The following is a 72089-nucleotide window of genomic DNA, read 5'->3' as shown; positions in this document are numbered from 1 at the left end:
AAAGAAAAAATGTACAATATGCTATATATATATATACTATAATATATAACATACATTGTATGCTATAACTACATTATATATAACATTAAAATAGATGTATCATAGCATAATATAGTATGTTATTATTCTAAATATTATGTTATTCTATATAGAATATTAATATTTTTAGGATTTTATTATTTTATACAGGTTAGAAAATATTCCATATAAATGCAATGCTATTTTATATAAAATAGTATAATGCATATATTCATTTGAGCATAATTTATATAATATATATCATATAATATATGTACATTATGAGCCACATTCTATCTGGGCTTCTGGGCTTGTGTGAGAGATGTTTCTCTACAGCTGGTAGTTCATGAAAGTTTGCATATCTAAATGGTTATTATTAAAACTGAAATGGGGCATCCCAATTCAGGCATATCTTTCAGCATATCATACTACAGTGTTCTACATTAATATTATGAAAATTATCATTTTAATATGTGTTTGATTACAATAATTTGGTGTCAGACAATATATTGGTAAGCTCCTTAGACTAGGGCTGGAAAAAGACAAACAAAAAGATGTTTAAACCACTGTGCACAGAAGCAAGCATCAAAAATGCTGGTGAAAGAGGGAAGCAGAGGCAGAGGAAAAAGAAGAGGGTAAAGAAATTCAGGGAGGCTGGTAGTGGTGTGGGCAATAGACATTTTTAGAAGAATGATAGTAATCAATCTAAGTCACTACTATTTCTATAAAAATAAATCTCCTTTGCTCCACGACTTCAGGAGAGTTTGCTATACAGGTGTTATGGGTAGAAAGCAAGGTTGCCATGGAGCAGAGAGGCGATATCAGCTATAGTAAGATGATAACAATTAAATTTGGAACAAGAGGTACCCTTGAGAATGTGTGTGAAACCATGGGGTGAAAACTGGATTTCCCAGGCCTTCAGTATACAGGTCCAGAGATGAAATTCCTAGATTTTTAAAAATCTTCAAAGACAGGATGATTTCAGCTGGTACTTAGGTTATGTTTACTTCAAAGCATTCTTGATGGGAACAATAACATCATCAGCATTGTATAAAAGAAAATACGACTACAACATTGTTGAAATTCTCCTCTTTCTTTAAAGATACTCTTGTCCTTCTTCTTAGACTTCAAAATCAGAATCACAGTCTTTAGGCCAATTCTGGTGTGCTGCTCTTTTTTTAAAATAAAATTTTACTTGAGTACTACCATGATCACATGCCTAAATAATGTTAACGGCAGTTTTTGCCAATTATGGCAGAGTTGACAGATGTGATAGAGATCATACAGTCTACAAGGCCCAAAATATTTACCAGATGACCTTTTACAAAAAAAAAATATTGCTAATCTTTGCTCCTAATCAATGTTTCTCAAACTTGGTTGCACATTCAAATCACTTGAGAAATAGCCACTTTAAAATAACACCAGCTCCTAGACGCTAACCACAGAAATACTGATTTAATTTGTTCTAGAGTAAAATATGGACATCAGCATTTTTGAAAATTCCAAGTGACTCTAATGTGTCATGAGGGAAAGTCACTATTCTAAGCATTTTTGGTCTCTCAAATAAAGACAAATTGAAGAAACATATTTCAGTTTCATAGATTTTGTATTTTAGCTAACCAAGAAGATGTACTTCAGTGACTTTATTTGGTCGACATAAAAATTCATAAAAGGAATTTCTGACCAATAATTGTCCTCTCACAAAATAATAGAATGCTTTGTTTCCTTTTAAGACATTCATGTGCATTAAGTATATGCAGCAAGAATTTTTGTCTTTTGGCTAGAAACTAGTCTCAAGAGAAAGGTAACATATTGCTTGTTATTTGTTTGTAATAATTGAATATTAAGCAATTCTAGATTCAAAACATAGGCAATTTGCTTGCATTTCTACCAAATGTTAAACTTTATTTTTTTAAAACTTCAAAAATTTACGTATTATTTAAATTTTACTGGTACCTAAGTCTTTAAATGCATTTCTGTGAAGAGGAACTGTAAGAATATTTCTAGAGAGAACTTTCTCTAGTCCTGCATGACCAAGGATTGGGTTCTGTTGCACACCAGCCTTCTGGATTCTGTAAATACTGTTCATTTACTAGTAAGCCAGGAGGTAGAGATCTGTTGCAAGCAATAACACACCTTCCAGAAATTTAGGCACGAACAAGGTCTTAAAAGAATACAAAAAAAGACTTTAGAAAACCTCTGTATTGGTTCTTAATTAAAAGAAATGGAAACTGATTCTGGCTCAGTTAAGCAGCAAAAGAATTTCTTAAAAGGATATTGGACATGCTGTTGAGCCGTCAGGAAGACTGTCATCTGTATAAGTACAAAGAGAAGCTAAATAGAACAGAACCAAAAATTATACATATTTTTCTTCAAGGATACTGTTACTGTTGCCACTAACTCACAAAGCTATAGCAGACACTATCCATACCAAGTGAATTCCAAGAAATCTCTGCCACTAATTGTTCAAGGAGACTGAGCATTTCGCCCTTTGTCATTATCTCCTATCAAAATGGATTCTCTCTATTCCTAATTCTTTGAGTTACTAAAAGTTCAAACAAAGGGAGAGTTGCTTTTCATTGCCTGGGCCTAAGTCCCACGTCCATTCTCTACCTGCAAAGGGGTCTGAGATGGCAAAGATCTAGAAGTTTCATCTTGCATAGCAAGCTTAGCCCTCTGCCAAGAAATAAATATGGAACCATTTCCAAGCTAGAGACTTCGGGTACATATTGCATAAACTAAAACTTATGAACATCTGCTGCAGAATCATTTAAATTATTTTAAAAGGAAGAGAAAAATTAAGAGAATTTATTACCCTATTTAACAAAATAGAGGTATTTCTAGAAATTCAGATGCATTTAGACACAAATTAGAAAATGTATAACATCCCACCAATAATGTGAATTAGTTTAATATTTTTTAATTTTAGTACTGTGTCAAATAACTAATTAGTTTTTTGTTCTTTATGTAACCTAACATAACCTACACTTCCAGATTTCATTAACTGTATGAAAGTCACATTTCCTAGTACAGTTACTTGATAGTAGAATGTTTCATCATGCAAACTTCCCCACACCAAAGGCAGCAGAAAAAAATAGCCCAACATAGGGACATTCCCAAATCTAGGTTATTCTGGGGGGAATAAGATCATGAGTTTTTAAGTATGGTCTTTGTAGGACTTTGATATTTTCAATGTTTTTAGTCTTTTTGATGCTATGCTCCATACAGGGTCCTGTGGCTGTGAAAATAAACACAACGCATTTGGTAAACATACACATTTAGTAAAAATAATAGCTAATTTCCAGTAATATTTTCATCTAAATTCCTAAATTTAGAAAAGCAACATCTCCTAAAAGACAGAAATCTGCAAAAACTCAACTCTGTCACAATGGAGTCAACCTTTTATAGAAATAGTAGTGGCCTTCAGTTCCTCAAAACTGCATCATTTCCCTCTTGTTCAATTCCAAAGTGCAAGTCTGTGGGGAGTTCTCTCCCAAATCTAAGAATGTTGTTTCCACTCCTCCCATCACATGTACACATCCACACACAGCGAAAAACTGCTGGAAACTTTAACACAGCAGTGGTTTAGTCAGGAGTCAAACCCAATTGCTAACGGATTCTCCTTCCCTCGACAGCCTTCAGCAAGACAGAACTTTCAGGCAAGTACAGGACCTGAGACAAGGAATCAAACCCTCGGATGAAGTTCAAAGGGTTATTCTTTCTCCTTAGATAGCAAATCTTAGATGTCATGGCCTTTTTCTCCCGTTAAATATAGCTTTGTATGGACACATTTATTTCTCTTTACGTGTAGGTCTTTTCTTCCAAGTCCAGATAATGCATAAGAAAGATAAATTTCTCAAATTTGACTTGAGTTATACTACTATGCTATTTTTAATTTGTACTTGTATTAGTGTACCACTCACTAAATCTTGGTTTAAGAGAATTATCAAATGCTGGAGAAAGCAGTAATAGCCACTTCTGGTAGGATGGAAAAGGAATATTGCAGTTGTCCCTGGACTTCTCATGAACTAAATTTCCCCACATGATATCTACTTAATTTTACTATTTTTTAAAGAATTCAATCTATTGCTCTAAGATAATAAAATGTATACACTTTTTAAATATTAGTATTAGTTTCCCACACACACATCCTTTGCTGAAGAAGGTTCCAAGAAGATCTGGAACCTGTCTCTACTTCTTGCCTCATCCATTTTTGTCTTACTCGTTTCCTCTTCTTGATCATGGAGGGATCACAGGCTACTCTCTGCCCACAGAAACTTGTCATTAAATAAAATAAACCAGCATAAATAATGAAGAAAAACTTCAACACTAAAATCTCCTTAAAATTTTTATTTCTTTAAAATGTTGTTATTATCATTTGGTGCTAGGAATTGAACCCAGGACCTCAAGCCTAGTAAGTATGTACCACTGAGCTATACCCCTCAGCCCTAATTACATTTTTAGGCAAAATTACTCTTTTTAATATAAAAAACATTCATCTATTTCCCAAAAATAAAAAATGCTAGTGCACACATGTACAAGCAAAGCTAGATCTGAATAGACCCTCATCAGCCTTCCACAAATCACCTTTCGTCAAGAAATAAAATTTTAACTTTCTCAATCTTATTCTTTCAGAGATAAACCATGGGAAAATGCTAAAGACAGTCCTTTGTTTCAGGGTAAAAATAATCATTTTACATAGGGCAGCTGATTCTGTGGATATTTTTCAGCTTTAGATGAATTGGATATTAGAGGGAAAAAGTTATTTAAAACTGTGACCAGTGACATCCTTGCCTCACTCTCACACCCTGGCATAGGGCAAGATATTATGGCAATTAATATCCCTGTCCAAGGATGAAAGAAGAAGTTAAAAGAACTACAAGGAAATCCCAAAGTTACCGATAAATTGAGAAATCTTACTTGGGGATGGCTGGTAGAAAAAACTAACTAAAGAAAATGTTGACTATCCTGAAATAATTTATGTAGCAGTGGAAGCCCATATCAAAGGGAAATCTTTAAGAGAGCAGTTAGCCACCTGTTGGTTGGCACATTTGTGGAATCACATGGAAAAACACGTCTGAGAAACATCTAATTTAATTAGACTATGTTTGTGGAAACTGACCCAGGCAAAAGGCAAATACTAAGAAATAAATCATATAAATTTGAATGGAGGGGAGGGGAAGCTTTCAAAAGGGCTGAAAGTATGTTGTCTGTATCTCCTAGGAAAGAAGCAAAATTAATCTCATTAATAATAACTTTGTGAGCTCATATGGAAAGTGCCTACCCAGAAGACCCCCAGAAGGTTCTATGTGACCTCTTTCAAGAGGGTGATGACAGAATGTGACGACTTCATGGGTTGAATCCTACCCTGGCAGGATATTCTCCATTCCAATCATCATTTATAGGAGAAGCCAGTTAAAATGGAAGCCGTGGGGGTGAAGAATTCTTTCTACTCCTACTTTCTTAGAGCATCTGAAGCCAGTGAACCTAGGTGTCATGGCACAAATATTATCCAGGGCTATCTTTGTTAAGGCAGAAGCTGGTTCTAGGATAGGCTAAACATCTGGATTGTGTCTTAAATTACTAAGTACCCCATGATTTATTCTTGATTAAAAGGACTGAGCTAATAGTGACCATCATATGTGATCAGCAGGAGCTTCTTGGGATTTTCTGAAAGAATTCTGGCAAGTACACTTTGAACCTTATGGGTTCCTGAAAAGTTCTAGGGAAAATTTCTTAGGCCTTGGATTCCTAAGAATCCAGACAGAGTGTACTCTTGTGCTAGGGCAGGGGAGGAACTTTGTTGTGGTTTATATCTAGATGTACCCCCAGAGCCTCTTGTGCTCAAAGGTGGGTGTTTTGGAAAGTGACTGGATTATGGGGCACTATAGCTGACCTGCTATTAGGAGATGGGATCTAATGGGAAGAGGGCAGTCAAGCTATAGGGGCTGGAAGGGTTTATCTCTTCTTCTTCAGCTCCTCCTTTAAAATCTCTCCTCTTCCCTGTCACCATGCTATGTGCAGCTGTCCTCACCCAGATCCATGTGCCTTGCTGTCCTGCTGACTATGGACTGAAACAAACTGTGAGCAAAATTAAACCATTCCTTCTTTAAATTGTGGGTGTTTGGTGTGGAGTCTCAGCAAAGAGGAAAGTGGCTAAGACAAACTATGTAGTAAAAACTAGTTTAATACAAGTCCTCATTTGAATAATCAAGTAAGTTTCTTTCAAAGTTGGCATTTGTAATGCATGGGATTGGAATTTTAACAATAATTGTTTTCATTGTAACAAATTTGGTTTCGGTTTCTCTTTTTCAACTTGATTTACTCTCCTAGAGAACTATCATTTTGCAATAACAATATCTCTTAGTATTTCTTCACTAGGATTATTTAACCTGTCTTTCAGAAGGCAAGACAGTTCCGTTAAAGTGAATGAACTAAAACGACTAGTTCTAATATTGACTAGTTAGCTGACTTAAGAAAAGTCGCTACTCAAAATGCATTTTTACTCATTCAAAATGGATTTCGTAACAGACCTTTCCCCAAAAGAGTTGCTGTGAGCATTAGGCAAGGTGACATACATGTAACATTAACTGGTATATTGAGAATGGCTCAATAATTAGTTTCTTTCTGGATTCTTTGTGTGCTAAAAGCTTTTGTGACTTTTGTTTCCTATTTGGCATCCTGCTGGATTGCCACTTGCTGAATTTATTATCTGGCTTTCTAAAGTCATTTACCCACTTCTCCTTTCTCAGACCCAGAAATATACTGTTGTTCCCTCCCTGAAACCTGCAGTTACCCTCGTAGCTCCTTCAAACATTTGCTTCTAACAATGAACATTTCCTCAAGCCCCTCCTGGATTATGTTCTACTCCAGGCTGTTAGCTTGCTCTGCTAAAAGGATTTTCTAATTTAACTTCCTTTCACATCTTTTTGTGGGGGAGATCGGACAATTCCTGCCCTCTATCCAGAGTCAGTCTTCCTTGCATAACATTTCCTATTAGAGTTACCTACTACAACTTCAGTCGCTTCTTTGTAGTTCAATTTCTGGAGAAAGTCCATCTCTTGAGGTATTAAAAAATAAAGAAAAAAGATGGTGGAGAAGCTAGTAAGTAGCCATACCTTGTCAGAGAATCTTACATATTGAGAGTTAATGTAGAGTTGATGGAAAACTAAGAAATCATCTTTGTTCTCCACTCCAGGCTTTTTTCCAATTAGAGCAATACAAAGCAAGCACATTGTGGTTTCTATGCTTTGGTCACTGAGAAATTTATACAGATCATCTTATTTTATGTTTAATCAGTTCTTTACATAGATGCAATCATCAGCATTCTCATTTTATATGTACTGAGAATGAAACTTAAAAAATTGTTCAAGGTCACACAGCCAGGAAGTGACTCAGATGCCCTGGCTCTGGCATCAGTCTTCTCCACTCCTGATGTCATGCAGGATCAAGACCGAGTCTAAGAGAAGAGAAACATCTCATCTGGTGAACCTTTCCAAGTCTTTTGGAGCCTATTTCTCTTCTATGAATTTTAAGGATCCTGGGGGAAAAGCTGTGACTAATATAAAAATGTTAGTATCTGGCTCCCAGAGCACCAGAATCCTCCACCCTGTTATGACAATAACAATAACCGTTGCCACTGAGTGTCAGCTACACGATGCAGTACACCAGAAATTTTTCTTGTTATTTAATTTTTAAAATAACCTTAGTAAGACCTTATCATTGTCTCCGCTTTATAATGTAGAAAACCGAGGCTTAAAATAGTTAAGTAGCCTGGGTGAGATTTAATTCAGATCTCTCAGGTTCCAAAATGTTTGTTTTGCTTTATTTTGTTTTGTTTTTTCAAGATATTGCCTTCCATTTGGGGCAGACAAAGGGCTTTTATAAAAAAGCATGTATTACAATTCTTCATGCCTGTGGTCTGTGACTTATGACCATCTTTAATTCTGCATGAAAAGGTTAAAATGATAACGAGATTAAGTGATCCAAATAATCAATTTCTGATTATCTCAAATTGCCAAGTAAAGCTAACTTATTCTATGAGCCAAGACCTTTCACCAAGAAAAGGAATAAAACAGACACATTATTTTATCTTTCGCTATGAGGTTTGCAACTCCCAGAGAAAGGAACTCAGCTGTAAAATTAAGAAACAAAAACCAAATGGTACACAAGAGAGTTCTAGAATCTCTTCTTTTTAGCAGGTAACGGAAAGGAAAAAGACCGAAAACTAAGTTGCATAAAGGGATATCAAAATGATCATACTGTGTGGAAAAATACCAGGGCTTGAATTTATTTCCAGTTCTGTACAAGCCATGTTTTCTTGAATCAGTCATTTACTTCCTAAGATAGCTTCCTTTAATTAAAAAAAAATCTGAAAAATATGGTCTTGCCTAATCTAGTAGATTCTTAAAGAATTAAAAAAGACAGGCACATTAAATTTTTTATAATTTATACAGGCTTAGAAAAATATTGCTTCACCCTTATCATCAAGTGGGTCCAATTGAATCCTACTTTAGTCACAAGGCCCAGAAGGATTTTTTCAGTTACCCTAATCTCTCTATTCTTTTGCATTTTATATAAAATTAGTGTAGTGAATATTTCTTACCTGTTCCAAAACCCACCCTAACATTATCCATAATATTAGTCTAGGTGTCCACTATTTCCCCCATGGAGTTCACATACTTTAGGTTGCCTGATGCCAAATCCAGATTGAAGGATGACCCTAGACAGGGCCGAGAAAATCAAGGACTATGATCCACCTTGTCACAGTGATTGACTTAATGTTAGCATAGTATGAAAACTAAAGAGACTGGTTCAGATATGGGCATATTTATTAAAACCCACATGGATAAACAAAAAGTAATAATAATCAACAAAAATGAACACTTGCTGATAAACTATAGCTTTGGGAAAGGAATTTTTTGGCTTCAATGAGTTAGTACCTAAAAAGAAACTTAATGTTTCCATTCTTGGCCATGCTGGAATGATTGCTACCAACTAGCTCTTCCACTGTACACAACCAGAGAACTGGACAAAATAAACAAAAGGACCATTTCTAGATTTCATGTGATAAGCACAACACAAAGAACAGGTCAGGGTTAAACTGCTAACAGGTAAATATAAAGACCAACATGAAAACAAACTACAGAAAATGATATATTACACAACAAGGAAAGAATCCAAATGTTAGTAGACTTCTCATCAGAAATGGTGGAGGCCAAGGAGAATGGAACCATGTTTTTAGAGCAGAAATAGGTGAGGTGGGGAGACTGCCAATCCAGAATTCTATATCTACAAAAGGTAGCTTTTAAAAAAGTAAAATGAATTAAAACTATTCTCAGGTAAAGGGAAACAGAGAGACTTATGCTGCAGATATATACTATAAGAAATGCTGAACAGATTCTTCACTCTGAAATAGAATGGTACTAGATGGCAATCTGCAACCTCAGGAAAGACAGAAATGTCTCAGAAATGGTAAATATCTGGGGAAATGTAAACAGCCTCTTTTTAACTTTTTTAAATGCCTTTATTAATCACAGTTATAATGTATGTAACTATAATAGTGTACTTACCAGTTATAGACAACATAATCTTGTCAGTTTATAATGTATATAGATGTAATAATATATTTCTCTGTTAAAGCATAAATTGCAGCATATGCCTAGACTTAAAATATATTTCTCTATTCTAAATGAATTAGTACATTATTGTCTATAAACAGATTGTGAAAAGGCAAGGATGTATTTTATAATCCCAAAACATTCTAAAAATCATTCAAATAAACAGCAACAACAACGAAGTGCTGGGAAGGAGACACAGAGAAACAAACACAGGATATGACGAGAAAACACAAAATGTAGTGCAAGCCCAAGTCTGTCATAACAATACATGAAGTATTAATAATCAAAACACTCCAATTACAATGTAGAAACTTTAAAATTGAAATTCACATAGATCGTAAGTCAGTAGATGAAAAAAAGATGTACCACACAAATAGTACACTTTAAAAGACTGGCTGTCTACATTAATATCTTTAAAAAATTAGAGTTCATGCCAAAATGTAATACTTGGAATACAGGACATTTGACAGTGATAAAGGAGTTGATTCATCAGGAGAGCATAAGAATCATGCATGTGTACGCACCCAGTAACAAGGCTTTAAAATACATAAGTATTTTGTATAGATAATTTGTATAGATTGTATACCTACATAATATAGATTGTGTAGATACATAAATATAAGTATAGATAATTTTATAATCAGAATGAAAAGATTTTAACTGCCAATGCTCTTGTCTCAGCAACTGACAACATCAGCAGAGACATAGATGGTATATTAGATGATATATTCACAAAGGGAACAGATTTAATATAAAATCTGTAATATGCATGATTATAAAGGATTTACTAGGGAGGCCCAGTGGTCACCTATGAACTGAGAGCTGAAAGAGTGGTAGACAGTCATCTGTGAAATGCAAGGCCAGAGGATCCAGTCAAGGTCGACGGCCTAAAGTACACTGTAGAATCTGGGGCAAGTTTGTGTAGAAGAGCCAGTGGACCTGCACTGGAAGGCGGAAGGAACTGAAAAGAAATGTCTAAAGGCAAAGGCGAACACCACAGCTGCTCTGAAGCAAAAGGGATAAGCTTCCTACTTACTCTTTTTATTTCAGAAGTTGGTTGATGCCACGCATATCCCCGTGAGTCTTCCTTAGTGTGCAATCTACATGTCAATCACCCAAAGATACACCCAGTACTTTATTAGTGTGCCAGATAGTTCTGAATCCAGGTGACATACCACAATTACCTGTCACAGATGATTGGAGTATACTTTATATCACCAACTGATATCCCTAAAACAATACAATAAGAGACACGTTCTTATCAGTGTGCATGACAAATCCATCAAGATATACCATATGCACAGGTATAAAACACATCTTGATAAATTTAAAATATTAAAAACACATAGAGAATGGTCTCTAACCATAATGACATTAAATTAGAAATCCCAGCACTGCAGAGGCTGAGGCAGGAGGATCCTTGCAAGTTTGAGATCAGCCCAGGCTGCAAAATGAGCTCAAAGCAAGCTCAAACTGCACAGTTAAGACTTTGCCTCAAAAAACCACACATACACACACACATGCACACATGCACACATGCACACACACACACACACACACACACACACACAAATATATAATAGAAATCAAAAGGAATCAGACATCCCAGATGTCAAAACACTTAAAAATCAAAAACTGCAAGAATAAATAATCGATAAGTCAAAGAAGAAATCAAAAAGGAATTAGAAAAAATTTTAATTTGATAAAAATGTAGCATACCAAAACTTACAGGATGAATTAAAGCAGTGCCCTAAGGGGGAAAAATACAGCTTTAAATGCTAAAAGAATAAAGATCTAAAATCAATAATTTCAGTTACCACCTTAAAAAGTATAAAAAGAATAGAACATAAAGTCAATGTTTAAAATCATTAGATTTTCTACACAACAATAATGAACTTGATGAAAAACAATCCCATTCACAGTAGATTTAAAAAAACTCGAGCAATAATTAAGGAAGTAAAAGACTCCTACAATGAAAATTATAAAAGACTGAATTATAAAATACTGAAGAAAAAAATTCAAAAAGATACTAGAAGATGAAAAGATCTTCCATGTACTTGGATAGAGAGATTAATATTGCTGAAATATTAATGACCATATTGCTGAAAGCAATCTACATATTCAATTCAATCAATATCAGAATTCCAATTATCATTCTTTTAGATTTAGAAAAGAACAATCCTAAAGTTACAAATACGAAAGATCCACCATAGCCAAAGGAATCCAAAGCAATATCACAATAGTTGATTTCAATGTATGATACAAAGTTATAGTGACCAAAACAGCATGGTACTGGCACAAAAATAAATACATGGCCAAAGGACTAGAGGAGAGGACACAGAAATAAAGGCATACAACCATAGTCATCTGATTCTTGACAAAGGAGACAGAAAACATGCTGGAGAAAAAGACAGCCTCTTTGACAAAAGATGCTGGTAAACAGAATATCTGCATGTAAAAGATTGAAACTGGATCCCTATCTCTTACCTTGTACAAAACAAAATATTTTTAAAATACCAAAGATTCAGGTTTAAAACCTGAAACACTGAAATCCCTAGAAGAAAGTACAGAGGAAACAGTTCAAGTCTGGAATGGGACTTCAATAACAAGGAAATAATAAAACCAACAAATGGGACTACATCAGATTAAAAACTTTCTGCACAGCAAACAATGGATGGAGTAAAGAGACAGGCCACAGCACTGGACAAAGTCTTTGCCAGCTACTTTTTTGACAAAAGATTAATATCAGATACATAAAGAACTCAGAAAACTTAAAAAAGAAAAGGCTGAATGAATAAATGAGCAAATGAATTAATTAACACTTCTCAGAAGAGATAAAAATGGCCAACAGGCTTGTGGAAAGAAATTGTTCAATATCTTTATCCATTGGAGAAGTGTATTGAGACTCTTATCTCATTCTATCAGAATGACTATCATCAAGAATATGAAAAGCAATTTAATATACAGGGTTACCTGCATACCCATATTAATTGCAATTTGCTCATGCGTGGGCAAATGGATAAAAAAAATGTGGTATATATACACAATGGAGTGTCATTCAGTCACAAAGAAGAATGAAATTATGTTATTTGCAGGAAAATTGGAGAAGGGATCATTGTGTTAAATGAAATAAGCCAAAATAAATCAGACTTATCTGTAAACATCATATTGTAAACATTCACCTTAGTGTGAGAAACTGAAAAAAATTACATATATACACATATGATAGTTAAGATGTTTACACTATTAATTTGTTAGTTCATTGAAAACAAAGTTTTGTGCTAATATTATTTGAACAATTAAATACAGATAGCTTGTACTCTGAATAATTTAAATATAACAATATGTATTAACTATTGTTACCCTCTAATTAATGTTTTGAAATTTTGTTTTTCCTCTCTAAAATAAAATTTAAAAGAAAGAAATAAAACAGACTCAGACATAAAAGTACCACATTTTTCGTAATCATGATTCCCATTATGTGGCCTTGAAGCCTTAAAAGTTTTCACTTATTAATTGGAATGGCTTTATTCTGGGCTTCTTGATATGGAAATATTTGAAGCTATAGTATATGAAGTTATATCCAAATATTTCAAGGAAAAAGACGGACACTATGGTAACTACTATTAAGTCGGTTTATTTGGTGGTGAAGCACTAGGTTGCTGAAATGTCATGCTTTGACCTGTATTGTTATGTTGTTATGTCCTCTTTTATCTCAATCTCTCCCTTATTCATTAAAAAAATTATTTAGTTATTTTTATGGTTTTTTTAATTAAGGGGAAAAATTTAAAAAATTAGCAGGATATATTATAGTAATCTTTTTTGATTTCCTATTAACTTGATTTGAAGTCCTATGATGCTCCCACTATCTTGTTTTGACTGATTAGACTCTGTTCCATTCTATATGATAGTATCAAGTTTGAGGGTATGGGCAACTACTTTGAAGGCAATAAGATTCACTAAGATACCCATTCTGGTTTGACTATTATCTCCTTTGGAAGTCCTGTAACGTTTACAATGTTTAAGTTTTATTGGTCTTGTTCTCTACTGTTTTGTTCAACTTTATAATACCTAATGAATAGACAATTCTTTTTAAGGAAGCAAGAGGCATTATGGTAACCATTGTTGATAACCTTGTACTCTGTTTTTACATCATGTGCTATGTCTATCCTTGGTTTTGACTGACAGCTTTGTTTTGCCATATTTGACTTTATTCTCTTCCAAAAAAAAAAAGTATTAAGAACTAAGGAGTAATAAAACCCAAAATGTGTAAATTTTATTGTAAAAAAGAGAGGGAAAAAAAGTGCTCTAAAGGATACAACTGCAAGTGAGTTTGGGGGTGTTAAATAGCTGATCATATTAATGTTTTTGGTTGGATCATTGAACTCAACTGTTTGCAGTCTCTCTGTTTGAATGCCCACTTTGTATGCTTTGATACTGTGACTTGAGCAACTATCTCTAAGATGATAATGTGTAATCTATTAACTGGTGATTTCTTACTGTTTTGTTTTTTTTTTTTTTTTTTTTTTGTAGTTCTATATTACTTGTACCCTTACACCACTTTGTTTGGTTTTGTTTTTTCTCTTTTTCCTTTTAAATAAAATTTTTTTAAAAGTACCACATTTTTGCTAATATGTAGAATTTTTAAAGAGATAAAATAAAAGATATAAGAAAATAGGAGGAAGACAATTTTTAGACAAACAGAATGGAATAAGGAGGATGTAGGGTTGCATGTACAAATAAAATATATTTATAAACTATAAAAAGAAAAGCAAAATTAGACTTATAGTAAATAAAAGAAAAAAGATAAACTGATAAAAAAATTAATGAAAAAGAAAAAAGATGAAATCAGAGTTTGTTCTTTGGAATATTTAATATAGTGAATAAAACTTCCTAGGTTGATCTTGTGGGATTTATATCTAGATGTCCCCCCAAAAGCCTCATGCAATCGTAAGTGGTGCTACAGAACAGTGATTAGACTACGGGGCATTACAGCGGACACTTGAGGTCCAGTCAGAAGAGGCAGGTCACTGTGCGTGTGACCTGGGAGGGTCTATCACCCTTTCCAAGTCCTCCCTCAACACTCTCTCTCTCTCTCTCTCTCTCTCTCTCTCTCTCTCTCTCTCTCTCTCTCTCTCTCTTTCCCCACCACCATGTCCTAAGCATCTCTTCTCCACAGTGACCCCCTACCATGCTCCTCTCTTGGAGCCAACAATTGTGGACTGAAATGTGAATCAAAATAATCCTCTCCTCCTTAAAGTTGCAGTGTTGAGTTTGTGTCTTGGAAACTATAAAGTGACCAAGAAAGCTGACTAAGAATTAAAGAAAATAAAACTGTCAGTATCAGAACTGAAAAAGGGAAATTGTTATAAATCTTAACAATGTTAAAAATAAAGGAAATATTAGAAACCACTTTGTGTCAATAGCTTTGAAAATTTAGGTGAAATAAACAAATCCCTTAAAGATATGTTGCTAAAATTAACACAAGAAAAACTGAAAAATCACATAGCTTCTTATCCATTAAAGAAAATAAATTCCCAATTAGAAACCTAGTGTGACCTTCTACTCTGCAGGCTGGAACGGCCCTGTCATATCCACTGTCTGTCTCTTATGACTTGCAGGTTGGGGAATATGCACAGATCAGCTTGTCTGGAGACTGCGGAAACCAAAATGAAATATCTGTAGTACTGAAAACATAGCCAGTGGTATCTGTGGGCTGGGAGGAGAAACAGGCAGCACCCTTCCCATGAGCCAGCCAGTACTTGGACTGGGAGATAAGAAGAGCCAACTCCCTTCCTCCCAAACCTGCCATAAGCAACCAGCTGATTCAGAGGAACACAGATGGAGTTGATGGTAACTGAAGTACAAAAATAATTTAATGCTTATATTGTTGGATTTACTTCACAAGCCTAAAGCTGGTCGTCTGAGCATTTATTTAGAGGATAATAATATGCAATATAGCAACTATGGGGGGTTTTCTTCTGCCTAATGCTTGAAATTCAATATTGTTCTCACTGTTTTGTTTGGCTCCATTTTATTGTTTTCTTTTAGTCAATGTTTTGTTTTGATTGATTTTATTATGTTATGTTTTGTTTGATTCTGTTACATCTGATGGTATGGGCAGTAATTTTGAAGATAACAAGAGGCATTATGATAGCAATGATTGATTCCCTATTATCCTGTTTTGAAATTCTGTATTGCTTTCACTGTTTTGTTTTGATTGGCTTTATTCTGTTTTATTTTGCTTGGTTTTATCCTCCTTAAAATAAACAAACAAACAAATAAATACCTAGTGTGAGCTGTTGTTTAGCACATACAGACCCAAGATTTATTAGACACGTACATATATGCACACATATCTTTGTACATATGTACACCTCTGTGAGAATTCTCTGACCTCAAGCCCTCACGGGTTCCTTTATGTCCCTCTCTGAATCTGTCCTTGATCACTCTGGCCACAGGGATGGGTCCCTCCACTCATACGTATTGTATTCACTCACCTCTTTACAACTTAGTGTCTTTCCTCTTGAAAAGGATTATCTGTTCTAACTAATGGACAAGGAATTCTCTTTGCTTGAATCTTTCCGTGGGCCTGGAAGGAGGCATTTAAAAAGTACCTAGTGGTTGCATAGAAAAACAGAGAATTCTACCCTATTAATCAGCCAGATAACTAAAGAGCACATTATTCTACACTCAGTGAATACTCTGAGACAGGCTCTGATAGATAAAAAGGAGTAACTGTCATTTTAATGCTTGGTTGAAGAGCTCCTGTAGTGGAGACCTTCTAGTTCAGCAACAAGGCTAAGAGGGAGAGCTTCATCTCTGACAATTGAAGCCCATTTTCATGGCCTGAGATAATGGAAAGAACAGGAATGTTGTTACCTTTTTGTGAGATTCTGGAATGCTGCTGTTATATCTGTGACAAAGAATCTCAGTAGGGGGAATTCTGGGTCAGAGTTGAGGTTGAGTTCAGCAGAAATGTGTCTGTGACTTTCATTCCTTTCTACTGTAATAGCAATTAAATTTCAGCAGAAGTTTTGAATGTCACCTTCAAAACTTAAGCTAGAAATTTAACTGTCACTCTAATAGTATTAAGAGATGGGGACTTCAAGAAGTGACCAGGTCATGAGGACTCAACCCTAACCCTCATGAATGGTTTAATGTTGTTATTGAAATAGCTGATGAGTCATTGTAGACATGACTTTTGTTGTAAAAGCATGCTCTCTCTTGTTCTTGTTCCTGTTATCCCTCTCCCTTTCCTACCCCTCCACTATGTTACAATGTAGGAAGAAGGCCTTTACCAGATTCTGGTGGCATACTCTTGGACTTCCCAGCTTCCAGAACTGTGAGAAGTAAAATTCTTTCCTTTATAGATTAATCAGTCTGTGGTACTTTGTTACAATAGCAAAAAAATAGATCAAGATGTTTTCAATCATCTCTTGTATCTCCAGGATTATCCCTTTCACACATCCTTGATGATTAGTGTTACAATTTGGATCAGGATTGTTCCCCAAAAGCCCATGTGTTGATTCCAGCCTGGGGTGCTATGGGAGAAGAGGAAGGAAGTTAGGTGATACAGGATGCACCCTTGAGAGGGATATTGGGACTTTGTACCAGATCTGCCTCTTTCCGCTGCCTCCTTGCCATCATAAGGTGAACATCCTCCTCCACCATGTGCTCACTATGATATACGTGTGGCCTCAGGTCCAAAACAACAGGGCCAAGTGCAAGTGATCATGGACTGAAATCTCTGAAGCCATGAGCCAAAATAAACTTTTTCCTTTTTTTAAAGTTCATATTAATATAGTGGTAGCAATGGTATTTTGTTATAATGGTAGAATGCTAACTACCACACAGTATGAAATACTTCCGAGTTCCTGTCAGATAAAAGGGAGGGAGGATTCTTTGCTCTAGAAAATAAGAAACCAAGGAAGAATAGTCTTCAGAGAACTAGAATTAAAGAAAAGGAAAGAGATAATGAATCTTGGAGAATCCTAGAGAGGATGCATAAATAGGCTTTTCACTGTGTATGACCAGAAATCCCACCAGTGGCTCAGCATAGCCTGAGGTTTGAACAACTTTAGCTAGAGTAAGACACACAATTGCTGAGAATTGTGGCAAACCCCTCTTCTCTCAAGAAAATAAGATCAAATTCTCTGAATTTGTGAGTACTTCCTTTCTCACTTTTCAGCATGAAGAAAGTTGCTTATAGATTTTAAAAATACTACCATTATCACCTCAGTTAGCAATTACACACACTGTCCAATGTCCATCTTCTCTCAAGGGAACAGTCGCAAAGCATGTTGTTTGTCTTCATGTTTCTATGGGAAAGACAACATGAAATGTAGAGACATCAGAGTTGGCACCTTTACCTCATGACAGGATAGGGAAGGCTCAGACAGGCAAAGAAGTGAGAAAATTCATGTATCACATCTTACAGAAGATACAAAAATCAGTAGGGAAGACTTGCTTTGTTATGTCATAAACTGGAACAGCCTTAGGAAAAAAACAAAGAGATTCACTGAAACAACTTAGGCAAGGCCCCTCTTAACACACACTGGAAAAAAACAAAGGTCAAATGAAGTAATGCTGGCATGAATCTATTTTTAGGACCTCTCATTTGAACAACAATATTCTGTTAGATCACAAAAAAGAAAAGTAAAATATCTGTCCCTATGCAGTTAAACATGGAGATTCAAAAATCTATGTGTCATCACACTGATGTGGTCCAGTAGGGATGCTCCCAGCAACTGATAACCAAGAGCTTTTCAAGAGCAGTGAGCAGCCCTTCCAGACAGCTTGCTTGGATGACATCATTGAGCTTATTTCCACAAGCACCAAACTGTTCATTGTAAACAGATTTCACATGTTCTTAAGTTTTCTGAGCTTTGTTTCTTAGTCATAAAGTCAGCATAGGCCATGTCTGAACAAAGTGATGTGATACAATAGGATGAGAATGTACAAAGTTCATTCCAGTCATGTTTAGAACTAGGAAGCTGCAGAAACACACGAGTACTCATTGTAAGTATGTAATGAGGCTGGTGTGTGTGTGTGTGTGTGTGTGTGTGTGTGTGTGTAGACAAATCTCAAGGGAGAACTCAATAATTTTCCCATAAACCATGTCAAACTACGTAAATTTTTTTTTTAAATTCACTGATACAGATTTTTTTCATCATCAGTTAAGGGATCAACCTCTTCAGCACTTTGAGTTTCACTGTGGTTAAAATTTTGCTCTTTTCTTTGGAATTTACCGTGAATTTATTACCCCTTCTGCACTGACTTCAAGCCATTTCTATCAAATGGAGTCATTTGGGAATTCTAGAGATTATTAATGCCTAATCTGGTGTACTGGTCAACATTCCTATTGCTGGGGCACAATACCTAATGCCCACAACTTAGAGAAAGAGAGGTTTCATTTAACTCACGGATTTGGAGGAGTTCAGTCCAGCCTTGCATGGCTCCAAGGAAGAAACATCATGGAAGAAGTGTGTGTGGTAGATCAAAGCTGCTTAGTTCATGGCAGGGGGATGCAGATGAGGGAGCTGTGCCACACAGGAAGGGGTGAGGGACAAGGCAGACTCCAAGGCCACACCTCCATGACCCACTGAGATATACCTTGAAGTGTGCTCTATCAATCCCTGGGGCAGATCCCAAGGCTGGTCATGTTGACCTCCACCCTAGTTGCCACATCTTACTTCCCAAAGTCCTGATTTCATGGGTCTTAGAATGTAACCTAAGTGTTAAATTTATTGTAAAATTCCTCCACTGACTCGGATACCCAGCAAAGTTTGAAAACAAAGGCTCCTATGCTCTTCTACTCAAAGTATGGTCTGAGAAACTAGAATTTTGTTCAGAAATACAAAGTGCTAGGCAAAACCAGACCTATAGATTCATAGTCTCCAACTTAATAAAATACCTAGATGATTCATATATGTATTAAGTTCAAGAAAGATTGCTCTGTTTTTCTGTACCCTTCTTCCATTCTGCAGAAAAGTGGTTCTTAAATGTGGCTGTGTATTAGAATCACCTGGAGAGAGACTTTCAAACACGTTAGTGCCTGGGTCCTCTCTCTGGAGACTGCGATTTAATTGGGTTTGAGCATGGCTCAAACACGGTTTAAACATTTTTTTCTAAAGCTTTGCAGGAGATTTTAATATCAACTTGGAACTGAGATCCATTGCTATACAAAGATGTTTTTTCTTATTTTAATTTAATAGCCTATTGGTAGTGAACCTATGGCATATGTGTTACTGTGCTTTTGTTTTAAGACATAAGATGTAAATGTATGAACTGTTTTTTCTAAACTAATACCTCAGTATTTAGGTTTAACTGCACTGTGGACATCTTATGATAAGTAAGTGGGTTTTGGGTTGCAGTTTGGCACTTGGTCTCTAAAAGGTGTGCCCTCACTTGTTATGGTATAAAGTGATTAGTTTCATTAAATATTTAGGTTCCTTGAGAGAGATAATGATCTAATCTATTTTTCGGTATTGCTTATCAAATTTGAATTCACAAAAGTGAGACTTGAGTAGCTTATTCAAAATGCAGATTCCCAGTGTCTGACCTTTAGAGTTTCTTTTGGTAAGTGCAGAAAGGAGCAGGATCCTCAATTTTTACAAGTCCCAGTTGCAGACCTGAGGTCCATGGTTTTTGCACCATGTTTTGAAAATAATCACATTATCGTGACAAAAAAAAATAGACTTTTATGGCCATAAGGAGAAAAAGAGCCCGTGATGCTCCAGAGGGCAGAGTTAGAGGCAGCAGAGGGAAGTGACATGTAGATATAGTGTCTTGATTACTTTTCTCATTGCTGAGACAAAATAACTGACATCTGCTGTTAGACGGGTAAAGATTTATTTAGCTCACAGTCTGTAGAGGCTGCAGTCCATAATCAACTGGCTCCAAGGCAGGGTGGCACATGATGGAGGAGCACAGTTCAGGGCAGCAAAACCAACAAGAAAGAGAGGGGCAGGACAAGTCTCTTTCTATCTTTTGTATTGCATGCAAAATACCTGCCTTAGGGTGGATGTAACACTCACATCCTTAATCTCGGCATTCAACCAAGAAAAAATCACACACTGTAGATTCAGCTACCTCTGAAAAGCCTGCCTCCCAAGAGTTCATGAGGATTTGGGGAGGCATTTAGACACAAACCATAACACCAAGCAAGACAGATCTCCAAAGGTTGCTAACAGACAGAAAGACGAACCCTGCATAGTATGTGGTGCGGTTCTTAGGAGAAAGCAGTAAAAGTCAAATTCTAACCAGCCCAGTCTGCCTCCTGGCTCATCAGTTCCAAATTGCCCAAGAAATAGCAACATGCCTCACCAGGGTGAGAGTAGGAGGTGGGCTCTTTTTAGGCTTTGGATTGTTGCTTTCCAGAGATGGTGACACTTTTCTCCTCCCTTCTTGCCATGTTGGACTAAGAATGAGAGGAAATAGAATTTATGTACTTTGTCTTATGGAAAAGATGTATAGAGAAATATTGTACATAGAATTTTAGCAAGTCAAATGATCTTTGCAATGACTACAGAATGGGAAAGAAGTTCATGATTTTTAAAAATTTCCACTACTCCTGTGTATCTGACTTTTGGGATTAAATGAAAAATTACATTTACATCATTAAAAAAGTCCCTAACATGTGAAAATTACTATAGTTTTTAACAACTTTTTAAGAGAGCAGTTTTAAGTCCAGAGCAAAATGGAGAGGAAAGCATAGAAATTTCCCACGCGCTCCCTGCCCTGATGCAGGCCAGTTCTCTAGGCTACCAGGATCCCCACTGAAAGGTGCATTTGTTTCACCTGATGAACCTACCCTGAATGTCACCATCCCTCAGTGTCCAGCTTTGGGGAGTGTTCATTCTTGGTGTTGTACACTCTGGGGGTTTAGAGAAGTATAAAATATCAAGTATCCACTTTTGTAATATTGTTTTTTAAAAAAGTATAGAAGGCCATTGCTTGGGACTCAGCATTCACACTTAGATCCCAGTACATTAAAAATCAAAATGGAACTATTCATGCAAATGTTCCACATTACCAGGCTGAAACTAAGCTACTTATCTGACCTTTGAGAAATCAGGAATAGAAAAAAATTACCAAATTTCCCAAACAGGCCAGCTTCAATTGGCATAATAAGTTCTCCCTTCCTTAATATTTACACAAAAATAGTAGTAACCTGAAATAACCTAATGCTAACCACTAAGTTATTTTTCTATTATTCTGCCTCCCTCTCTCTGCTTCACACATGCTAAAAAGCAAAGGAATCACCTGACTATGGACTGAAACCCCTGAGACCATGAGCCGAAATAAATCTTTCCTCCTTTAATTCATTTTTCTCAGCTTTTTGGTTGCTAGGAGGGAAAGCTAACACAATGACTGACCAAATATTACTTTCGTAGAGAACACTGGGCTAAGTAAAGCAGTGAGACCCAGACTCTATTCTCTGGCATTTGGAGAAGAACCAGCACTATTTTCCCTAGCAACTGCATTCATAAATGATTTGATCTCATCCAATAAGGGCTTACTATCTAAAGCCACAGATTTCAGTCTCACTGAATCCTTAATTGTCACTGTCTTCACTTTATTGGTAAGAAAATGTCCAGGAAAAAGGAAAAGCAGCTGCTTAAAATTGTGTCTGTCTGTATTCAAAGCCCAGGATGTAATCACTCTGTATATTTCCCTTTTGTTAGTAACTATTACCCCTTTTGCTTATTATCAAAATAAACAAAAACAATTCTTTTGTAAGATGAACCTCAGGAATGTTAAAATAAGACTTCAATTACTTGAAACAGTGTTAGGTGACAGAACAAGAGGTTCTTTTCCCTAAGAGTCAAATTACAACCAGGAAAATGGAAAGATATTCGGGGTTCATTCAAGAGTTCATGTGGCCTCACAATTGGCATGATCCTGCTTTATCTCTTCCCTTATGAAGTAATATTTGTGCTTTCCACCTGAACTCATTGTGTGGTCTGATCTGGCCTCAAACTCACAGGGATCCCCCTGCCTCAGTCTCCCAAGTGCTGGGACTACAGATGTGCGCTACCACACCCAAGTCACGTTCGTTATTTTAACTCTGATCAAATTCACTCCCACATCCTTCCATATCCTCCCATTTAGTAACATTCATTGGCTCTGCATTTAACTGCACGCGCTCTGACAACCTGAAACATCTCCCTGTGTGGTGCCCTGTGTTTCTACCTAAGTTACCTCTGATCTAACAATGACAAGAGAGGACCTTCTCCCTGCACTTTTAGTCTTGTGTTCTATCTGCAAATTCTGCAGTTTTGGCTTCAGATCAGGGCCCACGTGGCACTTGCTGTCCCCAGGTGTTTCCAAATGCCTGGGGCTGACATTTGGTAAGAATCTGCACCCAGGATAGGACAACAAGATGACAGTAGCAGGGCCAGGTAAATGACCCCTAATTATTTGGAGCACTTAAGAAAATGAAATCCCAGCAGGTTTCTGATTTCCCTCCGTAATTAGCTTCCTCTATTCCCTTAGGCATGCGTTCTTTTAGCAGGGCCCTACTCCATAAATCGTCCTTGGTCCTGGCTGGCTCACAGGTGTTAAGTAAATACCATAGCAGGCACCCTCACAGCTTCAGAGTCCTTTGCAGTCCATGCAGGGGCCTTGGCCTGACAGCTTCTGCTAGTGCTAAGGGGGTGCTTGCTCCATACTGTTTGTCTGGGAACAAGATGCCAGCAGCCTGGCTTTGCTCGCTGTCAGAACACTCTAAGGACTTCTACAGATGTGCATTTATTCCTGTCATGTGTCAAAGGGTCCGCAGGTATTTAATTTATCATGTTAAAGGACTTCCTGGCCCACGTTCTCAAGGTGGTCTGTAATGAAGAGGTTGAATCAATGTTAGCTAAAACATTAATCCCAATTTTGAAACAAATTTAAGACAACTCTAACTCCTGATTAATGGAGCCAATGTTAACTTAAGAGATAAATGTCATAAACCTATCACACTAAATTTAAAATTGCACATAATAAGATAAAAGCACAGATCTTGTGATCCATAAGCTCTCTTTATTTCTGTCCCAACAGCCTCTCCCTCCCTAGAACCTTAATAGCTCCATGACTGAGGTCACTACATTTACCGTCTTAAAGAAAAAAACTGAAAAGTTAAGAGAGAAGAGAACTGGAGAGGGAACAAAAACCTTCTTCTGTATTAGGAAACCTGAATTTTTATTTTTGTGGCTGAGCTATGCTTCTGGGTAAAACACTGCTGGCCAAATTTCTGTTGGCTAAGGTAACAGTGCTGCAGCTGAGATGCTAATCAGTCTTTCTCATGTTGGATGAGAATAGAAATTCATTATTCAATCATTTGTTCATTCATTCAACATGTACTGACGTTAAGATAAACATATACTTTATTATTTAAACAAGGACAATTAGCGTGAAGGGAGTGCTTTATTAATGCCACCAAGACAATGAACTCATACTAGTACTACTGTAAACAAACCAGGCTGCATGATCACCCTAATTAGTGTGCATGTTTCTGTGCCTCAAACTACACTGTCTTGTGGAAACAGAAAATGCCTGTAAAGATGGGGAGGAGGGATATTCTTCCAATCAGCTCTCTCATGCACTCTCAAAATACTAAAAGGTTTTGTGAGCTTATTTGTTTTTTCAAGTGAAATAAAAATACACATTTGAGTCATTCAACTAATGATTTTTCTGGCTTTGCAAATGTTCTCTACCTAAGCACAGAGGTTGAATTTCTAAGAGATAATTCTGTGTTTAGTGGCATTGATACAAGATGAGTAGGCCACTGGGACCTAACATTATTCTCCCCCAAATTGAGGAAATCATTCTCCCACTATTCAAGGAAATAGTACACAACCTAGTGGAAATCTAATTTAAAATTTCTGTATTTTAATCACTTCTCACTTTTTATAAATCAGGAAATATACATAAACTTCCAAAGTATTTTGCCTTCATAACAGACTTCGAATCATAGACCAAACTGTGGGAAAACTTTCCCCTATGATGTCAAGGTGGTGAGTGTGTGGTGGCTTTGCATGGGGAGGGCTGCACCAGGGGCGAAGGGCATGGTTCTAGCAGCCCCATGGGACCAACCTCCAAATTTTCCAGTTTCAGTCCTTCCAATCCAACCCACCCTCTGAGATCACTGCATTTCATTCAGCCTCTCCGTGTACTTGGGTCTGAACGAATAATGGTTTCAGCTTCCACCCTTTCAAATATCAGATGTGGAGGTCCCATGGCTGGCAATATAGCCAAAGAATGACTGAACTCTCTGGCTAGCTCTGGGAAACAGGCCATGTAATGAGGAGGGCAGGAACTTCCCTAACTGTCCCACAATGAAGTCACTTTGGGTTCTGTTCTCATTATACAAATGGCCTGAGTGATTGAATTCTGAGTGTGAATATGGTTATGAACTTTGTGACCCTGCGCAATGTTATGGTCTGATTTGTTCTCTCCATTATCAAAATTTGTATGTTGAAGTCCCAAGCTTCACGCGATCGTATTGAGAGATAAGCCCTGTAAGTTGTCACGTTAATCCACTTATAAGATCCTATCCCACTGATGAGAAGACATTTGGACACACACAAGCACTCTCACAGAGAAAAGGCCACATGAGGACACAATGACAATGTGGCTATCTGTAAGCCAAGAAGAGAGGTCCCAGGAGGAACCAAACTGTCTGACACCTTGATATTGGACTTCTATCCTTGAGAGCTATAAAAAAATTAATTTCTGCTCTTTTAGCCACATATCCAATGGTGTTATGACAGCCCTAGCAAACCAATACAAACAGTTAAATTGGCATAAAATATGCTCCAATGATACCCCAAGATGAAGTAAGGGTACTAATGATATAAAATTGTATTGCATAGAATATATTTATCCATTTAGCATACAGGAGGGAAGCTAGTGTGTGTTTTCCTGAGACTTATAGCTTTGTTAAAGAATGAATTCCACGGAAGAATTCCACGGAATTATATACATTCAGCCTTTTCCTATCTTAACTCAGGATACAGTGAACTGAGTTAGGCTCATTGCATTAAATTGAACCTGCAAAATTTTAATATTTGAAACACAGAATTCTAAATATTATATGATGCTCTAAAAGCAGAAAGAAAAAAACTGTAGCTCACATCTCTGTTTGAGCCACTTTTAACTCTTCTTTCCCCCATTCAGTTTGTTACCAAGTCCACAGAAATAGCCCTTGCATCTTCCTCCCTCATCAGTACTGATTGCCACTGGCTTATAATCAAATCCATGTAACTTCTGGCCCACTCTGTTGTAAGCCAGGGAGGCCTCAGAGGGAGTACAGTATTGTGTAATGGTTAAGGAGTACTGTTGGTTGCTTGAGTTTGAGCCTCGTCTCTGTCACTTACAGCTCCGTCACTTATTAAGTGTGTCCTCACCCAACTTAAGCTTTCAAATCTACATGAAAAAATAGAGGTCAGAATAGTACCTGATCGTGCTGTTGGAGAGCTAGGTAAAATAAATCAACAGCCTTTAACATGGGAGACTCTGGGGAACACTGAACACCTGAACTATAGAACCGTCCTAACATTTCTCCAATTTCCCCATAATCATCCATCCATTCTCCTTTTCTCCCACCTTCTCAAGTTCTTTTTCTAAAGCACAGAGCTCATCTTGACAATGCTTCTGTGTCCTGTTCTGATCTGTGAGATAGACATTTCATGGGGCTCACTGTGCCTTTTGTTGAGCTGATTCCATCTCCACATTCTTCCTCCACCCGTAAGGGCAGAACCAGGTCGACCACACACCAAAATGCTCAGTAAATATTGGCTTATGGAAAAGAACGCATAAAAAAGTCCATGCTGGCTCAAAGGTTTCCTTCTCCCTCACCAGCAAAAGCCTGTTATCTTAGTTCTTAGAGCTGCTGTACAGAATTTGATGATTTAAACAACAAAAACTTATTCTGTCCTAGGTCTGGAGGCCAGAAATCTGAAATCAAAGGCTCACAGGGTCGTACTGACTGCAAAAATGCTAGAGGAGAATCTGTCCTTACCTCTCCCAGCTTCTAATGGCTCTTACTGTTCCTCGATTTATAGCTCTTCCCCTCCAGTTTCTTCCTCTATCTTTACAAAATGTGTTTCCCTGTGTTTCTTCTGTGTGTGTAGTCTCAGACTTTTCCTTTTTTCTCTTAAAATAAAATCACCACCCATCAAACTTAAGACTTACCCTAGGACCAGGACGGTCACATGTGACGACCCTTAACTTAGATATATCTGCAAAGTCACTATTTTCAAATAAAGTTAAAGTCACAGGTACCTGGGGATAAAATTTGGATGTATCTTTTTGGAAACTACAACTCAGTCCACTTATCTGACAAGAGTAAAGGAGGCTAAGGGGTCAGGAGAGGTTAGAACACAGAAAACGCTAAGAATGCTTGGGAAGGAAATTAGTTTTCGATTTTCATCTGACATAGTTCAGAGGTCACGACTGCATGAGTACTGAGCATAACACCTGGCCACAGCCCTTGAGCCAGCCCAGGGTAGCAAGGAAAGAGCCCAGAGCTCTTGTTCATGTCTACTTGATAATGTTTATTGCTTTTGTCTTCTGAAATCATATTTATTACTCTGAAAAATTCTAAAAAAGAAAAAGCTCGTATTTATTTTCATTTGGATCCAGAATGTCCCTCAAAGGCTGTGTTGAAGGCTTGCTTGCTTACTGGTATGCTTTTGGAAAGTGATTAGGTCACGAGGACTTAATTTTATCATCCTTAACAAATTCATTAGGCTTTTGGGAGGTGGGGCCTAGTTGGAGGAAGTAGACCCCTAGTGTGCCTTCCAGCGGCGTGTCTTGTCCCCAAGCCCTGCCTCAGATTCTCTCTCTCCCTTTGCTCTCACCTCAAGCCTATAGCAATGGAATCATCTATGAACTAAAACCTCTGAACTGTGAGCCAAAATAAACCTTTCCAGCTTGAAGCTGACTTTCCCAGTTACTTGTCACAAGAGCAAAAAACTGACAACACACAATTACTCTCACATCCTTTCCATTCCTTTTAGGCTTAGATGTCTTGTTACTTTTAGTGAATGAGACTTACACTGAAAAACAACTTGGATTCTGCTTTTCTTTAAAATATAAAATCTACATGATTTTCATTATATCATTTTTATTAATGCATATTAAATTGTCTTTACATTTTTTAAAATTATGTGTATAATTTAAAAGCTTATAAGATTGTTACAAAAAAGGAAAATAAATCACGAAAGGATTGTTAAAATGCCAATCCTTTATACTATAGTTTCTTCTTATTTCCTGTTCCTGGTATTAATTACTTTTTTTTCTTTTCAGCTGATTCTTTATGCGTTTATTTCCATGTGTCTCAACAGCATATTTGCAGTCATATTTCCTGATTTGTCAAGTTTCAGGCATTATTTATTGGTTGACTGGCTCTTCTGCCTAGATTGTTTCTCCACCTCTTCTGTGTCCATCAGCACTACACACACACACACACACACACACACACACACACACTCACACATTCAGAGACATATTCATACCCATCCACTCACTTCCCATATGGCCACATATATCTACACACATGTTCATGAGTCACACACATCACACTCATTCACACACATATACATACTCATGCACACACATATATATACACATGCACTAATTTCCATCACCTTCTATGATAAATAATTTATTTAATAACTATGAAAATATAATTTAGTATAGTAATTTAGTTTAAATCAATGTGCTCACATTTAACCCTAGCTAAGTTAGGAAGCTTAATATAATTTTATTTTTATACACCTTTTACTTTCCATGGTATTAATAATTGCACTTTTATTTACTTTTTTCTATATATGTATTACTAATGCATCTTGTGTCTCCATTTCAGTCTCCTTTCAGTATTTTTTCAATCTATTAATTTCTCCTTTTGAGTCGTCTCCTAGAGCTTGCCTATCTATCTCATTGATTCAGTTCCTCCCTGTGCCCACTGCGTGGCTGCTGGCCTGAAATCCCTTTGGTCCTGTTTCCCGTCTCTTTGTTTTTTCATTTGTTTGCTCTCTTGTTGTGACTGAGCAGCTCTTTCAGTAGCTTCCTAAAAAACGAGGATAAATTTTAAATTCTCTGACATCCTGAATGTCTGAAAATGTCTTCAGTTTACCTTGTATTTAACTGTTATGCTGACTGGAAATCAAATTCTAGGATGAAGACATTTTTTATTCAGTATTTGTACAAAATTTTTCTCTAGGTTTCTAGCTTCCTCTGTTACTGTTGAAAAATCCACAATCATTCTCTACCAAAATTTCTCCCAGGTCTCTACTTATACTGAAAAGTTTACAATATTTCTCTTTGTCACCAGAGTTTTGTAATTTTACAAAGATGTATCAGAAACTTGACCAGAATCCAACCATACCCTCAGATAGGATTTTTAAAGATGTTTTGATGAAGAAACTGCTTACATAAATCATGATGAAAGGAACCCAGAGAGCTGGAGGCACTTAGGGACTGGTAGCAAGCAACTTGTCTCCTTTAACTGCAGGGGTGGGGAAGAAACACCAGAATCAGATTCTGGTTGTGAGTTGAAGCTGAGAATCAAGGTTCAACAGAACTTGCAGCAGGGCCAATCACCACCAAGACTTCGTGTGACTCTGTTATAGCCCGGTCATCACATTTAATGCCTGCATTCACTCACTTTGCCTTTCCTAGTGGATACTTGGTGCTTGTTGACCATATACTGGTCTCTGATGTGTCACATATTCTTTCCTATATTTTCAGAGAGCAAATCCTTTTTTCTTTCTGGGAAAAGTATATACATTAGATATGGATGGAGAAAAGAGACCAATTATTGAAGAACTTAATCGCTGCAACTTGTTTGTAGAAAGAGGATTGTCCTTCCTTCTATAATCAGCTGTCCACTGCTAGGACCTGACACCCACAATTTAGAAGAGGAGAAATTTGTTTTAGCTGAGTTTCTGAGGTTTCACTTAATGGTTGGCTGGTTGCAAGGCAGTAACTCTATGGTGAAAGGGCATGGTGGAAGAAAACTGTTCCTATCATGATGGCCAGAAAGCCAGAGAGGAGGAGCTTCAGAGAGGAAGGGGTCAGAGGTCAAACTCCCATGACCAATTTCCTCCAGGTGAGCCCTACCTGCTAATGTCCCATTCAGCTTTGAACTTGTTGATAAGATCAGTATCCTCACAATCCAGAAGTTTCCGAATCCAGTCAAGCTGACAAGCAAGATTAACCATCATACTCCAGTTATCTAGCAGGAAGGAATTATAGCTCTTGGCCTTCTCCTCTAGGGCCCCATGCAGGTACTGGTTTGGCAAAAGGTTAACAGACAAGTTCATTTGCCTCTGGAATACCTTTAAGTTAGTCCTTTTAAATAGGGCACAACTGGGCAGTCCATGCAGGAAAATATTACCGATGGTGGCCAGGATGGGCCAAGGTAAGTCCGGAGAGAACAATTGCCAGCTTCAATAATAACATCTTTGTATGTGTTAGATACAGTATCTTCTCTGGGGAAGCAAGAAAAACAGATGGTCTGTGAGCACAGAAGGACTGAGTGCTAATCCCTGTTCATTCCCAGAACCAGGCACTTCATACAAACTTTGCAACTACATAAAGCAGCCATAGGTACTGACTAAGAGATTAAATATCATACATTTTCCAGATACAGAGCATGACCAGTGGGCACCATGACCCTGAGAAGGAGGGAGATCTGTTGTCGTCATCCAGAAACTATCTCAGAATAAAATAACAACAATAAATATTTGGAAGTTAAAAACACAGAAAAATAAGGGCTAGGAGATGCAAGCCTGTGACAAAGCACATGCCTAGCATGCAGGAAGCCTCGGATTCCATCCCCAACACTGAAAAGTAAAAACAACATAGAAAAAGTAGCAGTAATCAACTTAGCAGGCCCAAGAAAGGTAAATCCTAAACAAGCAACAGGGAAAGCTAAAGCACCACTAGAATTGTACCCCAAACCTGCCCCCACTTCTGTCAGGCTAAGATACAACCTGTTCCATTTCTCTAGCCTGCTCTGTAATCTGAAGCAAGTTTCTCTTACAGTCATAGCAATCTGCTCATACAATCTTAGCAAGCTGTATACCTTCTATCTCTTCATCTGGTGCCCTAACTGCTTAATTACATCCCATACTCAGCTCTCAGAGAGACTGGAAAAACGTAGTCTCTAATTAGTCCACAGAAGACATTACAGGTCTCTGACAGCCCCAAAACTGGACCTGGGGGCACTCAAAGATAGCCTCTGAATCGGTTGAAAGATAAAATGTTGCAATGACTAGGGTTGCCTCCTTGGAAATTCATGCAGGCAATGTTTGGACAATACAATCAGCCATGAATCTTGTGTGAAGACTGTACTCTTTTGTATACAAATTTAGATTGTATTATCTACAATAATTTAATTCACTGGACTAAGCTGAAGCTTACTTGGAAAGTGAAATTTTCATGTGTACAAGGACTTCTTCCCATGCAAATAACCCTTTTTATAATAGGCTGGACCTGTGGTGGCCTAGCAGGGAAGGACAAGCAAATTCAACTGCTGATCCTGCATGATCAAAGCATTCAGGCTGCCACAAGTCACCAAGGCCTGCTTTACTTTACTGATAACCCCAAATGAACGCAAGCAGAGAGTGAACCTCAGCACAGCTCTGGATATCTACTTTTCCTCTTATTTGCTCCAGGGTAAGTAGCTTGTCTGATCGGCTACCAGAGGGCTAGTGGACAGTAGATGCAGTGCGGTCTCCTCTGAGCCAAATCATCTTTGTACCCAGCCCATGTGATTAACACAGGACAATGGATGGCCAACTTGGCAGCTCAGCTCATTGGTGCCCAGCACAATTCCCATGAACAAACCATTTTACTTCTTTGTATCTGAGTCTCTGTTCTTTAAAATGAAAGATTAAAAATGCATTCCATTCATATGGTTGCAAACAAGATATAATTTGTAAGACACCGTGTACCAAAAAGAGAAAAGACAAATATGGGTAGCTGGTTGCCAGGTTACTGTTTCTGCTTAGAGAAGTCATCTTTGCATGAGATAGTTTCACATGTTAATGTGCTCCATCTTTGCCACTCAAAATTGCTTTTTATTATTTTTTAATTGTGCTAAAATACATGGCTTACCATCTTAACCATTGTTAATTAAGTGTATGTTGTACTACTGGTAAGTATATTCACATTGTTGCTCAAACTCCAAAGTTTTTCTCTTGTAAAACTGAAACTCTACCCTCTAAATAACTTTCCATTCCTCTCATAACTGGCTTTAAAATAATGCTTCCTCTCAAGCCTCCAGAGCCATGATAGGCTATGTCAGTGTGGTGCAGGAGTTCATGAGACCCCAGGGCTTTTCTTCATCTTCTCATAATCTGCATGAAGAATTAGTTATGCCAAACCTACGTAAGATAGCTTCTTTGTAAAATTTTTAAGGTTGAAAAGCATGTGATTATTCTCAAGGATCTCATGGTAGATTTGCCAGTGTATAAGTTATCATGTGTGATTCAATATCATCATAAATGATAATAACAACGGTCTGTGTGAGGTGCAGAGGCAGTCAAAGGCAGAAGCCACCAATGTAGTAAATACAAAAAGGGCAAAGAAAGCAGGCAAGGACTGTTATGTAAAGGTTTTTGAAAGGGAAGATTCTCAGGATTTTAAGAAGACGAAAACAAGAATTAATCATGAGATTACAATGAAAAAATTTGAAATATTAATGGGTCTAATTCACAAAAGAAGTTTTAAATATTGATAATTTTAGGCAGGAATTTTAATAGAGCTGGGGAAGGCAGTTATGGCAATGGAGGAGATCTCTTTAGCAGGGACCTTAGAAATCCCGCCTGCATAGAGAGCACACCTGTCTTTCCTTAATAATTCAAATATTCCTCCAGGACTAATTAACGTTCAGCATAAAAATAAAAATTATGGGTAAAATCTGAGGTTGTAAATTGTATTAAAATTTTCTTCTTTTTTGATGTATTTGTCTTTTATGATAACAGAGCTTGAAAATCAGTAATTATTTTTACTATATTTTTAGTTTTTGTGTTTGATTTTAAAGCTTGGGTTCTGTTCACAATGCTAAAAAAGCATGCCACCTGTATAGGTAGAGTACTTTAAAAGCTATTCATTTGTTACTTAATGGATAGTAAAAAAAGAATCATATTGGAAATAATTCCCAAAATCATATTTTATTAACAATGATTGTTAAAGAAATCTTTCAAACATATTCCAATTCAACTATTGATTAAGAATTTAACTATTATTTTCCTTCTTACCTAAGTGTTCCATGTGGCTATAAGTTTTCTTTTCCATTATTTCAAACCCAGTGACATATTTGAAAATCCATGATTTATGGCTTCAGTATACAGAGCTAAATAGTTCTATTATAAATTCTTATGTGTATTTTAGATGAGGAATCAGAACAGTTATAGTCCCATAAATTTTAGGGTCCCTCTTGGCCTGTCCTCCATCTTACTTCAAAAGAAAGACCTAGCAAGATTTAAACATGAAAAGCAGTCCACAAGCAGAAGTCAGAATTGAGGCCCCTTGAGGTCTGGGAAGCCCTTCCTCTGCTTCAGAAGGTTTCCAGAGCAAGGTTGCCTCTGCCTCTGCCTCAGGACCTACCTGAGTTCCTTCCTTATCTTCCCTGATTCCCAGGGGCCTTAACTAGAAGATAGCATTCCACATAACCCCCAGTGCTCAAAGCCTGAGAACCTGGTGAGCCTACGGCACAGGTAAACATACAAGAGTTGTAGGGAAATTTAAACTGTTTCCTCACCTTAATTTTACATGCCTACATCTGTCAGACTATTTTAGCAAGAAATTAAAATTCAGAAGATGCTGAGTAAGGGCAACTATGAATCCTTTGGAGAGAAGAGATACTTGCATTTATGTGTACACACAATTACCAGTAAAAAAACAAAAGCAAATTTCCCAGATGTGGGCCAGGTGCCTTCAATTGCTTGAGAGATATGAGTTTGACAGAGACATCTCCAGATATAATTTATATTTTGTGATTCAGGAAGCCTAATTAGATAGAGGAGAACCGATTAATCTCACCACCAATTTCTCCAACTATTGAGTCTTAAACTAACATGGCAGGAAATCTTACAGTGCTCAGGAGGTGAAGTGCAGGGGAGCTCCACAGGTTTCTTTTTCTTCCATTTCCTCCTTTAGTATCAGTTTTTCCAGGCCTGATTAATTTTAAGCAAAGGAAACATTTTAACACCTCTCCTTCCTGAAATACAAAGTAACACAATTTTTTTAAAAAATGACTATTTCTCCTTTTTTGTTGTGTGATTTAAATTTTTCCTCTCTTTGAATCATTCAGTTACTAGAGCATCTGTTTTAAATATACTGCTTTGGTAGAGTTTCCCTCCCACATTTTTGTTAGTAATACATCTGCTTATTGGTTCATCTTGAATTCCAGAAGAGATGTGCAATTCTTTTAAATGTGAAAACATATGAGGAAGTTACTACATTATTTATATTTAGAATGCTGTGTTTGGGGCGTAAATGTTTGTGTGGTAAATGATCTAAGATACATATGACAACTTCAAGGTCCTGGCTAGCTCCCCAGAGAGTAAGGAAACCAAGGAGAGAGCTCAGTTGTATCACTAATGTTTTATGTCTTCAACATGAAGAAATTGATGAAACAACCATAACATGATCCTAACACCTATTTGGTCGGCATAGGTCATAGAGGTCATTTGTACCACAACTAGAATAACCATGAAAACCTTAGAAATAAGATTGATGTTAAATTTTCATATACAAAGCACAAAACCCAAGAAGAACACATAAGCAGGAGATATCATGGCACAATAGGAAAAGATCTTTCCTTAATCCCAGCTGTAGCATTCTTTCAACACAAGATAGGACACGTTACTGAACCCTCTAAGCCTCAATTTATCCATTTGCAAAAGGAGGAATTCAGTAACACTTACTTTACAAATTATGGAGGGTAACATACAAATAGAATATAAAACTCTTATCTGAACCTTGCATAATCCATATAGTGTCATGGTCAACCTTTCAATGGAAGAGTAAAACCTTAAAATTCACTCCTAAATAATATCTAAGTCTACTGAAATCTATTTTTTAAGTTCCAACAAAAGTATTCCTAAGTGAAATACTTTAAAAGTAAAAGAGTTGCTGGGAATACAGCCTGGTCCTAGAGCATGCACTTACACTTATGTGTGAGACCCTGAGTCCCTGCTCCAGCACCAAAAAAATAAACTAAAAATAAAAGTAAAAAAAGCATTGAGGTATTAGTATGAAAATGAGTTGTAAGTAATAAGCCAAGAGAATATTCGAAATGCAACATGGAAAAATAAGCTATACATTGAAATAGGGTAGCTGTGGAAAACTTTCCTTTAAAATTATTAAATTTTGTGGAAAAAAGAGAGAATTCAGTGGAGCTTTTTGACCACTCAGAAGGGAAAGGAAAAGAAAAATTAATGATCAGCTTCATGGATGGTACCTTTTACTGAGGCTCAGACAGTTCACCAAGCTAGCATGTGGAGAATAAATTTTAAAGCTATGTTTAGTTTCAATCTTAAATCTACACTTTTCCATTATTCTTCAAAAGTGTTCCTTCTGAGGACATAATTCTGATTAATCCCCCTTGAAGGTCACTCACTAATATAACCTATAAACATAGGTCTTTCTTCTTCAGACTGATAAAAATTAACTGTTGAATCAGAATAGCCATACTAATTCCCACAAAACAAACAACTGTCAAAGTCTAATCCACAGGAAGAAATTTCCTAACTGCTTCTATCATTAGCTGAGAGCATTTTCCCTCTGACCATTTACCTTGAGATTAAACCAAAGAGGAAGGCCCCATTACATTTAATGAATCTCTGTTCTGGCTAAGCATCGTATATTCTTTGTCCACCAATCCTTCTAATAACAAAGTTCATCTATTATGCTTTAGACATAAGAAAACAGTAGCCAAGAAAGGAGAAATGAATTAGTACCTGCAGTTATTTGGGGTCAAGATTTAGACCCAGGTTATCTAGCACAGAGCACATTCCTTGCTTGGACACAACTCCTGTCCTAGGGCAGCCTCCCAGCAGGGTTTGAAAGGGACATGTATTAGTCCCAGGCTATCACACTGTTTGAAACTTCAAAGCATCTTCTAATACTAAAACATTGTAGAAAGAGATAAGATAAAAGCTTCCACTAACAGCATTATGTTCCCCATACCTAACAATGACTTGCTGTCTAAACCATGCACAGAGATGAAAGAGGTGGCTTATTGTTTACCTGTTCCCTTTGCTAGACGTTGACTTTCTTAGTCTGTTCTTTGGCTCTAACAGAATACCACAGACTGGGTAATTTACAATGAACAGAAATTTATTTAGCTCATGGTTATGGAAGCTAGGAAGTTCATGAACAAGGGGCCAGGCTCTCATGAAAATCTTGTCATATCCCATTTTGAAAGCACAAGAGCCAAAGAGGGTGAGACAGAGAAGGAAAAAGAGCCAAACTCACTCTATTCAAAATGAACCCACTCCTTCAATAATGAACTCAACAATAAACTTGTAATCACGGCATTGGTCCATTCATGAAGGTGGTGCCCAAGAATCCAAATACTTCACATTGAGCTCCACCTCCCAACACTGCTGCACAGAGAATCACATTTCCAATACATAAACCATGGAGGACGTGTTTAACCACAGAGGGCTATCTCTTCCAAGTCCCTAGTGCTAGGAGGCAACTACTTTAGCTACACTGCAAACCATAATCCTCTGGTCGACAGAGTTTCCTTCTGGTGAATAACATTTCAAATCTCCTGAGACATGACTATTTTATGAGAAACTCCCTATCAAACACTTTGGGAAGATCAAGGTTTAAAAACATTAACGATAAAAAATCTTTATGGCAACAGTTTGACTGGTTTTATGATCCAATATCACTGGTCTTCCTGTGAGCAATCTTTGATTCTGTCATGCATAGCCTTTTACCTCCTTCTTTAGCATCTTTCCCCCTGAGTTTTGCAGGAATACATCAGTTTTGTATTCTATTTTATTGATGAGATTTTCCAGTCTTAATTCTCCCTCTTTCTCCTGAAATGCAATTTTTAATTCCCACAGTTTTATATTTCTTGTAGCCACTTTTTGTCTTATCTGATGATTCTGTGTATGTGCGCCATCCACTCAAATGCCAGCCGACAATCAGTGATTTTATCCAAATGATTACACACAAATTGTTACGAGGGTGGAAGAAACAATTTCATATTTCCAGGGTAAAAAGGATTAGAAAATGTACTCGCTGGAAAAAAAATCAGCTAACATGAAGCAGAATGTAAGTAAAGTAATGGGAGAAGATACATGCTATTGCATATTCAACTCTCTGATGAACAGAAAAGATTAAAGAGTGATTTTTAAAAGCTTAGAAATTTTAAACATTGCACATACAAAAGCAAAGAAAACATTTTTCATAAAAAACAGAACACAGAAAAAAATAAAAAGAACATTATAGAAAATCCAGAACTAAGAAAAAATAAGTCTGTCATAAGAATTGTAAGTTGAGTCACCCCCCCCCCAGGAAATAAAAACTCTGATATGCCAAAAATTCCAGCTGTGTTCCATTTCTACAAAATAAATTAAAAGCAAAGAATAATAAGCTGGATAAAATAAAAAGACAGTTAAAAATCAAACTAGTATTGGTAAAAATAAAGCCAAGGTCATAATATTAATATACTATGAATTTGAATTAGAAAATAAAATATGAATTGGGTCTAAGGAAGCAATTTCATATTTCAAAATGAAGGCATATTTCAAAATGAAATATTATTCATCAGTATCTATATTTATTTTAATGAAATATAAAAATACATAAATACTAATAATAGCACAGATTTGATAAATGTTCACATTATTTTCATTAAAATGCTAGAAACTTTTAACAACCTATCACTATTTATTGTAACCAATGTATGGTAGGTACCCCAAGTATCTTAGACCTAAGATCGTCACATTTACATAAATTAGAGTTTTTGAAAAATCCTCCAATCAGCTGAAAGAGCAGCCTACAGCTGTAGCAGAAAATGCCCCTCCCCAATCTGTGCACTTCAGTTTGTTAGTTGTACAGGTAATAAATCAGATTACAGGTCCCATTACTTTTGTTTCTTAGAAACAGCTGGTCACTGTAATCATAGCTGGTCACTATGATGCGTGTTGTAAAAATCAAAGACAGCCAAGTCCTCTGCCTTTCTGCTTCGCCTAGCCCCCCCCCAATAAAAAAAAACCCCTTCTCTGAGTCTTCAAGAACTGATATTTTGGGATTGATCCCAGTCAATGCCTGTTGCTGTAAAATTAACCTGCCTCCAAATCCCAGGTGTTGTTTGGTGTTTCTGCTTGCCATTGCACAATCTGAAGGAAAAAGAGGGCAAATGTTTTACAATCTTACAGAATTACGTGATGTAATAAGTATTTGTATTGCTCTCAAGCATGTGCTGCATCCTGCGTGGTAATATCCCAGTGTGCAGGATTTCATCTCCTGGTTCTTTTCAATAGACTATTTCTTTCTCCCAAGAATGAGGTGCATGATAATCAGTGCATTTGTTGGGCATATGCCCGCTAACATACTTCTTTATCCATTTTTCTATGTAATACCATGACTATACATGGGGCAGTCTATGAACTCAAAGAATAGTCCTGTTAAAATGAAGAAAGTTATACTAGCATTTTGTGTGCATTTCTTTGAAGATAAATTTCTATACCCCCTTTGATGGTGATAGCAATCACCTTGGGGAATATTGCCATACCAGGGCACTCACACTAATATCATTTATTAATAGAGTGAACAATCAATAGTAGGAAAAATCTACAGTCTTGAGCCAACACGTAACCTCCATTCTTGCCAATGTAGTCACTTTGTGTAAAAATCCATCAAAGAAGCCACTTGAAGGAGAGAGGCTATCTGACATCCAAAGAATGAGCTATCTTGTCAACCTGATGGTGGAGATGCTTTTGGATGGTAAGCAGATATGATGAAAAATAAGTAGCTTCATTATCATTGACCATTTTGTTGCAGATCACCAATCCTGTGCTTTCCAAGTTCCAGACTATTTCCCATCATCTTCATGCATATATTTTACTAAGACATACAGGATATTTTTTATCAAATTAGCATATAATCCTAATTATAACAAGCCAGTAGGATATCTGTGATATAACAGGACATCCAAGTTCCTCAAGGCTGTGTGATCATAAGGGAGCATGAGAGTCAACATAGCATGTCACATCTGTGAAGGTGTACTAGTCTCCTTACTAGGTAAATGTAAACTGCCATTTATGATTACCAGTTTGGGTTGAATAGAAATACTTTTCTAGGTTGATAGTTTTAGATAAAAAGAGGTGTTCATTTGCTCCAAAAATCACATTTGGAATAATTTTTGTCATCATGATGACATTACTTGCAGTAGTTTCCCATTTTTTCAGCTGAGAGATTATTTTTATCAAATAATAAAGAAATCTTCCCAAAGATGGATGGAGTGACACTCAAGAATATGGTTTGTAGAATATTGGGTTTCACGTCAAATAAAAGTCACCATATACAGGTGAATATGTACTGTCACTATCAGTAGACCTAAAAATAATAATCATTATCATCATCTTGTGATATTTGAAAGCACTAATTACATAGTAGCTCCTACTGTAGTCATAGCTGCAAGAAATAGTCTTTTGAGCCATAGTATTAAAAATATCTAAAGCCTTTGGAAATAAATGAGACTGCTTTGATCTTTACTTGTGACAATGCGCAAATCTGGCATTTTCTGATTTGGAAAAGTTCTGAGTTTGGAAATTAAACTGTCAGAGTTGAAAAGTATGGGAATGTGAGGACAAAAAACTATTTAATCAAAGTGCTGGCTACTTTTTCAAAAAGGGATAGAAAATAGATTGTCCAATAACAATGTAACCGTGTGCATCTTTGGAACAAGGAGAGATCGAAGAAGCCTAGGAAGACAAAAGAAACTGGAAATTGCTACCCAATTGTAAATAAAAAGAAAATGTTTCCTTGAAAAAAAAAAAGAAAGAAGGAAAGAAATCTTGTCCAAGAATATTAATCCTCAGAGTTTGAGAGTGGAGCTATTTTAGGTATCAAGTACCAAAGTCCTGACAAAATTCCTCTCAATAATTCAAATTCAGAATTTTAATAAAATTACTACTTATATGATTAGTATGAACTAATTTTGAAGTAGCCAAAATTAGTCATTAACAGGAACTATTAACCTTGAGCGAGATAAGAGGAAATGATGATACTGGAGGATAGTGAGAAGTCACCAGCGGGGAGCTGTATTTATGGATGATAGGGGTCATTGCCATTAAAGTGGGAAAAATCAAGGAATAAACATTCTGATTCTCACTATCAGTTTTCTAGGGTAAATAACAATGTGGAGAATAGTAGATAACCCAGAGGACAGTAAAAGGACAAACAGAATAACCAACATAGAAATGCAAGACTGAAAAGCATGGGTACCCCAGCTTTCAGATAACAAAAACTGAATCAGATGGGCTACCTATAAAATATGTAGCATTTATTGCATAAAGATATTTCTATAAATTAGTTTTGTAATGATTTACAATGGATAATGGTCTAGCCAGCTTCAAAGCCTTTTACATTAGGAGTTTCACCCTCCTTCACTGGTCTAGCTATGTTTTGAAGTACTGAGTAAGTAAATAAATAGTAAAGTAAGGAATACTTTAGAGGCAAAATGGAAAGAGAACATACTCAGCACAGGTCCTTCTTGGTCTTTTCTGGAACACAGCACTGAAGTGGCCTCAAGGCCTTCATACAAGTCTATTTTTCTCAGGCTCAGCATTGTTAGCTATAAGCCTAACTACTAGATCATCATTATAAATGCTAGACTCAACTCAACCTTTTACATGTCAGGCCAGTTCAAGCTTGTGTCAGCATCTCCTTCTCAATTTATGTGATTCTTTTTGAAAAACACAAGAAATTAATGAAATGCACAAGAATCACATATGTATATTCACTAAAATGGAGATGAGCCAAAACAAAGAGGAGGACAGCACAGTTTTATGGCATAAAAGCAGAAACACCCTTAAATCCACAGGAAAGACTTAAAATGTTGGTGAAAACATGAGTGTGGCATTTATACAAGCCAAAGATAAGCTTCTGTAGGTTTGTTGAAGTGGTAGGGTACCTGACTCACAAACTTTCTGATTTCATTTTGCCAAATGTATTCACATTTCAGAAACTGACAATAGTTTTTACCTTTTCAAAGCCCCGTGAAGACCAATGATTTACAATAGTGTCTATATTCACTATTGGTAGATCAGAAATAAAAAGGGGGTGTGAGAAAGTAACTTGCAAAGGAACCTGAATTCATAGGCTTCTTTAATTATAATTCTGTAGTTTAAAAATGTTTATAGTTTTACTGAGATAGACTTTCACTATGTAGTCCAGGCTGGCCTTGAACTCATGGAAATGCTCCTGCCTTAGCCTCCGAGGATTACAGGCATGCACCCCTACACCTGGTTAGCTACAATTTTAACTCTCAAATTTATACAAGTTTAAATTTTCTATCTACTGGACTAAGCATCTTCAAAACATAACATCATTCTAATGTTATTTTTTATTTCTGATATTCTGTTTTTATTTTTTATTGTTTATAGTACATGATGATCACATTCCTTGTGGGGAATTGGTATGTGGACATAACACATCTTAACTCTTTTGAGGGGGAGGTGGAAACATTTAGTCCAGGCTGGCCTTGAGCTTGCTATGTAGCTCAGGCCTGCCTCAACCTCATGAGTGCTGTGACCACCACCACGCCTCACTCTTCCTCAAACTCTTGATCGTGTTCCCATTTGAGAAAGATCTATCTCCCTATTTCTTATGATCTTTTATTCACGTGGTAGATTTGTCATAAGAGACATCATGCAGTATTTAAACTTGTGTGTCTTATTTCAGTTAACATTAAGGTACATCCAATTTCCTACAAATCACCCAAGTGTATCCTGTTTTGTGGCAGAGTAGTATTAATCCTTTGAGTATAAACTCTATATTTATTTTATCCATTCTCTTATTGATAGGATAAACGTAGGCTACTCCTAAAATTTAGCTATTATGAATTGTGCTGCTACAAACATGGATATGCATGTATCACTGCAATATGATGTGGTTATGATTTATGTCTAGATCTCATACAGTCATAGCTGAGAATTTTCATAGGCAGCTGGATCTAGAGTGTGTGACACTGGGATTAAGTGTGGGATGCTGGGATCAAAGGCGTGTGTAAGTGGCAGGGTATCTGACTCACAATCATTCTGATTTCATTTTGCCACTGACTGGTTTGGCATGGTTCTGGGCAGGATTAAGGATCTCCCACCCTGGGTGTGAATGCTACCCACCCTTGTAGCCTGGATGGAACACAAAAGACAGAATAAGGGTCATTGCTTATCACTTGTAGCTTGCTCCCTGCTACCTCCTGCCTCCCATGAATTGTTTCCACTCTTGCAATGTCTCTCTGCCATGTCATCATGTCTGGAAGCCACCAATTAAAGTACTGAAACCTCTACAGATTGTGATTTGAAATAAACCTTTCCTCCTTTAACTTCGGATGTCAAGTATTTGGTCTCAGCATTGAGAAAAGTAGCTAAGGCAGATTTCTTTAGTTTTTTGGGAAAGAATGATACCTAGAGAGGAAATATCTGGGTGAAATGGAATTTATGGCCATTCTTTCTGGGATAAGATGGAATCTCAGTGTTGTTTTAATGTGAATTTCTCTAATGTTCTCTTCTAGCTTCAAGCTTACTTCAAGAAAATAAAATTAACTGTAATAATTGGTCATAGAAATTCAATTTGGATGTACGCTAAGAAATATTTATTATATTCTTATCCTGTACCAAGAAAGGTTATAATGACTTTGCCTGGCTGATTATGTTTAGTTAGTAGGGGAATGCTTGTTCTCTCTTCTTAAGGCTATTGAAAAAAAAAAAAAAAAAAAAAAAAAAAAAAAAAAAAAAAAAAAAAACACTGACCATTATCTGTAGCCATTTAGCTTTACTTTTATATTTGAGAGATATGGAAATATTGAGTAAGGAAGTCTCTGTCAACAAAGCACATTATTTGGACCATCAATGATTATTTACAAATAAAGCTAATTTATTTATCACTGTTCTGTTTATGTTGCTAATTATCAGAGCTAAATGAATCTTTCTATTTATACTTCCTCTGAGTCCCAGGTTCCTTTCAGGAAGATTTTTAAATGCCAGTGAACTTATTTTTCACTAGCAATCACCAGCAAATATTTAACCTAATTTCCAGCCTATCATATTTTGATTATGACTCCCTTATCTTTGCATACCCTCACAGAAGTAATATTAAAAATAATGACATGTGGGGCTGGGGATTTAGCTCAGCAGCATAAGCACCTGCCTTGCAAGCCAGCAGTCATGAGTTTGATCCCTAATACCGATAAAAAAAATAATAATAATGACATGTTAAATTCAATTGAATAAACACTGGATATTTCATGGGTTAGACCATTTGGGACGCAAAGATAAATATAGTTCTTGTACTACAGGGCAAAAAAGAAACCAATTTTCCAAATTTTTCTGTATTCTCCAAAATGTCTGCCAAGAGTATAAGGGAATATGGAAGAAAAGCAGATTCAAAGTAGAGACCTAGGAAGGGCATGAGGTTTAGGTTAAAATAAAGGTTACTATTAACTGAGTACTGTGTGACAGTGAACAAATCATTTCACTCATTTTTTAATCATTAAAACAATTTTCAGCTGAGCTCAGGGGAGCTCTAATCTCAGTGACTCAGAAGGCTTAGGTAAGAAGATCCTGAGTTCAAAACCAGTCCGAGCAATTTAGTAAAATCTCATCCTCAAAAAGAGAACAAACAAATGAAAATCAGGTACCTTGGTTCTAATCTTACAGAAATCAAACAGCTAAGTTTCAGAAATTTAAATTATCTGCCCAAAGTCATACATTCTATTAAATTATAGAACCAGGATACAACACACTACCTGTGAAAGGAATTGACCAGAGAGAACTAAAGGGCTACTGTATGGTATCAAGGGCCAGGATTAGTTTAACATCTGTGGATTCACAGTAATAGAGATCTCCAGAATAATGCCACTTTTTTCCCAGCAAGGCTTGCAAGGAAATAAATGAAGAAAGATAATTGGTGAATTTATCCACAATAGACTGAGAACTGACTGACTGTTGCAAACAAATTGAGTGTACTGATTATCCTGAATGCTAGACTAGGAAGAAGAGGCAGAATTGAATTCTGATTTAACACGAAAGCTGAATTTGACTAATAGACTATAATTCAATAAAGAGAGAGGAAAAATTGAATGAAAGGAAAGAAAATGTTGAAAAAATAGCAAGTGTGATCAGAACGGGATGTCTAAATTATATTTTAAAGGTGGAGTTACAGAAATAAAGATGACTGATGCCTGGAACTTCCAATCCCTCCCATGTGACAAGAAGGGGCAGTCAAGGTAACCCCAGTCTCACTCAAGGACTGCTTTAGAATGTAGCCTAAAGCTCAATTTTGGTGTTAGAAGGCTACATTAGTCAGCTTTTTGTTGTTGTGACAAAAACCCGAGAGAAACAACTTAAAAGAGAAAAGATCTGTTTGGGTTCATAGTTTCAGAAGTTTCAGGCTACAGTCACCTGGCTCTAAGACAGAAATATCAAAAGTGTTGTAGTCAGGGGCTGTACACAGGGAACAACTAGGAGTAGTACATGGAGTTTATTATATTTTTATAATGGTCACCGGAAGTTAACACAGGAAAATGCAGGAAATCTATCCGCAACACCAAAGACATAGATTATTTAGTCAAGAGCCTAAACCCCACGGCAATGTCTCACATGAGTCCAGATAAAAACCCAGAACTCAGGACAATGCTTCCCATGAGTCCAACTGGAGGTCCAGAGTCCACAAGAAGGACTCATTTCAGTCTCTATTACCGATCCATGCCGGGAAGACAAGGGTCAGTAGTGGAAGCCAGAAAGTCTATGCCAGCAGGATGAAGGAGCTGTGCTAGTGGGATGAGAGTTCTACGTTGGAGCCGAGAAGTCACACTCACAACAAAGACTGGGCTATCCTGAAAGGCACCACAGCTGTCCTCAGTGACATGGAGGCCCTGAGCTTCTCCAACGACAAGCACAGTCGGGTACATGCCAAGAAGCAGCATGACGAGTTCATCCTAGAGACCAAGCAACACATGTCTTACCCTCTGAAGCCAGGAAGCAGTGCTAGATGTGAGGACCAGAGCTTCTCCAGGAGAACCAACTGCTCAGACAGCAACTCGTAGGAGAACCCACAATGCCTCCTTAAAGCTTCAACCCTTCAACACCTCCCTTCTTCTCCACCTATTTATCCTGGCAACCCTCCTCAGGTGGAGCATCTTTGCTCAATGCATGCTGATGTAATCCAGCTGGCGTTAAGTTGACCACCAGTTCTCAACCCATAACATCAAGGTAGAAGGACCTGATAAAGAAAGTTGTTTACCTTTCAGTGACCAAGAAGCAGAAGGAAGAAAGGGCCAGAGATGAGGGCTGGAGAAAAGATACCGTTCCTGAGGTCACATCCCCAGGACCCATGTCTGTCAACTAGTCCTTATCTCCTGTTTCCATCAGTTTCTAATAGTGCTGTGAAGTTATGACCTCATCAACATACTCAAAACTAATGGAGTTGGTCTTTGTGATTCAGTCACCTTGTGGAAGTGCCACCAATGAATCTATGAGACTGGGGGCAGGGGGGATTTTAGATCTAAACCATTATGGAGGGAAAATATGCTGGGGGAACTTGATGACTAGAAAATGGAGACCCAGGAAAGAGCCAGCCCCTGATCTTCCTTTGGATGGTAAAGTGACTTGTTTTTTTGCCACAGGGGTGTGGCCATCTTGTTCTTAACTTAAGGGTGAATATAACATTGAGAGGAAAAATGGCTCAAGAGCATTACAGGAAAACAAAACCAGAGCCTGTGGGTATGAGGTTTTATGTCCAAATTTTTTATTATGTCCATTATAAACTTCCCTATCCTTTAAGGAAAACTAACCTAGAGTTTCCTCTTACTGAAAAAGTCATCCTAAATGATTCATAGGTGGTTTCAGATTACTACAAAATACTTTTACAGTTACAAGTTGGTACTGTACAATGAAATCTGAAAATGACAAGCAGAAGATGAAAACAACTAATCCAAACAGCATGAATTTTAGAGGAAGGAAAATTTTGGATTGATGACATCAGAGATAAGAGAAATGGTCGAGTAACAATGGATTAGAATGCTAAAAAACATTGCTACACTCATAATAATAAAACATAATTTATTCAGAATTCTGCTCCAAAGGGAGCACAAGGTAAGCAAAAGTAGATATGGTCTCTTCCCTAGTGAAACTTTGGGTTTCATGTGGATATAAAACATTAATTGAACAATCACACCAACACATATAAAATTACATCTATTGTAGAAAAACTTACAAGTCAAGATGGCAAAATGTACACATTATAAATCAGACTCCCTCACTTCAGGCCTTTGGAGCTGGGATTTTTGAATCTTAAGCAAAGAAACCTGTAACTATAAAACTCAAATGTTGTGCTGAGTCAGACTGGGTTCAGGCTGTAAAACTGAGCACTGGAAATGTGTTGCTCATGTACGAAGTGGGACCAGAGGATCTCCACACGTTTACTCAAGAGAACATGAACATGGACATGAACATGAACAAAATCCACACACTGGCCCATAGTCTTGGCCCGAAGCCTCTGTTAATACTTCACACAATGTATTGCATTATTCTGGTTGTCCACAATTTTAGACTGAAAAGAAGAAAAGTAGGTTTGAAATTTCCATTGTAGATAACGGGTATCTTTACAACTGTGTAGCATAACTACTGCAATCCACTATGTGCAGATGCGTATGGAAGAAGCATCAGTGAATTCATTTAGGATCAAGAATTTGCAAGCCAACATGATGAACAAAGCAGAGGTGCCAGAGAATTTTTGACCGCAGGAAGGAGTGTTTTTGAAATCCTGAGCCCCAGACTTTAAATTGGAGACAAAGGAAATGATGGAAAAAGATGCCTAAAGAGTTATTAAATTACATGTTATGAGGCAGTTCAAAAAAGTTCTATAGGAGTGCTAAATCACTGTTAGAAAAAGAAATGTGGTCACAAATAATGCTGTATGACTTAGTGATTTTGTAAGTGAATTAATTTAAAGCAGAAATAATTAACATGACAGGACATGGCAGAGACAAGAAGAAGCACAATTGACTAGCAGATTAAGGAGCCCAGAGTCAGTAGAATAGAATGGGTTGTGACTATCATCCTCATTTCTAAGTATGTAGAAAGACAGGAGGAACAGTAGTAGGGATAACCAGGTATCAGTGTTTTAGAAGAATGGGGGCAAAATGATTGAAAAAGTTACTACATTACAGCAAGCAATGGAGCAGGAGGTAATAAACGTTAATAGAATGAGCTTTATTAGAGAGGCATTTTATAAGATAGTAGCAGGATGGTGTTAGCAATAATGAGCTATAAGATGATATCAACCCTACCTTCAAGTCCTGAGTATATACGGCTTGTAAAATCAAACAACTATAGTCACTTATGAAACCTTCAGGTATTATTAGGAAAGAGATTTCATTTAAGGCAAGAACATAGGCAGAGGATGTGAGCGATAGGCTGAAAATATAGAGGTTGGTGTCATCGGGAATAATGCCGCAATCCTAAGGTAAGTAAGCTGTACGCATGATGAGGACTTCACTTGTGCTCTGACTGATTGAAAAGGAATGGGAAAGATGGAGGAATTTGGGTGTCAGTATTCCTTTTGGAATACTGCCCACACAGGGCAGGTGGTCATCCATCTCAGTCGCAACAAGGCCTAACTTGGTTTGCCGAGATGAGGATGGATACGAAAACTAAAAATGGAAGTGTTATCAGAGAAGTTTCTGTTTATTGAATGAATATTATTATATGGCAAATATAACTTGCATTCGTTTCACTTAAGCTTTACAATAAATTTATGAGCTAAGAAAGTAAGGCAGCAAAACCAGGATCTAAACATAACAAAGGTTCTCATCCATGGCTCACAGACTAATGTTGTGAATATTCTGTTTCAGCTATGTGCTTTCAAAGGAAATACATGTATTTCAGCAATTAGAAGAGTGAACCTAGACTCCCTAACACGTCTTAATATTACTTAATTATTCCAGTGGGCATGAAATTTGATAGCCTCCTCATTTAAATTAGATATGTCTAACTCCGTATCAAACTCTAAATATTTAACAAAAAAAGTCAGGTCCATCGAGGGCCTGACAGTGTTATACCTAAACATCTTTGAATCTGAGAAAAATACACAAAACGCTTGTTTTAGATGCTGGACCATGAGCAATACAGGATTGTGACAGCTAAAAGAGAAAATGCATGAGATTAATATCATATTTCCCCTGGGTCCTTGCCTGGGTATGGTCTCTAAATGGTTGAGTAGGAAAGTGAAACCTAGTCAGTGAACAATAGCTTCACTGAGCTAATAAGACAGGAGGTAACAATTTGGAGCTAATGAAGCAGCTGGAATTTGTGCATCATAGCTTTGAAGAGGTATCCAGAAATGTTCACAAGAGTCAACAGAGTGTTGGCTAAAGGCTGAGCTATATATACACAAAGTGAGATTTCCCAGTGTCCACAAAGAGTAGCTGATGTAGGGCTGAGACTTAACTAGCGATGAGAGGTCACACAGGCCTGAGACAAGGATTTCTAGTCTAGCTAGTGTGGAAGAGCATAATGAGAAACTTGGACACTAAGACTGCAGAAATGCTACATTTTAGGAACAGAGGCCATAACCTTAAGTAAAGAGCACACCTTAAGAATAAGGAGAATGAAATCTAAAAACATTTAGAGGTACGTGGGTGAGAATTTCTATAATTGGTAATTAGCAGAAGTCCAGAAACACCTAAGCATCATAAACTAAGAAAACAAAAAATTATAGCCAAACTGAGGTATATTACTGTCAAACAAATGAAGAAGAAAGTTTTAAAGGAGCTATAGGAATAAAAGATATTAAACACAAGAAAATGATAGCTGATTTTACACCACAAACAATGGAGGCTAGAAGACAAGGGAATGTTGTCTTTAAAATACTAAATGAAGAAAAAAGTTCACATGTATTTCTTTAACCAGTGACTGTCCTCTAACAATGAAATTCTATACAGATTTTCAGATAAAGAAATGCTAAAAGTTTTTTAATCCAGCAGAACTACACTAAAAGTTGTTAAAGGAAGTTCTTTCTTTAACAGTAAAGAAAATGATACAAGAGGAAAAGTTTTGCAGACTCAAAGGAATAAAGAGTGCTGAAAATGGTACTCATTAGAGTAGATGTAGGTTTCCATTGTTTTCTTTCTTTCTTAATTTCTGTGAAAAGCAACTGACAATTTAACACAAAAGTAATGGCACTGTATCAGGATTATAATATTTTGCACAAATAGAATATGTGGCAACAATAACAAAAAAAGGATAAATGTAATTCTTTTATAAAACACAACTCCATTTATAACACTATAAAACAAAATATTTAACAATAAGGTTAACAATGTGCTTGGGATGTTTTCTAAAATAAAGCCATATATTAGCCTACAGAACATGTAAGTAAATGTAATGGAACTGAAATTATCCCATGCATACTATGTGACAATAGTAACATGAAATTGCAAATTAATGCCAAAACAAACCTCAAAAACTCCATAAACACATCAAAATTAAATAACATCCTCCTGAACAACCAATGGGTCACAGATGAAATTAGACAAGAAATTAAGCAATATCTATAATTGAAAGAAAATACACATACAACATACTAGAACTTGTGGGACACAATGAAAGTAGTCTTAAAAGGGAAATTTATAGTGGTGAATTCTCCCATCAGGGAAACAGAATGAGCACAAATAAACAACCTAATATTGTACCTCAAGCTTCAAAAAGAAGAGCAAAACAAGCCCAAATCCTATACAGGGAAGGAAACTGTAAGTATCAGAGAAAAAATTAACATAATTAAGACTAAGAAAACAACACAGAGAATTAATCAGAGTTGGTTCTCTGAAAGAATAAATAAAACTAATAAACCCTTAACCAACTTTATCCCAAAAATGGAAAGAAAATACTCAAATTCATGTATTGAGGAATAAAAAGGGTAAAATCACTACACATCTTGTGGAAATTCAGACAATTATCAACCTCTACTTCAAAAATCTTTACTGTGTTAGCATAAAAAACACAGAACAAATGGACAGATTCCTAGATGGAGAAAAAGCTCTTGACAAAGTCCAACATTCATTCATAATAAAAACCCCAAATTAGAACCAATAGTCTTTAGCTCAATTTGATAAAAGCCATCTATGTCAAACAAATAGCCAACACCTTACTAAAAGGATAAAAACTGAACGTTTTCACTCTAAAATCAGATACAAGACAAAGATGTTCACTATCACCTACCCTATTCAGTATAGTTATAGAAACATTAGCCAGATGAATCAAAAATCTAAATATTAAAATAGAAACACTTAAATCTATTGGAAGACAAGGTAGGTAGAAATTTTGAAGACATAGTTATAGGCAGAGAGCTCATGGACAAAACCCAAACTGTAGAGGAAGTACTTCACAAAATCAACAACTGGGACCTCATCTCATTACAAAGCTTTTGCACAAATAAATAACCAACAGAGTTAAAAAACAACTCACAGATTGGAAGAAAAAATTTTAGCCAACTGTCCCTCAGACAAATAGCTTCTATCTAGAACATATAAAGATTTGAAAAACACCAGACCAGCCCCAAATTAAAAAACTTAATCCAAAAATGGATTCAAAAATGAACACACACTTCAGATGAAAAAATACAAATTGCAAATAAATATCTGAAAAAATGTTCACCATTTCTTGTCATTCAAGAAACATAAATTAAAATAACACTGAGATTTCATCTCATTCCAGAAAGAATGGTTATAATCAAAACTCAACCAGTGACAAATGATGAAGAGGCTGTGGGGAAAAGGAACAATTCTCCACTGTTGGTGGTAGTACAGACTGGTGCAACCACTATGGAAATCTGTATGGAGCTTCCTCTGAAAGCTAGGATTAGCAGTCTCATTCAATCCAGCTATTCCCATTTTATGTATCTTCCCAAAAGAATTAAAAATATCACAACACAGCAATATATGTGCACCTGTTTATATAAGCACAGTTTGTAATAGTAAATTCTGTAAACAACCCAAATATTCATAAACCGAGGAATGGAATAAAGAATTACATTTTATGTTGTGGAGTACTACTTAGCCATAAAGAGGACTATTATAGGGAAGTGATGCAACTGGAAACCATACTCATTAGTGAAATCAATCAGACTTGCATGTGCAAACATTATATTTTCTCCCTGGTATGAGAAACTGAAAGAGTAAATAAAGTTGTAAAATGTACAATAGATACTATGAAATGGGAAGAAATTTTTAAAAAGGAAAAAGGAAGTAGGATGAGGAAAGGAGAAAGGAAAAGAAAATGGAAAAAAAATGCAAGTTAGTTACACAATTAGTTTCTTTTAGCTCATAGAAAAGGAAAGTTTGTACTTATATGAATTGGAGAATTTTTTGCCATCTTGTATTCTTGTACTACTTTAAAGATAATAATATGCAATGTATTACCTATTGTTTTTCTATCATCTTCTTATGAAATTTTGTATTCCATAAAATAAAAAAACAAAGGACAAGGTTAACCAAAGAAATTTAAGATTTGATCATTGAAGTAAGTAACAGACTTACATAAATGGAAAAGTATTCTTTATTCATGGGTTGATAGACAATGCTTTTAGGAAGAAGACCATGTACTAATCCTACAGATTAAATGTAATTCTTGTCAAAATTCTAGTTGTGTTTCCTTGTTTACTTTCATCCTTCTTTTCTTCCCTCCTCTTCTTTCTCTCCTTCTTTTTTGTTTTTTCTTTGTCATTGTTTAGAAAACTACCAAGAAATTCATATGGAAATACAAAGAACCCAGACTCCCCTAGACAACTCTCATAGTTCCCCTTTTAAAATCTTATTACAAAGTCACAGTAATCAAGACTATGTGGTACTTGAATATAAATAGACTATTGAGATCAATGAAATAAAATAAGAGCACAAAAATACATAATTCCATATAATAAATCAGTATTTTGGCAAGAGTGTCTATACAATTCGACATAAAAGAATAGATACTTCAACAAATATTATTGCAACAAGTGGATACTCGCTCTCAAAAGAATGAAGCTGAATCCCTAACCCATGCCATATCTAAACTTAAAATAAAAGACTCAAATATAAGGGCCAAAAATATACAATTTCAGTAAAGCAAAGCATAAACCTTCCTGACTTAGTTAGATAACTATTTCATGGATACGATGCCAAAAGCTCAAACAACAACAGAAGAAAAGACACAGTAAATTGGATTTAAATTAAAAACTTGTATGTATCAAAGAACATATTAATAAAACAAAGACAGACCACTGAATAGGAGAAAATATTTTCAAATCATGTAAAATAAGAGATTTGTATCCAGAGTTTAGGAAGAAGTCTTACTTATCAACAAATAACCCAATGGAAAAATGAGCAAAGCATTTTTTAAAAATTTTTTTATTTTAAAGAGTTTAAGATAAAAGAGGACATAACAAAGCAGATCAGAACAGAACAATTTAAGCAACACAGTATTTCACCACAAGACAACCCACTATAACAGCAGCTACCATAATGTCTCTTTCCTTGAAATAGTTGAGCATACCTTCTACACAATAGTATCAAACATAACAAAATAGTATAAAACCATTAAAGAGAAAGAAAGTATTATAGAGCATTTAGAACCAAATAACAAAAATGAACAATGGTTACTATATTATTCCATTGTCCAAAAAAATTTGTTTATACTACCACACATGATAAAAATCCAGTAAGATACTACATGATAGAACCAATGGAAATTGAGGAACAAAAGTATGGTAGGACTTCAAAACAAGATTATATTATATCAGCACTGGCTATTATAATGTCTTGTTTCCTTCAAAATAGCTGTTGATACCATCACAGGTAATAAAACCAAACAACCCAGGATAAAACCATTCCAACTAATGAATGGGAACATTATCAGGCTCAAAGCAATGTAATGGGAAATCGTGATTACCATAAACTCTTACGTACTCTTACCATTTCTTACACTAGGGAGACTATACAGTATTTATACATGTGAGTTTGATTTATTTCACTTATGAGTATGGTCTCAAGTTGCATCCATTTATTTATAAATATGTCAATTGAGCAAAGAATTTTTGATAGTCCTCAAAAAATTCCAAGAATATGTGGAAAGAGCCCTTGAAAATATGTTCTATATCATTAGCCATCAGAAAATACAAATGAGTACAATGACATGCCATTTCACACTGAGTAGGATGGTTACAACTTTTTAAAATAGATAATAATTAATGTTGGAAAGGATACTTTGAACATTACTGGTAGAATTGTAAAACGGTACAGCTACTATAGAAACAGTCTCTTCTTCCCTAAACACAGAAGAACCATAAAATCCAGCAATTTCACTCCTGGGCATAACCTAAGACCACTGAAAATATATTTTCTTACAAAAACTTGCATGCAACATTCCTAATAGAATTATTAATAACGACCAAAAAGTGAAAATTTTCAAACCATGCTACAAAATGTGGCATGTCCATACCAAGGAGCATTATTCAGTAATATATAAAGAATGAATTACAAATACATACTTCAGTGTTGCTGAACTTTGAAAACATAATGCTCAGTGAAAGGAGCCAGATACAGAAGGAATATTATGTTCTTCCTTTGACATAAAATGCCTAACTATGCAAACCACACAGGCAAACCCAAAACAGATGAGTGTGTGCTGGGAGCTTGGACAGGTGGGAAGGAGGACTGACAGCTAAGGGATGGGGGTGCGGTACAGGGAGATGAAAATATTAATTAGATAATGGTGGTGTTTGCACAACCTTCTAAATATATTAAAATTCATTCAAATACATACTTTTAAAGTAAATTTAATAGTATTCAAATTGTATCTCAGTGTTTCAACTTTTGAGGAATCCTATGGCAACACATAAAGGCTGTTTTAGCTGGGATATGAAAACTTAATGTTACAAAAGATGGCACTCTTTTAATAAAATTTTTTTCACTTGAAAAAATGATTCTATGTTGTTAATAGAATAAACATAAAAGAGTCATCAGAAAAAGCTCTTAAAATACTGTAAGATTTGGGATAGTGAGATTATGAAATTAATTTTCCTGGATATTATATATATGTGTGTATTGAAATACTGCAAAGTATAAAATCATACACAATGAGTCATTTTCAACTTTTAATGTAAGAATATTACTTTTATAATAACAAAACAATAAATCAAACACATTAAACCCTTATCTGATGTTACCTTATTCTTTACAAGGCTGAAAATTCCTCCTCTTTTATTGATCTTTATATGCATAATTTCAAGACACTTTCTCATAGTTTTTAATTTTCTCTAATTGATTAATTTATGAATATCCTTCCTCCAGTGTGGCATCTCTCCTGAATACATTTGATGTGCACTAAGATAGAAAATAAATCTCTAGCTTCTTGATTATTCTAGTTACTTCATTCATATTAATGCATCTTAGAATCATATCAGACATTTTTGGCAGTGAATTCACATTGACTGGTACTAAATGGAATAATGGAATGAAGCCCTACCGATTTTTCAATTATCAGTGCTACCAGATCAAAACAATCTTTATCATCCTACCCCTTTTGCAGTTGATGTGTAAGGCACATGACCTCACATTTACTTCCATCAAATTGTATCCTCATCCCATTGTCCTATTTCATTGCATTTGATGCACTTATCCAAGGTATTCATTAGCTCCACCAGTTCTGTTATTTCTGCAAGTTTGTAAAGAACAATCCTTTGATCGTCATCCAAGTTACTGGTTAGAATGATTATCAGGACATCTTGGTGGACGAAGATTGCCATGTAATATGAAAGTCACTTTATGCATTAACTCACTCCCATTGAGGTTCTGGCTCCTAGCCCAGAAGTACTCAGATCTCAGCATTTTTACGACTTTGGTGGCTTGTAAATTCCTTAGACTCACCTATAGAGATTTTGACTCAGTAGGTCTACAGTGCTGTCCAACAACTGGCAGTTAAAACTAACATCTACAAACAACACTTTCATATACATATAAGACTGCATTTCTTTGCTTATAGGCATGTTGAAGAAATCATATCATACACCTTGCTGAAAGCAAGAAAATCATCTATTGAATTTACTTCAACCTGTCTCTTTGTCTTGGGGAGACTGAAGCTAATGTGACACAAAACCAAAATAGCCTTTAAAAAAATACAGTATTACCTATGTTCTCATAGACTACTTTTAAATAAATAGTTCTAGAAGCTTAGCATTATATATTTGTATTTAATTAGCAACTAAGGGTTAGGAGAGGCTAGCATATGCCAAATATGATACTCTACATGACCAACAGTGTTAACAGCTTTTCCTGGCACTCCTGTTCCCTTTGGGTGTTTTAAGTCTATGCTTTCACAGGGTAGAATAATATATTTGCTGTTTTAATTTGCATTTTATTATCTATTGCAATGAATCTAAAGAGTTTTTCATATTTTTCTTGACTATTGTACATTCCCCAATGATTCTCTAGTTCTATTTATCAGTTGCCATCTGTATTTGTTCTAATAAATACAGAAATTATCCACAATATTTAATGTTATTCAGGTTGTGGACAGCTTTCTAAATTTCTTTTTTTCTCTGCTTTCAGTTTTTGTTTTTTAATGCTTTTAATATTTGCTCTTACAGAAAATACGCTTATATTTCTTATGCAGACAAATCTAACAACTTTTTTGTAGTTTCAATCATCTGGAAGTCAGGCTTAAAAATTCTTCCTCCCAGATGATGTAAATTCCATTCTATTTCTTGAGAAAATATTTTTTATATTTTATTATTTTATATCACTGATATTTTTCTATCTTTTACATCTTCCTATAACCCTTTAAAATATAATCCTTCAAAAATATGCATCAAGTGTAATTGTTTAAATACTGAACATTAAGGAAACATTTAAATGTATTATGAGGTTGGTTGATCATGTAGAAAATTTGTAGGATAAAATGCTGTGAGGTAAAATAGATTTTTCTATAGAAGGATATTTTGTGACATGAAAATATTCATGATATAATGTTAAATGTAAACACAAACCAAGAATGTACACACATTACAATGTTGTGCAAAAATACTGTGTGTGCATAAAAGACAAGGAATTGAAAGGAAGAGAAGGATGGTGTTATGGTTTATGCCTGGATGTCCCCTCAAATACTCATGTGGTGGTGGTGGGGTGGACTTTTTGGAGACTGCTGAATGTAGAGTTTGTGACTGGTTCATCATCTAGTGCTGGAATTTGGGGTATGAGCACTATACCCACCCCAGGGTGGGTAGCTTACTCCTCCCTTTTGTTCCTGGTCTCTCTTGCTGCTATGAATGGCTGCCCCTCTGCCATATTCCACTCTGCCTTGGAGCCTGCCAATTATAGACTAAAACCTCCACAAACTGTGAGCTAAATAAAATTTTCCTTCCTTAATTTTGGGTGTCGTGTTTTTTGTCTCAGCAATGAAAGAAAAGTAATCAAGACAAACGGGAACATTAGCAAAGTTTATCACTGAATAGTGGGGCAGTAGCTGTTCAAATATATCACTTGCTTCCTACAATAAATATGTCCTGACAATGAAACATAATGAGCTAAAACTATTACTGGGCTGAGTTCTACATAGTGCAAAATAGGAAAATATAATAAAGTAGAAAGAAAAAACTATCTGGTTTTCAATGACTTGCTTAATATTAAAAGTTATTTAGAAAATTTTCATTTCAAATACAACTGAATGAAAATCTAGTCAGTTACACAACTACTATCAATAAGCACAAGATTATTTCCATACTATTATATACATATATAAATATAACTCTTTTAGCAAAACAATGGTGTCAGTATATTTCTTCATTTAAACTGATACATAAATGATTTTAATAGTCAACTAAAGATAAAATTCTGGAGTAAGAGTTCTAACAATGTTAAGATTTAAGTGACTCATTGTGTTGAGGATACCCAAATCTAGGGGGGCCCCAAACCCTGGACCACAGAGTGGCACTGGTTAGTGACCAATTAGAAAGTGACACATACAACATGAGGTGAGCAGCTGGTAGACTTGAAGAGTTTCATCTGTATTTTCAGCTTCTCACTATCACACCTCCTAGTGAATCAGCAGCGGCCTTAGATTCTCATAGGAGCATGAACCTTACTGAGCATGTGAACAATGATCTAGGTTGCATCTCCTTATAACAATCTAGAGCCTGATGATCTGAGATGGAGCTGAAGCCATGATGCTAATGCTGAGGAATATAATTATTATGCATCACAAGCATATAGTATATGTTATAGTATATTTAGAAAAAGAAACTAAACATTAAAAAAAAAGTTGAGCCTCTCCAGGTCCATGGAAACACTGACTTCCATAAAAGCCTTCTAAAGTATCAGAGAGGTTGGAAACTGGTACCCAAGAGGACACACAGGACTTAGACTAAAGCTATAATTGGAACTGTGATTTAGCACAGGAAAAAAATAAAAAGCAAAATGAAAGTTAAGACCAGATAAAATCATGCCCATTCCTAATCCCATCTCCCAAGAGAGCCACACAGGATGCTTTAATTTCTCTAGCAAAAAGTTGTGATAACACAAGTGAAACGTCATCTACCAAGGAAGCTCGTTAGATTTAGTGCCCAAAGGTTTTATTGGGTTCAAATCACAAGAGGCACTCTCTGCCTGGCATGTCTCAAAATTTCAGATTCCCAGAATGAAAAAAAAGTGGTCAGAATGAGCCACGCTGTTCATATAAACTGTTTAGGCACAGCAATCCACCCTTACTTGTTCTGAGAATGGTGGGAACCTCCCCCAAATCAAAATTCCCAGCTGTCAGCCGAGTTTCACCCTCTAAGCATGCTTTCCTGAAAGCAGATGTTTCAGAACTGCTGCAACTTTTTCTGCACGTACAGTTTTACTCTTAAAATACAAATTACCAAAGCAGTACGTGCAGGAATTATGTATACAAAGTTTTGTTTTGTCCAGGTTCAAAATTAAAGAAAAGTAAACAAATAAAGTTTTATCCTAAAATATACTTTGAGTGGGTCCACAAATTGTTTGATAAGCGACCAATTGAGAAGTGATCACAAGGAAAAATTTTACAATATTTTCCTAGACTTGTAAAGTTAATGTATATTTGTTATAGAAAATGAAAAGAACTCAGAAAAATATTAAATAAGATTCAATACAACCCTCCAAACATAGATTGTCGCTGTCAGTTTTTTACTTCGGTTGCCCTAGTTTCTCTACATCACTAAAATTCTAAATAAACTTTTTTGCATGCAAGGGATTGAATCTAGAGCCTGCACACTAAACTACATCCCAGCCCCTTGTTTTTGTTTTTGTTTTTTGTTTCTGTTTTTGTTTTTCATTTTGAGACTAGGTCTCACTAACTTGCCCAGGCTGTGCTCAAACAGGATCCTCCTCCCTAGGGCTCCCAGGGCACTGTGATCACCCTGGCACCACCAAACCTGGCTTAAATAAATATCTTTAGTAATGAAAAAATTCTCCGTGTGATTGTGATTTCTAAAACCTTCCTCCTTCATTGGATATACAGGTTGCTTCCTGTCATTAAGTTTTTCAACTCTCATAACAATCTTCCCATGGTACTTAGTGCTCCTAGAAAAGGGCACTCCCTGGGCCTCCCTCCCTTCGCAGCTCCACTTCACCCTTTACCGTTCAGCCTCTACACAGAATCATCAGTAATTCTCTGAACTCCTCAAAGGTGTCAGTGTTACACTCCTCCTGATTTTTCACAGGTATAGGTAGTTCCTACATTATAAATTACAGTTAGCACGGTTTAATCAGTCACGTAATTATCCAAGTGTAAATTTGTAAAGTCCACATATTCCCTGATAGATGGTAATTTCCATGAAGGGAGAACCTGCCTTTGCCCTGTTCACTGATGTAATTCCAATGGTAACATAGACGTTGGTAACAACGGTTGGAACATAGACATACAAAGATAATTGTGGAATTAAAGAATAAAACGTAATACGTAAAAAAAAGGTAACTTCTATGTGATTTTAAATCACTTGATATATTTGATAATCTCATTCACTGGAATTTCACATCTTATCGTTATGTATTTTCTTTTCATAAAACTTTCATTTCTTCATACACTTTCTAATGATCTTCTAATAGTCTCTTATATAAAATAATTAGAAGTATTTAATTCCATACAAGTTTTTCTTTAATTTAGCCCTTTTACTTAACTAGCAAGTTTATTAATTCTAGCAAATTTTAGATTTATGATTTAGATATTTTTCTTGTTGCAAAATCACAATAGCTGTGATTTGTGATATTTTGAGAAACACTATTTATCATTTATGATTTTATTCTCATAATTACATTTCAACTTTGAATCAATTCATTTCATATTTTAATTTTTCCTCCTGGGGTGTGTTGTTCTTATTTTATGTTTAATCTCTATGTCCTTTACTTTTTGCTCTTTCTGGTTTGTGGAGGTTCGTTCTAAATGAAAGTGCCTACTCACACATCTTTGTTTAACTTAAGACTCTTGGAATAAAACAAAGTTTGGAAAGATGGACTTCTCTTTCTGATGAGTTGTGGAGCAATGGAAGACCTTGGATTTCCTTGCAGGTACCGTTCAAAAGCTCCTGAATTGGGGAACGTGAATCAGTTCCCACAAGTTGGTAATGGTGGGAGCAACATGACTGATGCTCTAGAGGACACTGGGGATAAGTCATTTGGTTGTGAACCCTAAAACTATCCCTATCTAATATTCAAGATCTTCTTGTTGTCTGGCATTACTAGTACAGTTTAGTTAATTTTTATAGTCTGATATTAGCTGAGCTCTGGGTGTTAATGGGTAGACCCATGATTACATTTGGGATGAAACAGTACAGAGACAGGAGTGATGCTTGAGGAAGCTGGTTAGCAAACAATACAGTGCTATTATCCAAAGATCAAAGACACAGGCCAGAGAAAGACTCCAGGCTCAAGCACACAGTGAACAAACATTAGGCCTGGAACATGTTAGTCATTCTGTAAGGAGCGCCAGAGACCTCAGAAGAGCCTGGAACAAGCTTCACTTTCCTATGGTCAAACATAATAAAACCTCGATATCTTTCATTTAGTAAAAGATAGATAACAGGAAGTAGGGAGATAGACTGCTTCAAAAAAGAAGGGATCAAGAGATGAAGGGAAGGGAGAGGAAAGGAAGGGAGAAGAGATGGAAAAAGGAAGCAGATGTGAAATATACATGTACCAACCCCACACAAGGAATGTAAACATTATGTACTGAGAACATGTACAAAAATAAATTAAAAAACATGAAGGGCATCAAGAGATACAGAGAGGGTGATGGAAGGAGGATGAAAAAAGGAATTAAGATGTGTTATGTACATGTACCAACTCCACACAAGGAATGTAAACATCACAGGCTACACAATGTACTAGTAAACTAAAATAAAAAGTAAATTTAAAAAATTTTTCATTGAGATGTAAACAAAAATGCTACTTCTGGCAACTGCTGAGGTCAGCTGCCTTGGACCACAAAGCATTAAATTCTTTTAATATTTTTCCAAATGCCTGCATGACTTCCTGCTGCACTGTCTTATGATTACTGCCCTGTAGCTCCATTTCTAATTATGTAGTATTAATTATGCAGTACTAATAATTTCAGTTTAACACTGAATATAGGTACAACAATGTGGTATCTTTATACACGATAATATATAGAAGGGGCCATGAAATTTACATAGTAGAAACATCTTAAAATAATCAAAGTGCATGCAAAAATATAAAAATGTTTTTAAAGTTCAGGTCAACAAAAATTCTTTAAAACTCTGGGAAGAAAAGCAGAAAATATTTGCTAATTCAAACACTAATTAATAGTGACAGAGATGGGCTGGGGGTTTAGCTCAATGGCATAAGTCCCCAGCACCAAAAAAAAAAAAAAAATAGTGACAGAGATGTGTGTATATTTTTAAACCATTAACAATCTATAAAAGTTTTGGCATTACATGTAAAATGTTTAAGAGGTAATAAAATATGCAATCTGAGTATAAAATAGCAAATAATATTTAGGCATTTCAATATTATTTAAGTGTTTAATTATTTAAAATGTTACATTACAGAAGCAAAATACTATTCTCTGCAAAATGAGACCTTCTAGCTTAGATTTCCTGGTAGAATGAAGGATAATTAATCATGGCAGAGGCAGTGGGACATTCCTGTTCTATCTTCACTGTTTATCTACTCTTATGTATGTTGAAGGCAGGGCACACATATCCTTAGCAAACAGTAGTAGCCCTTAGTAGCCACTTCCTTTCATACTGTACACAAGTGCCAAAGTATGGAAGAATTATGTGCAAAAATATGTGCATGTGTAAAAACATGGAGATAACCTAAAATGACTAGGAATGGAAAAAGAACTACACATCTCATTTTCTAGTAGCTCACAGACATACTTTGGAATTCTCAGATAAAATAATTTTAAAGATGCAATCTAGGAAAATTCTTATGATTGAATAACATAGGCCAAAGCAATACAATAAGTGTATATCAAACTTATAATCTATAATGAGACTAACATAACAAAATCCTGTTCAAAACTATGATGATAACAGCTTACTAATTATTTCCCTCTCCTTTTTTGGTAGAGTGATGTAACTTTTCAAGAAAAATAATATATGAAGACATATATAAAGGTTTTCATTTACTTCCGGGCTTTTTTGGTGGGGGGTGAGGGAAGTCATAATCTCAGATTCCAAAGTCAATTCAAACTGTGATAATCAGACAGCCACAGATTTTCATTGTCAGCCTTTCTATTGAGAGCTCCCACAGGAATCACTAGATGTGGATACCACCTTAATTTAATCATCCAGAAAGTTTTTAAGGAGTGATACCCAAAAGAGGACTCTTTTGTGGAATAGATAAAGCCTCTAAAAGAAAAAGGGCGGTGCTCTAATATTGAACAACGACATCCATTTTCATTTCCAGGCAAAGATCACTCCCTGAAGGAACTAAGACGCTTGCCTGTCCCTGTGGAGAGAAGTTTAAAATAGAAGGATGCTAAATGGTCAAGTCGCCCCTCTGTCCAGAATGGAAAACAGTAACCACGGAGGAGACTGGAGTTTCACCAAACTGTGATAACCAGAAACCTTCACAGAGCCTTCACAGGGAAAAGGGAGAGGTATTGCCTTTATCAGACTCTTGTCTGTCTTCTACAATGTCCGGAGTCTACCATCTTAATTTAAAACCCCACTCTCTCCTCCTCCCAACTTCCAATTTACTCAGTCAACCAAACTAGCAAAGGCGCAGGAGTTAAAGCCCTTCTAGTAATTAAAGTGGTATAAATGGAATTTCCCTAAATTTATCCAGCACATATTTTTGTGTCACTGTAGGCCCAAAGGAATCTGGGGACCTTTACAGGCAAATAACATGACAGTACAGCTGAACAATCATTTGTGTACCTTCAACCACACAAGATTAGGGGTGTATACAACTTCTATTTAAAAGACAACCTGACTGAATTTCACACTAGGAAGACCACGTTCACAGTTTTTAGCTTCCTTTGTGTTCTCCTGGGACCATCAAGTTTGACTACAGCAAGCTTCTTAGAAATCAGTTGTTCCCACCCCAAGCGCCTAATTAGGCAGAACATTCTCAGCCATCCACAGGACCTTCCCTGAGAGAACTGCTGATTCAGTTTTGACAACCCAGTTTCATCTCCACGAATGTCTCAGCACCCCTAAGACTCTGAGCCCAGGAAGGTGTCTTAGTGACTCATTTTTCTCTCTACTCTAGACAGTAAACTCCATGGGGAAAAACACTAGAATGTGGGGGAGACTTTTGGATACCAGAAAATGGAAGAAGACTATCTAGAAAGAAACACAAGAGAATGTTCTGGGCAAAAGTAATATTCTACATCCTTTTTTTGTACTGGGACTTAAACTCAGGGCCTTATGCATGCTACATTCTAGGCAAGCACTCTAGCACTGAGCTACATCCCAATTGTTCTGTACCTCAGGGAATTAGGCTACTCTAATGATAAAACTCAAGGCATTAACCCAATGTTTGGGCATATCACTGTATGCAAATTTTACATAAAAAATATAAATTAATTTTAATTCTTGTTCACGGTACAGTGCAGTGTTCTCAGTATGTGAAAGTTTTCAATATTCCTTGAACTATAGCAACTAATGAAAAATGGACTAATGAATGGTTATAAACACAGATAGAAGATAGGTGAAAAAGCAGGTAAAATAAAATGTTAATGATAGAACATAGACATTGGATCTAGAAGTATTCATTGTGAAAGTCATTCCTTTTCACCATTTGAAAATTTTGCGTGATGAAATACCAAGGGAAAAAGAAATCAACTCCCATTGTCAGACCCAGGGCTAAACTAATAATAGTAAACATACCACATTGCTATAGCAGCTCCTCTGATCCTCCATTTGTCATAATTTTAAATTTTTGGATGTACAGCTCCAGTCTCTCAGAAATAGAATCATTTACATTGTTCTAGTATCCTGCAACTACTGTGAACATCTCGGGGTTCAACTTCAATTACTTCCCCTAATCTAGAGTGTGACAGTATAATACTAGTTAAAGTTCTGTAGTTATGTTCATGAAGAGATGACTTTAAGTAAACATAGAATTTATGGGGAAGATACAGGGAAGCTTCCAAAACTAAAGAAGGCTTAGAAACTAGGAATACAACACACATAAACCAGACCGCTCCGAAAGTTTGGTAGCAAGGGATAGAGTATTACCCCAGAGACTGATGCCAAAATGAGCTATCATAACAAAAAGTTTTTCATCAATCTGCCTATAATCTAAATATCAGGCAGAGAATTCCCAATTGATCTTTTTGACCACATGCAATGGAGAAAGATCATTTCCAATGGGAAATTTCCAAAGGGAAATGTGTCATTGAAGGAAACTGGAATGGATGTTTTAAAGGCTAAACACAAAACAAAAACTTCCTGGTACCGATAAAACGAAAAAGACAAAAAAAAAAAAAAACACTTCGATGTACTTACATTTCTGTCACCCTTAAGAAGACATTAAATACCTTACTAGTTTCTTGCTAAACACCACTCGGATTTTCACTTCCATCTCTTGCTTTTTCATTCCAGTTCTAATTTAGAGGCATCTTAAACCTTCCACCAAAATATACTAAGTTGCCTCTGCTTTTCTTCTAAACCACAGAAACCAAAATTTTACAAGGAAGCCAGACCTCTCCCCACCCACCACCATCCTGACTGAGGATTTCCTATCTCCCTGGTTCACCTTCGGATCCCACGCCAGGACATCCTAAACCTACATCACTGTGTACTGGATTCATTTCCTCATCGGAAAGTTCTTCTTTGGTGTTGGCGAAAATGAGCTGCAAGACCAGCTGGTTATCCAACACGTCAGAACCCGAGCAAGTCCAAGAAATTAACCCTTCTGAGCACCACTGTCTCTAGAACTGGAGGACTTACACCTGCTTGAGGACGACTGCTTCTCAGGGAAGCTGCTACCTAGAAACAGGAAAGCAATAGAAACCTGTAAAGCAGAGTAAGCCGCTGTAAGCAGCTGGACTTGGAAGAGCTAACCATGTCAGTGGGAACTTCTGGGTAGGGGATGGAGACGTGGGCTCCAGCGCTGCACACTGGGCTGCACACGTGGGCCTTGTTTACGTGAGTCAGGAGGCTGGCTCGAAGGCTGACACACTAGCACAGTTGTTGCTGGTGCCTGGGGTAATTTGGAGCATGCCCAGCAAGGACTGGCCTTCTGGCAGGGGAGGCCCTAAGCCAGCTGAGATTGTTCTTTCCACGGGCACCACGCCCCTGACTTTTCAGGGTGTCCTGGCACCACCGGTTTCGTGGTGGACGGGCACACCCGTTGGCAGATAGCGTCCCAGCCGGTTCCCATTGCCACTAGTTTTTCCAAGTGTGACTTTGCTTTCTCCAGACTGTACTGGTTGCAAAGAACTAAGGCTACTTTATTTGGCTGCATTTGTCTTTAAGTATGAAATATTAATTGGGTTAAGAGCCTACAGATGGCTACTCATATTTGGAAAATTTTTATCCTAGTTTTGGCTTCATAAAGTATTGCTTGAGTTTGGAAAATCATTCACAATTCTCTAAATTGTTAAAAGAAGAACAAAATCTTAAAAAAAACTGTGTTATCAGGATCAAATGTCATAATTATAATTGACTAAGTATCTAATAATTTCTGAACTTATTCCATATCTATTAAATATATTAACAATCTTTTTAAAAATTTTTAAGACTGGTGTTTACCTAAATTTTCTTTAGGTTGCTTTGAAAATATAAAAGATTAAGTATAATGATTATAAAAAGAACATATATTATAGTTTTAAATAAAGAGAAACTTTAAAATGTTAAAAATTACTCATAACATAATGTGAACTTTAGAAAAATTATCTTTTAGCTGTACATATACTTGGTTATACCTGTGAAAACATATTTTCTAAGAAAATTAAGGTCAGTAATACATGTTATTTTATAAACAATTTTAAATTTTATACTGCATTGCAAATATGGACTTTAGAAAAACAATTTACAAAACTGTGAAGTATTTTGCATATATATCCTATTGTTCTCATTAGAATAATTAGTTTTACTATCAACCTAGGGAAAAAATATTAATTTTCCCAGAATTGTGGCTACTTGTGAGATTGTGTTTGCATTCTTAAAAAAGCAATATTGTAGTTAAAAGAACCAAACTGTATAAAACGCTGAGAGCTAAACAGTGTAAGGACTCTGCAAAGGACTGAAGGGGTGAACATGTTAAAGTACCATGTTTAAATGAGTGGAGTCTCAGTTTTGAAATTATATACACTGAGGTCTGAATTCTAGCTCTGTCTCTCCAAATCTCTTTCCTCCTCTCTATTAATAAAACAAAATATAGTTCTTATTTTTCATCTCATATTTAAAACATATGCATAAGGGAAAATAATTTAATAATCTATTATTAAGATAGTACTACTAAATATTGGATCATAGATATTTAAATAATGCAGTAAGGGCTTCAAAAATCCTGAAGATGTTATGGCTTTCACAGCTTAATTCAGGAATACTATTTATTATTCAGCTGCCACTGTTCCCCCTCTTTAAATGGACAGAAAACTTACCCATTCAAATATTGCCTAATATCATTTTACTAGTGGAATAAATAAAAATAAATGACTAGAGACTTCATTAAAAAAGAAAAAGCATAAACATTACTGCTTTGAAAACTTGAATTGCTTATCTTCATATTAAGAAAATAGTAATAGCCAGGCATGGTGGTTCATGCCTGTAATTACAGCACTCAGGAGGGTGAGGCAAGAGGATCACTGTGAGTTGGAGGCCAGCCTCAGCTACATAAGCAAGTTCAAGGTCAGCCTGAGCTACATAGTGAGACCTTGTCTCAAAAAAGAAAAAGGTAATAATAGTATATAAATTACCATCATTCACAAATTCTGAGAAAATGATACTATATAAATTCTTATTATATTATTAAAAGAAAACAAATAGAAGATTTTCCATTGGCACTTTGCCACTAAAATAAACATTTCTATACCAAGAAGGCGGCATAAAATGTGCTACAGCAGTTCAGAAATGAATCTGGTAGCAAGCTTAAATATTACATGGTTTCTCTTGTTTGAGAAACCCAAAATATAAATAGGAGTCAAACAAAGGATAGATGCTAGGAAATGGGGAGAGAGATCTTTTTTAAATGGAGAGGGAATCAAGAGATGAAGGGAGGAGGGAAAGGAGATGATAAAAAAAACCAACTACCAACCGCACCCAAGGAATGTAATCAGTAGGTACTGTAAACATGTACGAATGAAAACAAAAGCTCAGAAAAAATTTAAGTTAAAGAGGCCCTCCTTTGTGGCACAATTCAAAAATAAATACTAGTTCAAAAGTTAATAGGTTTTTACCAATAGTTTCAGTTAGAGAATTTTTTTTGTGTATGTTTGCATAGATAACAAGTACATTCATTTTGAGGAGCTGGTATATATACTTAGTGAGTCTTCATTCTTTCCAGTCCCCCTTCTTTTCACCTCCTTCCTGTTTCACCCCATCTGCAGACCCCCTTGATGTATTTGAAACATCCCTTGTTTCCGATAATCCGTCCTTATTTGTGCTTCAACTTATTTTCATTTTGGGTTTCTCATATAAAAGAAACCATGCAATATTTATGATTGGGTGTTTGGCTTATTTCACTTAACAGTATCATTTCAACACGCATCCATTTTCCTACAAATGAATCCAGTTTGGCTTCTTTACGACTGAGTAGCACTCCATTGTGTATGTGTTCCACATTTTCTTTATCCACCCATCTAAGCACAGGCATACAGGCTACTTTTCAGATTCAGCTCTTGGGAGTTTTGCTGCTATAAATATACATATGTATGTGTCACTCTAATGCCAGTATGATGTCTTTGGGCTCTCTTGAGAATACACTCAGAAGGACTATCCTGGGTCAAACGGAATTCCTATTTTTAGTTTTTGGAAGAATCTCCATGCTGATTTCCAAATTGGTTGTAATTTACATTCCCATCCACAATGTAGATTTACTTCTCCCCACAACCTCACCCCCAGCATTTTTCTTGAGTCTTGATGATAACCATCCTTTCTGAAGATCGAGTTGCTTTAATTTGCATTTCTCTGATGACCAGAGGTGTTGAACATTTTTTCATGTACTTATTTTTAATGTACTTTTTGACCATTTCTACTGCTTTTGAGAATTGCCTATTCGTTTTAATTGCCCATTTTATTAGTTTTTTTAATTTTGTGAGGCTTTTTAAGTTCTTAATATATTCTAGATATTCGTCCTCTGTTGAGGAGTAGCTGGCAAAAAAATTCTCATTCTGTAGAGGGTCTCTTCACTCTGTTGGTAGTTTTCTTTGTTGTGCAGATCCTTTTTAGTTTGATAAAATCCCATTTGTTGATTTGGGGTGCCATTTCTTGTGGTTTTGGATTTCTGTCCAGGAAATTCTTCCCTATGTCTATATCTCCAAGAGTTTTGCCTGTTTTTTTCTTCTAGAAGATACAGTGTTTCTGTGTTTATATCTAGATCTTTGATCCATTTTTATGTCATTTTGGTACAGGATGAGAAAGATGGATCTAGATTTATTCTTCTGCATGTGGAGAACCAGTCAATTTTCTGGACAACATTTGTTAAAGAGGCTATCTTTTCTCCAATATGTTTTTGGCCCCTGGTCAAATACCTAAGGTTGTTTTTACATTCTGGATCTTGTTCTGTTGATCAGTGTGTCTGTTTTGATGCCAGTACTATGCTGTTTTTATTACTGTAGCTTTGCAATATAACATAAAACCCAGGGTTGTGATGCCTTTTGCTGTTCTCCTATTGCTCAGAATTGCTTTGTCTATTTTGGTTCTCTTCTGATTCCATATAAATTTTAGGGTAGTTTTTTAATGAAGAATGCTATTGATATTTTATTGGAATTTCATTAAATCTATATATTAGTTTTGGTAATGTGGCTGCTTTGACAATATTGGTTCTGCTTATTGGAACAGGAGATACCATTTCATTTTCTATTATCTCTTCAATCTCTTTTTTATCCCAGTATAATACACTTTTTTATAGAAGTCTTCCACTTTCTTTGGTTAACTCATAGATATTAAATTACTCTGAAGCTATTGTGAATTAATTACTTTCTTGATTTCTGTCTTGGTGGTTTCATGGTTGGTGTACAGGAATACTACTGATTTTGTGTATTCATTTTTTGTCCTACAAAAATTGTTTTAAACTGCAGAATAACATTTAGTACAAATTTGCTCATTACATACTTATATTAGCAAAAATAACACAAATTCTTGACAATAAAGGAATTAACTAAGAAAATATTAGTGCATCCACTCAATGTAATATGTAGTCATTAAAGATTTAATATTAGTTTTTAATAACATTATGAATGTTCATCATAGTATGTATGTCAGTCAGTTTCATGTTGCTATGACAAAATACCTGACATAATTAACTTAGAAAAAAGTTTTACTTAGCACATAGTACCAGAGTTTCCAGGCCAAGATGAGGAGGACTATCATTTTGGGCCGCTGAAGGACTGGGCTCCCTCTGTCTCCTTCAAGGACAGGCCCTCAGTTATTTAAGGACCACCCACTAGGTTCTGCCTACTACAGATTCTACCATCTCCTAGGAGGACAACCCTGTGGACAAAGATTTACACATGGACCTTTGAAGTGTATTTATCCAAACTATAGCAGTATGGAAAGTGAAAATTCAACAATAATTTATAGGCCTTGTGTTATTTTGTATTTGTTTCTGATCCTTAAAAAAGGAGGTATCTATTCAGGCTTTACTTTTGACGACAAGCAGAAGGTGTAGCTTATTTGCACATTTTATCCATCAATTTGCATCCTGATCAAATCTTTATCTCAGACACACGGATGTGCATGCCCTTTTAGGGTGGCTCTAAGTCTTTGACTATACTGAGAAACTGGATGCAGTCTAAACCTTTATTTTGACAAAGTACACTGCCACAGAAGGCTTCCCTATACCCTTCACACTCTTTCGATTTCTCCTCTGTCATATAATCTCATACTTGAAGCCAGTGCATATTAGGGAAAACAATCCATCGCCATTCTCCTCTTCTTTAATTCAAGCAACTGTCAGGCTGCTGTCACTGAGTAGAAAAGATGCCTGATGGCAGACAGGAGTCTGAAAGAGAGGAAAGTAGATTTGATGCTTTTGGAAAAGAATTCATATATATGAGGTGAAGGAGGTGGGCTAATAGTTTTTGGGCCAGAAAATCTTTTGTCTCGCAGAGCTAAGGCCAGATAGTGCGAGTAGATCAATATCTCCTTCTGATCTATTTTCCAGGCTATCATGCTTTCTGGGGTTAGTAAGGAAATACGTAGCTATCATGTTCTTTCCATTTCATTCAAGCCTCGATGTCATTGCCGCTGGTAGAATTTTCTTCTATTCTCTGGAATGTGATCTCCTATTATACATAGTATTCAATGACGTTACTTAGTTTTATTTGGTTTTAGGGTCTTTAGTTAGCTTTATATGCTATTTATACCCCAGTGGAATTCTGGAAAAGGGTATGCCATACTTGTAGTTTTAGAAGGAAATTTGGTACTATTCTAAGCATTGTTAAAATAAACAGTTGCCATTACCCTGGAGTGTTTAAACCATCTTTATCACAGACCACTGTTTTAAATTAGTTGCTAATAGTATCTTATTCCAAATAGGTTTTAATATATCTTTGGAAATCCAGTGCATATCATTTTGTTTAATTATATCATTTTTTCATAAAACCTTACTTGGAGTTCTGCTATCTCACTTCTAGTTTATGTTCTTTCACTAAACAGATGGTCCTAAGGAGAGTTTAATCATGATGACTGATGAAATAGGTAATGTTAAAAAAAAGGAAAATAATTTTATCTGGCTTACGAGCTTTTTAAAAATGATGACATCAATTGAATTTGATTAATTGGCTTCAAGGACAAAAGTTTCCAGTGAAAATAGCAGAGATATCATCTTCTGGACATGGATAAATGGAAACAGCAGTCAATGGTGCATTAATAAAAATGTAAGTCTATTTGCCCACTGAAAGCTTGGTGGTTGAAAGTCCACACAGTCTGCAAAGCGCTGAAGCCTTTAAGGAGATGAAACAGTAGCAGTGGAAGCTCAAGACATTTCAATTAACTATAAATCCATGAGTGCAACTTAATTGGGATTTCCTTCCAAAAACACAGTGCTTTGCTGGGGCTTCTGTGTGAACAATTACATGTTGGGGGTCTTGCAGTCATTCTTTCCATCAAAGCTGTAAGTCAAGTTACTCCTGTAACTTTAAAGCAAGCCAAATAAATACCCACTAGGAGAAAAAAGGAAAAGCTGTGGCTGAGAAAAATGTAAAGTTCTTGGAACAAGCACTTAGAGAAGCAGCAGACATTATTGGCAACAAACTTTCTCCACCCATAGAGTAGTGCCAGGGCTATGACTCCCATGCTTCTGAAAATGGGCTTTGGTAAAACACAAAAATATGTAAACTAAATCCCCTTGCAAGAAAAAATTTGCTGCCCAGCTATATAAATGTGGCATCAGAGAGCTCCTTTGGGGTCTGCCTCGGCTACACAGAGCAGCTTGGCTCAGTCTCATCTATCACAGGCAACCTGAGAGATGGTCACGGCCTGGGCAAGCAAGATGCAAGCATAAGGGCATAACGTATATAAATGAGTCCAACTACCACAATAAAATAAAAATAAATAGAAAAACTATGAGCCACAGAAATAAAGGTTGAGAATAAAATAATTGCAGGCTATAGGATAAATATACAAAGCACATATACTTGGTAGCAGTGGGCTATATGCTTGAGCTTTAAAGATAGTACCGTCTGAATTAATAATGAATGAATGAGTAAAAGAATAACTTAATAAAATACATAAAGTCAACAAAATTAGTAAGAGATGTAATAATATTTGAAGATAATCTTGCAAATATTCTTCCCAAAATAATTCACAAATTAGGCCTGCATTCGCCTCCCCATGTGTCTGGAGGACTATAGCTATCTCAGCAAGCAGGCAAGCATCACCAGTTCTGGAGGCCCCGTGGCCTGTGGTAAGTGCCCAGTGCACTCTGCCCCAAGCCCAGACTGTTCGGGACCCTCGAGTCTTCCAGGTGCAGTGAAGTGGCTAAGTATGCCCCAGGTGCCTACATTCGCCTCCCCATACCAGCTGTGCTTGGAGAACTGTGGCATTTCCAATAAGCAGGCAGGCACATAGTGTCCCCGGAGCCCAGCCTGTCTGGAACTACAGAGTTCTAAACAGGCAGAAGAGGGCCACTGGTTCTAGAGACCCAGTGGACTGGGGGAACTGGGTGCCAGACTCCCAGGAGCTGTGAACACAGAAGTGGATTTCCAACAGACCTTGAGGAAGCTTTCGAATAACACTTGAAAGACAGAAATATAGGAAAATGACAAAACGAAAGACCAAATTACAACCTCAAACCTCCAGGCCATCTCAAAAAACCCTTGGAGTGATGTATATAGAAGAAAATATATGCCATACACCTCAGATATTGGACATAATAGCTACTGAAATAAACAAGCAACTCCAGGAAGCTTTAAAGGAATTCAAACTCAAAATAATCTCCCAGGTAAAAGAAGAAATGATAAAAGAAATGAAAGAGATTCTGAATATATCTAAAGAAAACACAGTTAAAAAATTGGAGGAACTAAACAAAAAGATAGAATCCCTAGATGAGCAATATAAGAAACAAACAGA

General features: G+C 36.2%; 1 long non-coding RNA gene across 1 annotated transcript; it reads right to left on the bottom strand.

The window, feature by feature from the left end:
- Positions 1–27777: 27777 nt before the first annotated feature.
- On the bottom strand, positions 27778–44969 carry LOC134473672 (uncharacterized). The gene is made up of 3 exons (XR_010044050.1): positions 44857–44969; positions 33736–33861; positions 27778–30124 (listed from the first exon to the last, which is right to left on the bottom strand). It is a non-coding gene; the product is annotated as an uncharacterized LOC134473672 (long non-coding RNA).
- Positions 44970–72089: the final 27120 nt, after the last annotated feature.

This window comes from Cavia porcellus, unplaced genomic scaffold (genome assembly GCF_034190915.1).
Source record: "Cavia porcellus strain 051 isolate PalLab524CR breed Dunkin Hartley unplaced genomic scaffold, mCavPor4.1 scaffold_1, whole genome shotgun sequence".
Classification (NCBI taxonomy): domain Eukaryota; kingdom Metazoa; phylum Chordata; class Mammalia; order Rodentia; family Caviidae; genus Cavia; species Cavia porcellus.
Note: the sequence above shows the minus strand (reverse complement) of the source record. Positions and strands in the feature narration are given on the sequence as shown.